We start from the raw sequence: 72,089 nt of genomic DNA, 5'->3' as shown, positions 1-72,089 counted from the left end.
GCCTTTGCAAAATAATGTGCTGCTTAGATGATACCCTTTAGGCAATGATCACATAATACTTTTCAAATTGGCTAGGTGTAGGGGTTTATCAGCAGTGTTACACACTAAAATGTAACAACACTTTAAGGTGAGTTATCATATGAGGTGAGGTTACCAACAAGATGTTTGTCTCAACTCATTGAGCTCAAGGAGCTCTGTCAAAACTTAGTACATTGCCAAAGGATCAGCACCGACAGACAACCAGCAGGACAGGATTCGCTCAAAGATCAACAAGATTTAGGAATGATGCATACAAAGTAGAGAAGCACAAGAGAGATGTGCATGAAGCAGGAAGATGAATGATGGTTTTCAGCAAACTGTGGAGCTATTCATCTTTGACACTGGTTGGTCCCTTCATGCCGAAGATGCTTGTACCTATCTGCTCATCTTCCACTGAAAGACTTTTGTAGGCTTTAAGTAGGATTTTAAGGGGACATCAGCTCCTTTTTGGCAAACCAAGAGGGAATGGACCAGCAACAGTATTTTTGTTGCTGTTTGGGTTTACATTCGTGAAATCCTGGCTCTTGTGACTACCACTGAAACCTACAGGGTCATAGCATGTCACTGGCTATAGCTAATCAGAGCATGGAGGATAGAAGTTTGAGAACTGTCCAGCATTGGGCTAACCCTTGTCTTTCTGAAGCCACTGTGAATTTTACCATCAATTTCAGAGACAGCGTAGTGCCAAGTGCTATGGAAAAAGACATCTCTGGAACCATGAAGAAGTTGTTTTAAATAACCGTATGAGAGAGACATTTACTTGGGTGCAAACAGTGTGTGCACTGGGTTGGAATATCCAAGGCAATAGTTCTCAAACAACTTTGTAGTGACACCACTCCCTGGATCAGACAGACAGAAACCCCTTTGTCTATCCAGGCTCTACTTTGAGTTTCCATTTCCTCTTTACTGCCCCCACACCTTCTTTTTCCAACAATTTCTTCCTTTCTGCTGTTAACACCTCTCCATACTGTGAGTGCTGTCATGCCATCCCTTTCCTAGAGTCATCATTCAGCTCATTTCTAGTCTTCCCACATCAGCTACTAGTGCTCATTCACAAAATAGTAGGAAATGCGGTCAGCAGTCCTAACGTGTCTGTGCTAATGTATGATGGATCATTTCTGGAAAGACCTCCAGCAGCCCGTCCTCATTCAGCTATGTTATTTCTGTTCACTCTGTCAGAGTTTGCTGTTTGTTGCTTCAGAGTTTTCTAACAGTGAGCGGTCACAGAGCGGTTTTGGCGTCTCAGCCCTTCTGCTGCAGCTGGAGATGGGAGAGGCACTTTGTGGGATTCATAAGGGCTGGTGATATACTGGGCCCTGCCTTGCAACTCCCAGAAATAATCCTTGGAGGTCAAAAATGCTAGGTATTTTCTAAAGGCAGCCCGGTCTTCATGTTTGGAGCTGTGAGCATTCCCCAGCTGTTTACGATCATCCCTTTTGGCCAATAAACCATGTGCCAAAAGCACCCTTCAGATGGTCTATACATTCCCTAAGCTTTCCACTCTCCACACCATCCCATGGCATCTGTTTATTATAAACATCACAACACAGTGAGGATTTTTGAGTGAGTCGCCCCTCGGCAGATATACAAATTTTGCAAACACCTCCTGAGAACAACCCACCACAGACCCAAATTGGAGGCTTTTGTTGAACAGGTGAAGAAGAGACTTATAGGCCAAACACGGCACCTATATTTCTGGTTGTCCTCCTTTTCACTTTTCTTTTGGATGTCAACTTATTTGCTGAAAAAGAACTACCCTAAAGAAAATCACTTTGCCTACCAGTGTAAAATTTATTGTAGCTGGATACCCAGCTAGGTAGCAGGTAAAACCAGTGAATATCAAGCTAAATGGCAACTAATTTTATCCTCAGCTCTTTTTTTGATTTTCAGAAGAGCAATGGGTAGTGAAACACCTTTGAAGAATTGAAAGGAAAATGCATTTCAGTAGTTAGCTTCCAGGAACAAGAATTTTTAAATGTCCACAATGTTTAAAAGGACCTGCAGGAAAAGCAGGCTGCTCTGCTTACTCTGAAACCTACCTTTGACAGTATGAACAATCCCCTGTCTCTTACCAAGCTTGCCATCATGTTGCTGGGTCTCCGAGCATTCACACTTAATTCTCCAGGGAGGATAATGAGCCAGGGAACAGGCATTTCCCCCACTGGATGTGAATCATTACCTGAATTCAGAGATCCAGTTTTTCAACAACCAAAAAATTTTCTTACTCCTGACTCTGAAAAGTCTCTGAAACATATAGAATCATAGAATCATAGAATCGTTTAGGTTGGAAAAGACCTTTAAGATCATCCAGTCCAACCATTAACCTAACATTACCAAGTCCACCACTAAACCAATTAAGGGTAGAGTAGCAATTTCATGTTTCCTGGCTTGGTGGCTGGATTATTAATGAAAGTAAAAACTAGGAATCATTAAGATTGGAAAGGATCTCTAAGATCATCAGTCCAGTCATCAACCCAACACCACCATACCCACTAATCCATGTCCCAAAGTGCCACATCTACCAATGGGGGACAATCACCTCCCTGCTCCTGCTGGCCACACTATTCCTGATACAAGCCAGGATGCTGCTGGCCTTCTTGGCCACCTGGGCACACTGCTGGCTCATGTTCAGCCAGCTGTCAACCAACACCCCCAGGTCCTTTTCAGCCAGGCAGCTTTCCAGCCACTCTTCCCCAAGCCTGTAGTATTGCATGGGGTTGTTGTGACCCAAGTGCAGGACCTGGCACTTGGCCTGGCTCACAAATTGTACTGGTAGGTTTGCAGGAGACAGTGAAGTTGGATGGAAATGTTTCTCTGAAGCACATTTGCGATGCCAGTTTAGGATTCTCACTGGTTGTGAAAAAGATTTTATTTTTCCCCATCATTAGCACTAATTCTATCTGAGATGTTAAAAATAATGTGGAAAGGTTTCTTTTGGAAATCTCAGCCATTGTGTCAGTATGGTTTCAAACTTAGAACGTAATCTTTACTTTAAAAAAAAGCAAAAGCAAGTGTGTTATGAGAACAATGATAAGGACAGTAGGAAATCCATGTTCAAAGCCAATGCTCACCCAAGTATTATCGGTGTCTCACAGTCACACTTGTAGCCTTCCATGCCCTGATTACTTGCTGTCGCAGAGACAGATTAGAGACTTAATACCAGTCCTCGTCACAGGGAAACTTTGCCCTTGACTTGAATATTAATATGAAATTTAGCCTTTGTTTTTATTTTCATGAGTTTTCAGGGATTACCCATTGTCAAAGGCAGGTTTAGCTCCCACCTGACAAAGAATAGAAGCAGTGACCAGGTTTTGATCCTGGTTTTGTAGACATACATCTGGAGTTGCTTTTCTGATTGCAATAGGATCATCTGGCATTTACAGAGAAATAAGACACGATCATGATTGTACAGATGACAGTAACACCGCTTTCTGTATTTCATCTCATTCTCCTGTGGTTCTGAAAACAGCTTAAATGATCTATTTTAGTAAGAATTTAAAGCCATTAACCTGCAACAATAGATTTTTCCAGGGTATGGCACCTGCAAATCTGTGCAAACAAGTCAATGATCTTATTGCAGAGGTAGTTCCCCCCACTGTATTGAACACTGCAGCAACCCTGATGGAGACTTCATGGAAGAGTAATGATGTTTCCTTCCAAACAATGGCCACTGGCCTGTCTGGAGAGCATTTATTTGCTCTAATGGACAAATGCTCTTATGAAAGGGACACAAATGGTTGGTACTGTGCATTCCAGTTAAACCACTGGTGTTGTGCCTTCTTTTCTGCCTCCAAGGAGGTGTCCAAGGACTAAGCAGATACTGGCATCCTGAGCATCCTGAACATCCCACCCTGAGGCATGCTGCTGGGCAGTATGGGAAGCTCTGTACTAGCTTCAGTCCCTGGGACCATCAGTAAGACTCACGCTTCCCTCCACAGCAGGGATGTTCTCACCCAAACCTCTCAGCAGGACTCCCTTTCCATCACCTTTAGTGGCCTGGGAGAAGGCAGCAGACCCCTGAACTCAACAATTTTTCAAAACAACTTAAATGAGAAGGCTTGCATGGCCCCTGAGACCATTAGCACTCTGTAGCTTCAGTTATTCTAGAAGCAAATCCCTTTCCGATGGCACCAACCTAGTCACTCTTGGCTGCCATATTCTCATTTAGTTATACTTGCGCTTGCAGGGCAAAATTCATGCTGCTTTTCTCTCTTTCTCTACACAGAGACACGAGCACTCTGCTATGAGGCTGATTTTGAGCCACTGTACTATCTTCCTTCAGCTTGACTGAACTCGATTGTTACAGCAAAGTTCAGCAAGAAAGTATCAGGCTGATTGTTTCAGCAAAACATGTCTATGGCCATGGCCTTGTCTCTGGTGAGGGAAACCAGGAGCACATTTTCAGCTGTTACAAAGGGGAGGAAAGAAATAAGCCCAACTAAACTCAGCACAACAGGAAACAGAGGGGCTGGCAGCTGGACGGCTTGGGTTCCATCCTGCACAAAGTCTGATGGAAACCAGCCCCAGCAAGCTGGAAGCTGGCCCACAGAGGGTCAGTTCAACATGGTCACTGGAGCCCTTCTCCTCCCTGGATTAGACATTTCATCTTGATGTTATGAATGAAATCTCTTAGCTGCCCCTGGGGAATTACCATGCATGAAAGGACTATAGACCCAGGAGAGAAAAGCAGGGAAAATGACCAGGGAAAAGCCAGACCATGTTTTTTCATAGGGTGTTGTGGATTCATGCTCCCATCCAACAGCCATCTCACCTGCTAGTGAGTTTGATGCTGTAGATTCCAGCCAAGATCCTCCATAATGGATCTCTTGTTGTCAAGTCAGTCTGCTCTAACAAATGTTGCTCTGTGCTGTAGTCATATTTTGGAGCTGAATGGCTCTGCTCCTTGTTTTTCAGGCAGAGCCCATTCCCTCCTCTCTCCTCCCAAGCACTACAGGCTCACCTTTAACAGCACTCCACAGGTCCACATGGTCCCATTGATTTTCCATAACCCTCCTCAGCAGCTGTAAGGGTCTGGGTTTGCTTAAATGATAAACATGCTGACTAACTCAAGCCTTCCAAGCTTTCAGGAAATAACAGCCATTTCCTGCTGGACACTATTTCAGCATCCTACTTTTCAACAGGTCCTTTGATGGCTTCCTCATCTCCAGTCCTGCAGAAAATCAAGCCTTGCAGTCCCATAAGTTTTCTGGCTGTGGTCCAGCAAAGCTTAACTGCAAGGAGGTTTTTCAACTTTATATTTAATCCAGTACATTTACCTTTTTCTACATTTCTCCTCTTTGTTTGTCATCACTGAACATATATTTTGCCTTCTTCCTTCATTACTGGCTTTTGGTGTCCAACTGCATTCTGATGCAATTCCCTCTTTCTGCTTTCCTGTTCAATCTTTTCTCCAAACAATGAGCTAAGTACATTACTTACCAGCTCATGCCTGAGTTGACAGTAAGTCAGCTGGGTGACTTAGTTGCTCAACTGAGGGACTTTTGAGTCCTGCAGCAGAAATGGCCTCATTTCCTGGTGGAAATGCTCTCCCATAGACATGCTCATTTATTGCTCTGGGTCCTGCAAAAACACATAACAAAGAGGCATTCCCTGTACTGTGGAATTCACAGTGGAAAGGGAGCAGAGGGAATAAACATGTTACCCCTTACTGAAACAAAAAACTTAAGATACTGAGGGGAAATTGTCTAGTCATATACAGCCTGTGGCAGAGCCAAGCATCATTTCTATCTCTGGAGTCTTGGCACAGTATTTTATTCATCTGGCTGTATTTCCTCTCTCTTTTGATTATTCCTTGCATTTGTTGACTGTGTCCTTGGTCTGTGGGTTAGAGGCAGGACCAGAAGGGAAGGCACGGGATGGTACAGTGACTGGACTGCTGCATCATATTGTGTGGTGGCCTTGTACATGGGCACTGAGGCCTGGGAGAAGGGCATGCACCGGGACCACAGCTACAGCCCCTCTCAGCACAGTGCTCCACTGCTGGCTGTGGGGCCAAATCCAGCCATGAATGGGCTGGGAACGGTTAGGGAAGAAGGAGGAGGCAGAAGCCCACCCAGCCTGGAGTGTGACTGCAAAGGCTCATGTAGCTTCATTGATGAATAATTCTTTGATGAATGACTGGATCTGCTTTGTTTTTCATTGTATGCTTGACTTGCACACAGTATTAACTAATGAAATCATGGTTTTCTTTATTAAAATCACACGTATATCACTGCTAGTTCATAGCAAGCAACATGGCTTCATAGTAAATTTATACACTATGTAACTTTTTTCCATTCTTAATGAAAAACACACTGTTTTGTTTGGACCACCTCCAGAGTTTTCAGTTATGGAGTTGCTCACTGAAGGTGGAAGCATGTGGGAGGTTACTTTAAGCAACATTACTAGTAAAGCCACTTACTCTAAATATTGGCTGCTCTTTTACTTTATTTGGATGAAGAGTAATATTTTCAAAAGTGTCTGAGCTACTTAGGAGTCCGTGGCCTACACCAGGAAAAAATCAATGGTGCACACTGGACTGGATGTGATGTTTTTCCTTCAATGGTTGCACCTTCACAAAGTAATACAAGGCACTGGAACAAAGGTGCCTTTTACCAGTGCAGTTTCTTTTGGTTCCTGAACCACAATAACCTGGACAAGCAATGGTACACTAGTACAGACATATTGATGCAAGCGGAGTTGTGCGTCTTCCATTACACTCAGTAAAATGAATGCAGCCACATTTGTGAGTGACTTTGGGCACTTGGGAAGAAAAGTCCTTTTGACTTTCAGCCAAGGTATTCTACCAAACCTTTATGCTTCTTCAGCTACACAAATGCTTTGGGGAAATGCTAGCCTTGCAAGTAAAGGGACAGAGCACTAACACTAAAAAACCACCCTGTGCTACAGATTTTTTTTTATATATATACCACTGTGCACTGGAAAATGGATAGAATAAGCAGGAACTTTAATTTTGCATAGATGACTTAGGTTTTTTTTTTTCTTACACTACTGCCTGGTGTCTGCTCACTAATAAAATGGCTAGCTTGGCTACAGCTGTGCTGCAGGAAACTTCCAAAATGCTATTCAAATGCGGAAGAGAAAGAAAACCCCAAACCCTGCTGCAACATGTGGGATGCATGCATCCTGGTGGTAATATCTGCTGCGGGACATGTTCTGCTGCCACACCTCAACCTCCTGGCCAGGCAGTGCAGGCCAGAAATACCCACTGGCCAGAAGCCGAGGGGCCATCAGGCTGTCATTTTTTTCTACACTCCTGGCAGGACGTCCTCATATTGACAAAGTCATACATATTCTTTGACACGTCCTTCTTGGCTGAGCTATAGCTATGGACCATGAGTTAAAGCCAGTGCTGAGAAGCCCATCCTGAGTTCACTGTAGAGCACTGCAACTGATGTCTCCTTAAAGCCTTGGCCCAGACAAAATTTATATCCTTGCTCTCTGGGTCATGTTGCAATCCCCATAATCCACATTATGGGTTCATTATAACCTCATTATAACATCATTCCTTCCATCACAATGTAGTGGTGATCTGCTATATCCCAACAGAGATTTTACCTCTTTACAAAATGCTAAAGGCAGGGAAGAGTGTAGTCCAGCCTGGCTCCATTTCATATCACTATTTGCAAACACTTGTCTCCATGTCCCTCTTGCAACGTGGCCAGGTGGCTCACCTGTGGCTGCTGCTCCTGAGAAAGCTCCACTGGCACACCCGCCTGCCTGGGCTGACTTCTCCCCAGGAGAGACATGGGGGACCCTGCTCCCCTCCACAGCCCTTTTGGTCCCTGTCTCCCTCTGCACCGTTGCAGCAATGGCAGGGCAGAAACTGGGGAGGGTGAACAAAACCTCCCTGACCGCATCCCCTTTCCTGAGCTCACTGGGCACAGGTCAGATTCAGAAGCTGACAAGGGCAGTTTTCAAGGACTGCAATGCTTATATAGCAGCTAGGTTTACATGTTTCTTTTTTTTTAAAATGAAGCTGCCATCTATGGATGGCGATTAGAAAAAAATAATAATTTCTTCCTTTACAGTTGCTCTTTGTGCTTTTCCAGGATTTTGGAGCACTTACTCAGATTCAGGGTGTGTTCTGGTTAGAAAAAAATAAGGTAACACTGCCCAGTGTCTGTCAGTTTTCTGCACAGAAGTATAAAATAGTAACAAAATAATACACCCTTTTAAGTGAAAGTCTTCTAATTGTGGAAGTTTTCATGGAGTTTGTCTAAGCAAAATCGTTGCCTGTGTTGCAATTGTGTTTTATTTGTGCACTTAGAATCAGTCATTAAACATGCCTGGTGTTCCTGGACCAAAATAGACATCACAGCACAGACATGAAGCATGTGTCCAGCTGATGAGAAGAGAGAGATCTGACAGTCAAGGCCCCCAGTTCCTGCTTTACTTCCTTGTGTGCTCTCTCTGGTAGATCAGGTGTGAATGGTGCGTGCTTTTAACTGCGTGGACTGACAAGCAGGATTTCACTTTATAGAAAACTTGCATATTTTTTCTTTTTTTTTTTTTTTTACAGCTGCACTGTATTTTTGAGGAACAATAATCTGCAAGGAAGATCAGTGCTTCCAAAATGCAGGCACCTGCCATTTCCAGCATGCTCCCTTGCTGCTGTGAGTCTGCACGAGCTTGATGTCATCATGCCCAGATGCACCAGCCTGGCCACCCCTTCCCTGGCACACGGCTGCCCTCCCTGACAGGTGTGTGCTGAATAGCTGCCAGCCCACCTGCACCGGCCCCACCAAGCTCCTGCACCTGAGGTCTCAGAATGACCTTTCCTCCCCCAAAATGTGGAAGCTGTCTCTCTCTCTCTCTCCCCTGGCTGAGGAGGGAAGAGGGCATGGGCACGCCAGGTCACTGTTTCCCAGACTGCTGCTGTCACTGTCCCTGCTTCTGAGCGCACGACCATTTGGCCAGCAGCCTGAAAAGTCTAAGTTTGCTGCTGGGCCCCCATGTGCCGAGTACTTTATGCTCCCAGAGGGATGTCCTCACCTCAATATCCAAGGTAAAATAAGTGACGTGGGGAGGGGAAAAGAGCCATGAGTACAAGCAACACCAAGAACCGGACTTCTGCAGATGTCCACAGCAGCATGATTTCACCCTTCACTTCCTCAGGCATGGGCTGGGAACCTTCCTCCTCCTCTTCCTCTTCTTCTTTCTCCTCCTCCTTCTCTTCCTCCTCCCCACTGTGCTGGCCACCTCCAAAATGAGTGGTCAGCACTGCCAAGCTTGGGGTCCAGGAGCCCACAGGGCATTGCCAACACCAGTGGGTCAGTGCAAGCCTGTGCTGTCCAGAGCAGGACTATTCCTGAGTTCTTTGACAGACCCTCTCCTCCTTTTGCCCCTGCGCCTGTCCCAGGTTGAGCACTCCTTGTCCCACCACTGTTTCCACTGACATTGCTGCAGGGAGCAGGGCCACAGACAAGACTGTGCATGTCTTTGAACAGCAGGAGAAAGGACAGATGATCTGAAGACTAAACAACAGCTCACCCCAAGCATGTCCATGCAAAGATGCAGGAATGATGTTTCAAAAATAGAAGAAAAATTAGTCATTTTTTTCAAACCCTTAACCCAGTCCAGCTCAGGAAAGTCTGTTTGCCTGCTATGCCTCTTTAAGAAATGCCATAGGGGCAGCCAACTGCCTGCAGCATACAGCATTAGCTGTGAGGACATATATATGATATTGGCATCTCCCTGACACAAGAATTTCTAAACAAAATAATTGTCACTTGCTAGCATCTAATTGTGGCTCAAAATCAGACCTCACTGTGAGGAAACTGGAGAGGGGTCTGGAAGGCAATAGCAGCTGGACTAGCTCAAACCAGGCACATTTCTGAGTAACCCCCTTGAACTAAGGCGTGTTTACATATTTTGAAAAAGCAGGATTGCAAAGAGACACTTGAGGACAAGAAGAATGTACAAACTTCAAAATCTGTGGCAGAACAAGCATTAAAATATCCAGATATCATGAACCTTGGAAAAACAGAGAAGTGAAAAAAAAATAACCTATGTCAGTCCTTGAAACATCCTTCAGTCTTCTAGTGGTAAAACACCATTTATATAAAAAGTTTAATTTTTTGTTGAGTGTGGGTGGGAAATGGGAAGGCTTCTCCTTGTTTCAGTTGGCCTTTTGAGCTCTTAATAAATGAAATACACCTAAAACAACAGTCTTCCATCAGACAAAAAAAGAAAAAGTAATGCCATGGAAAGGGCACTATTCTTTCTAAGAGAAAAAAACCCCACAACCCAAAATCCTTTCCTGAACTTGCCAGAAAGCCTTTGAAAGGATCATAAACCAAATCCTGCACAGAGTTAGGGGGTTCTCTCCCATGTTGTCCCTCCCTCCCCGCAATTTTTCACTTCTGTGTGCTCTATGTATTATCTCCCACATCATCCCCCAGGGAATTACAAAGAAACAATATCTGTGGTGGAAAGCACCTGGCATTCACCTTGCAGCTTGATTCAGAGACAGTTTAGGCTACCTGGAGGAGGCTCAGAGAAAAGCAACACAAATGAGGAACTGGAAGGGTAATTTGGAGGGGCGACAAGAAAATCCTTCAAGAGGTTGAGTGTGCAACAACTAGAGGAGGGAGCCGCAGATCCATAACCACGTGAAGGCTAAGCAGTTGAGAAGAGGAAGGCTTTAGACAAAAGTGGAAGGGGCCGATTCGCATCTGCTCCTGCTGGGACCCACTCATCTGCAGCAGTCCTGTCCTCCCAGCCACACCTGGCCTGAAGGGGCAAATCTCAAAAGGCACAAAGCAGGATGGGGGGTAGGCCCATATGATGCTGGGGAGAGTGCCATGGGCTCTGGGCATCATCATCCCAAACATGCTGGCTCTCCGAGCTCCTGCTCTGCATGCTGCCTACTGAGTGCTCAGGCTGCGTCCTGTATCTCTGCACGTGTTGTGTATTTAATGTTAACAGATTGCCATCTAAGCAGTATGACTTTGCCAGCAAATGGTGATCCAGGGCTTAAAACAAAATATCCCAGAGGCATTGCAGTGCATTTTCACGAGGCATGATTTATTTAGCAATTGTGTATTTTGGCTTTCTGCTCGTTACGTCCAGCAATCAAGCTCTATGGGCTGCTTTACATTACACATGCCATGTCATGGAAAGCCCAGCACCAGGGCATTAGTCATGAATCACCAGTGTTTGGGGAGAGGAAAAAATCGAACTCTTCCCTTTTTATATTTTTGTACTTAATAATGCCCCGAGTGATTAGTACTGCAATTTTACCTTAGGAATGCCAACTTTATTTTCAGTTATTTTGCCGAAGCAGACACTTGGTTTCTCTCAGTATATAAATGATAAGCTTCTTTAACAAAAGGCCCCTTTAACAAAAGGTTAATCAACCCTTTACCTAAGACCTCTTTTCTTCAAAATGTGAAATAGCGATCAGCATAAAAACAGAGTCTTAAACTAGCTATGCTCAAACAGTATTGAAATAATACTTTTTTTTTTTTTTTTCAGCTCTTCCTACTTCCTATGGCTTTGCAAGTCTGTGTGCGGACACATTCATTTCTATATATAAGCCAACCAGCTTTGGTTTAGTCAATGTATGACCTTCTATGGTTAAATCAAAACTGGGGACACATTCTAGGACAAACATGTCCATGCACAACAAAAAAGGAAAGGAAGGGAATAGGGAAGGGGAAGGGGAAGGGGAAGGGGAAGGGGAAAGGGAAGGGGAAGGGGAAGGGGAAAGGAAAGGAGAAGGGAAAAGGGAGAAGCAAGAGGGAGAAAGGAAACAAGAGGGAGAGGGAAGAGACAGGTTTGTTTTCTCTGTGCAGGAAAACTTTTCTATGTAGCAACAAGAGGAGTCCTAAGGTTAAAAGGTGCAAATGTGGACTTGAAAGGAAGGAAGAGGGACAGGTAGGAACCAGGAACAGAACTGATTATTAAGTGATTTATTTGAAATAACCCACTCCATTGTCCCTGTGTTTCAGCCCTATGCTATCTCCTAGAACAGACTGGCCTGTGCCTCCACACAGACACACTTTTTGAATAATTCCCCTCCACATCCAAAATACCAGCTCTCCTGATGAAGGGTATTTCTTGCACACTCCGTATTATACATGCTAAATACTTTATTGTACTAGATATAACCTCTAAACATTTACAGTAAGTGCACTTAGTAACAAAATTCTTTGCCAAACCTCATTGGCTGTCTCCATACTTGTGAGTTATAAACATGGTTTTGTTTAAACAGGAAAACAAATGAACAGATTCCTGAGTCTCCCACATACACTTCTGGTTATCAGAAGTTTATCACAGGCAAACAGGAACATTTCATGGAGGCTCTTGTTAAAATGCTGGCAACTTATCAGTGGGTTGGATTTCCATATACCACAGAAGACAGCAGCATAGTTTAATATCCTTGTTTGTTTGGAGTTTGTTTTTGGTTTTTTTTTTTGTTTGTTTTGTTTTGTTTTGTTTTGTTTGGTTTTTTATATCAACCTCTTTTTTTCTCCTTGATAGACTTAGAAAACTGGAGCTGGGTGAATAAATTCTTGGAAAATCCTCTAAGAGAAGAAAATACAAGGAAAGAAAAGGGTACTTTTTCTTGAGGAGGCATAGCTGGACAGGTGTGAGAGTTAATACTCTTTAAGCTATCTGTCTATTGGAAGTGGCATTTCCAATCAAACGGTAAAGTCTGGGCAATTCAGCTGAACAAATGAGATTGCAGTTGCAAAGCCCCTCCATACAGATATGAGCATATAGCAGACTGATTGCTAATGTCAAGAACTGATCGGAAAGGACATGATAGGTAGACTTGCAATTGCAAATTGCCCAACAGGAAAGCCCTTAAAAGGACCAGAAAGGAAAAGCCTGTGATTTGGGTTAAGCTACTTCTGCAGCAGGTGGAAAAGAGCCAGTCCACTAAGGATGATCTCTGCCAGCCCCATTCCGTCCCAAAGTCAGAAGGGATCCAAAGGAATGACAGGTACAGCAGGGATGGGGTCACGCCTTGGCATGGGGTGGGGAAAATGCCCTAGAGAAATGCCTTTGGCAGCTGTGCTTTGCATCACCTTGATTCACAGTGATTGAAAGACTATGACAGTTTGCATCAAAGCCTCCCCACCTGGTGTCCTCTTTAATCCCACCTGGGGAGAATAATTTGCTGGGTGTGCTTTTATGTCTTTCACAGAAAAAGCAGCATGGTTTTATTCTGTGGACACCTACTGCAGTGAGAACAGACAGAGCTGGTGGTGGCAGCATCGCAGAGAGGAACCCCAGCTGGTTTTACAGTAGTTAAGCTTGGTATCTGGTAGCATACTTCTGGGGCAACACAGAGGTCAGAAGAAGCTACAAAAACTGCTTCAGAAGCAGAGCCCACTTGAGTTTCCTGTGACAGATTGCTCCTGGGACCCAGGCTGGCCATGGCCACCCCCCCTGACCACCCAGAGGTACAGACCAAAAGACTCCTTGAAGTGACCTGAAAAGTTTCATCTCAGTGCAATGCCATATGGGGAGAAATTTATGCTGATATTGAAAAGTTTCTTTGGAGGGGAAGCAGAACTAAGATACCGGACATAAAAATACGTCCTTTCCTCTTTGCACCCACGTTACCCGGGCTTAGTTTGTACCATGAACATAGCATGCTGCTCTTTCTTCTTCACCAGTGACCTACACCAGGCCTTCGCTGCTGGCTTGTTTAAGCTGTGACTTGTTGGGAAAGATGAAGTTAAGACAATGGTGGATCTTGGGGCAACTATTTAAAAACCCCCATTACTGGTGCACTATGGACAGGTGTGCTTGGTTTTAGGAATCACCGAAAAAGCTCTTAATTCATCTGCCCTTTCTCTTTGTGCCACCTATCTGCCCTTCTTTCAGTATCCCAGTTAACAGCCAGCCTCAAGCTACCAAGAGATCTCAGAGAACATGAAGCAAAAAAGGGGTTGACAAGAAACACAATGTGTGTCAAACACAATATATTTTCAAATTTTCATGTAAATGCTGTGATTAACAGCTCTACGGACCAATGGGTCACCCAGCCTCTCTAAATGTGATAGCAACAGGGAGTTAAAATTTTACTTTACAATCCTTCATTCAAAGGCAATCTTTTCAATTAGTTTTCAGACTTGTGCTGCTACTGAAAAAATGAAGTAAGAAAAACACATTTTCTTTGACCTGCAAATGATTTCATTAACCATATTCCTTTTCATACACAACTGCCCACCACTACAATTGCTGAAACAAACACCATTACATTTGAACTTCAAGAGGATTTACTTGAACCGGAGGCAGCCAGCAACAGAAGAATTTTAATGACTGTGGGAGGATCATTGGTATTTTAAGAAGTCTTCTAAAACCTTCTGAAGGATTTGAGATAAGTAAAAATAAGTGGAGAAATTTTTTTCCCCTAAGCACCCTGCACCATGTTTTCGCATAGCAGAGGTAAGTTCTACAACTGCGCAATGAAGTTTGAAAATCTGAACAGAAAAACAAACGTTAAAAAAAAATCTGAGACGAAACCAAGCGGCATGGGAACCACTCTAAAGAAGAGAGCAAATGAATCCTTCTATTCCAAGCTCTTTTTTTTTTTTTTATTCTGTTTGCTCACAGCAGCTTTAATTTCATTAGCTTGCAAAGAAACACTCAATCCACAGATCAGATTTGTCAAGGATGTAGGGAGATCATGTCAACAAAACAAAGCACTAATTAAATTTTTAAACAGCAGCCACATGCTCAGTGAGTTCCTCTAGTGGAATCATATATGCAACATTTGCATCCTGTTGCCTTTGATCTAAAGCTTTGCACTTCACCTTTTAGAAGTAAAAGCCACCTGCTGCCAGAAGTGCTGCTGGATTAATCTACCCTATGACTGAGATTTAACTGTTGTTAGGAGTTCAAAAGGTCCAGCTTCTTGAATTGTCGAGTGCCTCCTTGGAGAAGGGATGATCAATGTACCTGGGCAGCAAATGCCACCTGTCAAAATTACAAGAAAAGCCTCCTCGGGCATCTGTCTTCACAAGGGGCCTCTGGACCCACCAGCATTCCACAAATGATCACGCCCCTGGCTTAAAATTATGCACCTGCAGCTTCTCCAAAGATACCACACTTTGAGCATGGTAAACTGGGGTGAATGATTTGCTGCTCTTTGTTAACATCATCCTCCCACCCTTTCCAGGAGAGATTCAACAAAGAGCATGCAAACAGGAGGAAAAGGACACTTAGAAAGGCCTCCTGCCCCGCCGCCCCCCCCCCCCCCCCCCCCCCCAGCTAATAAAGTGTCTATGATGTCCTCCTTTTGTGGGGAAGTTGGGGACACAAAAAAGTGCTCTCCCTGGATCCAGGGAAGAAAGCAACTCCAAGCACTTTTGAGAAAAGGAAATTGTTTTTCAGTCAGATGTCCCCTGGTTTTGGAGGCACTTACCCTCTCCTTTCTTCTGCTTACCTGCACTAGCTCAAACATCATGCAGGCAGTAAGAAAAATTTATGAGTGGCTTAGCAGGCAGATGCTTTTAAATGAGGAATTTCAGACAGCCTGTTCTTTTTCTCAGTACAGTTATGTGGATAAAAAAACCAAATCAACCTTTACATTCACTTGCTCTCAAACACAGTCGGAAAAAAGAGCTGGTTTGTCCAAAGCAAGCATGACATTCAATCCCTTGGTCAACTGGCAGATAATGCTGTGTTTATCCCCTCTGCCCACTCCATCTTCCACAGTGTCCACACAAATTTGACTTGACAGTACAGGTGAATTTCAGTTTTAATGAAAGCAGTGGCAAAACTCTCACTTTATTGAGGGGGACAGGTTTTGCTCACTTGCTGCTCTTCCTCAGCAAGGAACTGCCTTTTCCAAGCAATTTTATGCTTGGAAGCATGAAATCCAAGCATCTCTTCCAAGCAAGAGATGCCAAAAACTCTGCTTTTTGCTGGGCTGACCCTCTCCCCTCCATTTCTTCTCTGCCCAAATGGAAGAATATTGTCCCTTATGTTACATTCCAGTACGTTACATTGACAGATACACCTCTGATTTGTGGTTATTTTTTGTTTGCTTTTTTGTTACAGAGGCAATTTACAATGAGGAAAATGGCCCAGGAATTTACTGTTGATACATTTTACATTGTTAGGACAACACAGTTTCCCAAAGAAAGGTCCCAAGTTTTTTATCAGCAAGATCCCATCTTTGCTCACATTTACGCCTGTCAAGGAGTTTTGATTAACGTTACTGATTTTCAGTAACCGAGATTCACACGAGTGGCATTTCTCTTTGAAACAGCCATATATGAAAAAAATCCATCTGTTAGCTATTCATAACAATGTGCATGTGTGGCTATTATATGTAGCATGGTCCGGTCATTTGCAACAGACTACTACGTTTGTTGTCTTGACTTTACAAAATAAAATTGTACCTTGGCTTTTAGTAGCCCTCTGCTTTTGAAATGAAGAGTAGGTAATTTAAAAAATATCCTACAAATATTTCTCAGTGCAAAAATGCAGAGGGTGTTTTGTTTTCAATTGCAAGAAAGGTTCCATAAAAACACATACATTTTTTTCATGTTAAAAATGCCATGTTAAAAAGAAAGGCATTCCAATGCCATAAATACTTTTTTTTTTTAAAAAATCTACCAACCTGACTGTATCCCTTTAAGAGCTTTAGGGATGTGTCCTACTTCAAGAACTTGTCGATGAAAAACTTGGGATCCCTCATGTGTTACACATTTCATACTGCACTTCAAAGAAGAACATTAAATACCTTGTGACTAGAGTACTGTTTATTTCATAATCTAAACAAACACTGGAATACAGTCTATGCTTTTCTACTTTCCTGCAGACTTTACAACGAGCTTCCCCCCCGCCCCCCAATTAAAACAATCTGCATACACACAGAACATGCATGCTCTCTAATACCAGTAATGAAGGTAAGAAAAGTCAGTTTCCATCATCTTCTTGTTGCCTGTATTAGAAAAAATACTTTTGTTTTTACTGTAGTTATGGCAGTGTGGCTAAGGATACGAAGACTAGGGCACAGTTTTACTCCCTGCACAGAAAATGTTCATCACAAGCATGCTGATGGTGATAAATATTACATGTCTATTAAATGATAGGCATACTTTTATCCCCTTTACTCCCTTTTTAAAAAGACTAAGTGGCTACATGTAAATGCAGTGAAGCAGGTATAAGCTTAATTAATCAGAGTTGATTCAGACTGGCACCAAGATGCAGCGAAGTCTGACGAAGTCTCAGCGAGGCTTTCCATGGGCTACTGATGACCTCTGCCATGAGGCATCTGCCTTCTACTTTTTGAAAGTAGAATTCAAAGGCCTTGCAACATGGCCAGTCCTGTGGATGGGGCGGACCGCACCGGTGTGTCAGGCTCCCTGGAAAAGAAGTACTTGTAGTCCATTAGTGTTTGAGAAAACCTTGTGAGTGGGTTACCTTCCCTGGGGCTGTGCAGCTGTCCCGCTCTGTGGTGTAGCCCACTGCTCTTCGTCAGCCACGCGGCTGGCTGTGGTTTTACACGACTGAGTGGTCGTTGCTGTGGACGCCAGCCAAGATGGTGTGGTTGAGCGAGGATGCTGACCGGTCTGAGCCTTCAGTGGGGCCATTGGTGCTTTCGCTGCGCTGGCAGCAGAGGATCTGCTTGAAGGTTGCGCTCATCTCCTTGTCCCGGTAGGAATAGATGATAGGGTTCATGGCAGAGTTGAACTCCGCCAGGAGCAGGAAAAATTTTTCATAGGCCAGGACGTTGCACTGGGGACAGCAAACATCAAGGAGCAGCAAGACTAATCCTGGGGTCCAGCAGATTATGAAAGCACCTAGGAAAAGAAAGAGTAGACAAAACACAACAAAATCCACAAATATACTAAGGCACAGTTATTCGTCAAGACACTGTGAGAACCATCCGACTGCAAGAAGCAACGGTTCATTTTCTCTTTCAAGAGTATGTTCCCACACTATTTCTTCACTGACCTGATGAGAGGGCTGCCTTTCAAAGATCTGTAAATGGTTATGGGCAGCACATCAAAAGAGTAGGGCACCCCCCCCCCCCCCCCCCCCCCCAATATCATCTGAAACGTTCTCTGCTTGGCAAATACATTTGCATTTAAAGTTGATAATGAGGAACATTTTTTTGCTTCAGCTAGAGACCTCTGACTAATCAATCTCTTGATCAGGAGAAACAATGCTGCAATTTACTTCTCAAACTAATAACAACAAAGAAAACCTTTCTGTGAATGCTGTGACTGAAGCATCAGTAATAAGAAAAAGAATGGTGCAGGCAGCAATTCTCAAGAAAAAGAAAGCCTGGGTCTTGTTAATCCATTTCAGCCCCATTATGTAATGGAAAGTCCTAAACACACATCCTTCTTCCACTGAAATGTCGTCCTTCAACAGATCTACTTCTTTTCTAAGGGCTCTATTCAACAGAAACTCAGAGGCTCCTCAGGCTTCAATAGTGTAAATGCCAAAGAGCCTTACTCTGATTAAAATGCTTTGCCCTCCTCTCTGCTTTGCAAAGCTCTGAGGGGGATAAAACCCAGAACAAAATTCAGAGTTCAATGCAGAAATGAAATCAAATGCCTTGCACTTTTTTGGGAGTACTGAGTTAAATGAAGATGCTAACTCCTTGCAAGGTTTAAGAGTTTTTAAATATAAGTACCAGTGGGGAAGCCCTTACACACCAATCATGTCAGAATGAAGACGGTGCTCCTGAGGTTTTCCAGGCTGACATGCTTGGCTGAGGTGGAAACCAAGGTTTTATCATCAGCAGGCAGGCTTAGTGCAGGCAGCAGCAATAAGGGCTTTCCAGCACTACCTGGTGAGCGCTGTTTTCAGACAGGTTCTCCTGTCACTGGGGTATTTATTTGTTAACATATTGCCTCCATTTTTTTCTGCAGTGAATGTACTCTGGAGGTCTAGCAGCTGACTACAGTCAGTCTCTGCAGTGTGCAGCCTTTTTGCTGTGCCTGCCAAGAAGGTGCCAGCTATTTCCAGCTTGGGTGGTGGCAGCTGTAAGCTGTGCAGACACCTTTCCATTTGGATACCAAACTCACCTAGATCAAACAGAAGAACGTTTTCCAAGGGGCTTTGCAAACACACAGGGTGTGCTGGGCTACAGACATTGATTGCCAACCAGGCAACCACACACAGGCTTTCTACATACAAAAAAGCATCCCTAAACTGAGCTTGCTCGCAACTGGTGGTGCCACAGTGCCACTCAATGCCTATCACTTTGCTGACCAACAAAGCTCGCAAACGGAAAGAAGCTGGGAGGCGAACTGCCAGCTGCCAGTACAAAGCACTGATATATTTGGCCAACTGACTTTGTTAGGGGGCTGGCAGCAATTTTACAGAATAGGGATGAAACTCTCCCACGCCGAGGTGGCATCAAACACATGAATCCACTTCATAGCTTTTGTTTGCAGCTCTTTCGGATTCCAGCAGTCCCAGAAAAGAGTACTTGAAACCCATGCAAGGGACGATGGTCTTTTGTCCCTTCCTTGTGCCTGTTCCCAGAAGAGTGAAAAACTAGATCTCTTTATTTGCAGGATTGTCTGGGTTGATGCAGAGGCCGCCCTCTGCACGGAGCAGCTCTGCTGAGCTGGTTTCTGCAGAAACCAAGACAACCTTTCTAATTCAACCACTCACTGCTGAAACTGTGTGTGTTGTGTTTAACCTCCTAGCTAGTGGGGCAGCGGTGGACTTTGTTCCAGCTTGAGCATGTATTTTCTTCATTACAGGCTGCCTCGGGAGAACAACATCAGAGACGGGAACACTGCAAGTCATGGGATCTACAGTCAAAGACAAAAGACGATGACTACATCCTCACCAGGCCTTTAGCAGAGAAGTCCAATGTGGGAACAATGGAGCTGACAGGAAAGCTCTCCTAGAGTTGTTCAAAGTTGCAATTGAAAGCTTCCAATTTTCCAACAATTTTTGTTTGTTTGTTTGTTTTTTTTCAAATCTGTTGTTGAGAAATTAAGTATGTCAAACAGAACATTCTATTGCTACCATTTTTGGGTAAGTTAAAGGCAGCAACAACATGAAGAAGTATGGTAAGGCAGGTAGGCATTTGCCCCTAAGAAAGTGCCAAAGTCTCTGACAAAATTCCACATGCAGCCCACTGCACTGACCACTGGTCTCAGGTGGAGTTTCTGAGCCTCTCTGGGCTCCTCAGTATCTCAGACAGGTCCAACAACCTACATGCTGAGGCTTGATGTGGTTGCACTCAAGAAAATGTAGACTGCAGTTGAGCAAGCAACTAAATGCTCTGTACAGTTCATGCTACACTGAAAAAAGATAAAAACAAAGGGTCTCCTTCCCACCCAGCTCTGGAAGTGAATGGAAGTCATTATTCTGCAAGTTGCCACCCTGCTGCTCACGCCAGGCCTGGAGCTGGGTCAATGACATGCTGTCAGCCAGTGTGTCAAGAGGAGAAGAAACCCATGCTGCTCAGCTCCAGACCTGCTTGGGTAACAGTGGGCTTTCAGCTGCCCTGGCCCCCAGCCGCAGACCAGGCTGACTTTCCAACCTGTTTCCTGCATGCGGCAGTGGTGGCAGCACGCAGCATCCAGGACCGGACCTTTGCACAAAGAAGGCTAGCTTCAAGCTTCTGAACAGGCAGATCATTTGTTATTGGGAAGTAAAAGCCATTGAAGCCAGCCCCATTCAGTCTAGGGTTTTGTTTTACTTTAGCCCCTGGGATTTTCCTAGCAAAACTTCCAACCATGCCAACGGCTCCTGTGGCTTATTAAGTTAAGTGCTTGCAAATGGTGTCACACACAATGACTCCAGTTTTCTCACTTGTTATTTAACTGTCAGTACCCTGGAAAATACTGGAAAGCATCACTCACGGTAAGGGCATGTTTGAGTTAGGTACAATGCAAGAAACATAAAAATGTCAGGCTCCTATTACTTCAGATTTAGGAAACATCATCTGTTAAACATGGAACTCTTTCCCTGGAAGGAAAAAAAAAGCTTTAAATTTATTTTTTCTATTTCTTACTTGGAATATTTGTCAAAGTAAAGTGATACTAAACTAAAAGTGAGGTTAAATTCTTTCCCTTCTGGAAATCTGTTGTGCATTGATTTCACCAAGAATGAAGATCTAAAAATACCACATCTAATAAAACAATGAGGTCCGAAAGCTTCCTGCTGCCGTATACTGAAAAGCCTTAAGCATACACCAAAATCTTGAAGTATTTTCCTGCTCAGAAAGAGAACTAAGAGCAGCCTAAAGTATAGTGTGAGTAATTTCCAAGTGTATCTTAACATTTCACAAACTTGGTCAGACCCACGTTACAATGACATAAAAAGCAGATCTATTACATTCAGTGAATCAAGTCTGACCATCTTCATGGATATGTCATTGTCATGCCATGGTGCTAGGAGAGCCCAACATGCATGAATAAAATAGCAGATGGTATGTCCTTGGGTGGCTAAAGAGCACTGTTGCCTGGACAGATAGCACCTTGGGGTGACACCTCCAACCTTGGCAGTCGTTAGAGGTGCTGGCACCACATGAAGCTGACTGAGCTGTTAATTTGCAGCAGGAGGAACATCGCTATGGTGCACAGTCAAGGTCTGCCCTGTGGGTCTGGCAAGAGAGGGCCTGGTGAGGAAGAGATGCCCATCAGGCTGAGGGATGAATGACTAGCCATGAGACAGGAAAACTTGAGAGGACCAGAGAAATGGCAATGCATCTTTTAAAAAGATTTAAGGAGTCAAGAGAGGAAGGGTCTCTATAGACTGAGAAGCACATTTTACAGCAGGAAATCTGAGTTACAACAAAGGAGTCATGACACTAAATCTCATTTTCTGTTCTGTGTGATACCTCTCACCCAGGGCTGAAACTCCAACTCCTCATGCATAGTCTGTTTTGCTGCACTGTGGCAGAAGTCCACTGAACGCTTTCCAATAACCACAATATGACTACACCACGTCTGTCTTGAACCTCCGTGTCATGCTTCAGTGCGGATTGTATTTGCACAGTAGTTGCATGCTTGGAAACTCCAGCATGGCATGGCCTCACAGCAAGATTTGATTGCAACAGAGTAAAGACTGTTGTGGGCAGTAGGCATATGAAACCAACCATGATAAACCACACAAAAATGAGTGACTAGAAAAACAAAAGAGAAAACAACTCCAAAAAACAGCAGCAGAAAAGAAACAAGCTATATGAGAATAAACATTGACAAACTAGTCACTCATTACTAGGTCCTTGGTCCTCTCAGGAATGTTTGCAAAATCAACACAACAAACTGCAGACAGTACAGAAAGACGAATTAGGAAGGAAGGATACCATAGAAACAGCCTTTTAAAACACAGAAATATTAATTTAAGGCTGTACTTGAATGACTGATCACCTCTGTGCTCCTGCAGTCAAGCATGCCTGCTGGTTTAGTTTATCACTAAGCACTGACCATTACTCGGGATGACTTTTTCTTCCTACCAGTGGAGACTGTTTTAAATTGATGCCTGTATTTACAAAAACTTCATAAGAGCCAAAGCAAGTAAGAGCCCCTCTTCTGAGAAGCAGACATACCCGGAGAATCTGACATAGTTAGGGGAAAAGAGGTTGAAGGGGGCTGGGAAAAACATTGTCAGTTTGTCTTGTGGAACTTTCTCTTGTTTTTCAGAAAGCCAAAAGGCAGACACTGCACAGATCCAAACACAGGCTCGCAGAAGTGACTTCTGAGTGACAGTCCCTCTACATGCACGGCAAGAGCATTTGGTCCAGTTTTATCCTAGGGCTGCAGATTAAATTGTTTTATTGCTGCTGCTGCAGATGAAAAGCAAGCCTTGTTTTAGTGGAACACCAATCAACTGCAGTATATTTTTGTGTTAAGATTTGCTCTGGGGAGGATGTAAGAAGTTCACAAACAACATGCTGGAGCCACGCTGGTACCCAGGCCCCCCAGGACTGCTCGGGGCCAGCCGTGGCAGGGGGTGGCATGGAAGAGCACCCTGAGGCTTGCCTGCTGTCCCCCTCCCGGCAGCTCCCCCGGGCTGCGGTGTCCCTGTGCCACCCCAGGGGTGGGGAGCAGGTCAAGGATGCAATTCAGCCTCCACCACCCAGCCCAGACACCGAGGACCCACACACGGCCACCTCCCAGTGACCAGACTGGACGGCTACTTGTGAAACTTTTCAGGTTAGCAGGTGAAGTGTTTCCTAAGCAGCACTTTTTTTTTCCTTTTCTTTTTGCCTTGGACAGTGTAAGTCTGTGTTTATTTTCCTCTAACTCGCAACAGCAAAAAAAAAAAGTGCTTCTGCTTCTGCCAAGTCACACACCACGGTCCCTTGGAGGCTCCGGTGGGATGCGGCTCTTGTCAATGCACACCAATTCTGAAACACCGCTTTTCTCCTGCTTAACCATATTGTCTCCCTTTGGTGTGCCCTCTTCCACCCATTGACCCTGACTTTACTGTTTTCTGGCATGACCTCACACTCACCCTGCAAATTCCTCATACAGAGACGTCCATATGGAGGGGAAAAATACAGAAAGGGCCTCTTTTAGGGAGTGAGAGGAGAGAAGGGGGAAAAAAGATCTTGCTTGTGTTTGCAGTTTTGTTAAGATTACAGAAACAGGACAAGGCACTACCATATCAAAGACAGAAAAGATGCACTCCAGCTGAACTGCAGGGACATTTATGTTCTGCCACTGTTGCCTGCCTCCCCTTGTCCACCTGCTGTCCTCTCCAAATCCCCTCCTGTTCTCTGAGTGGCACTTGTGACAGGTGACTACACCACCTCTTCCACAGGGACAATGGCGACTGAGAGAAGAAAGGACACTGAGCAGTTACTGCCAGTTACCAACAGAGAGCAGGGTCTTGCTGCACTTTCTGCAGGGTGAAAGCAATGCCATGGGAAGATGATTTGTTTTATATAAGAACACCATAGCCAAAAAGGGCTACAGAAATGCCTGGCATTTTTCACGTCCTGATACAATCTAACCCTCAGCAGGGAAAGCCACTTGCTATGCTAGCTGAGGAGCACGCTCATCAGCTGGAACACAACTGCACTTCTTCATGCCCTAGCCATCTGTAAGCTGTATCAATAACCCTCCTTATCACACTGCGTATTATCTCGTGCATAGGATGAATAGAGGTAAGTACTGCATGAAATAGCACTTATTTATAGCTATGTATTGTTTTCCCCAGATACAAATATTAAAGAATGAAATCTAAAATGAATGCTGAATTATTATATATGCAAAAGATCCATGAAAATAATTTATCACACTGTAAACATACAGAGTGTAGGAGTAATTCTTCTAATTCTAGTCTGACATAATTTTTCCCAATTTTGCCATAACATGACTACAATATAGCTTATAGTTCTTGGTGGAAGAAAACATAGTTGTTGCTGTTATTTGTAGTTTCTGCTGGAAATAGTCAGCATTGGGGTAAGGTTTGCTTTCACCCATGGAATTTTTTTGCGAAAAAATAAAATGTGACTACCACATGTGGACCAGATTAACAAATGTAAAATAGTCCTATGCTAAATTTGGCAAATTCTGCAGAACTTCGGATATGAAAGGCTTGCCTCTCCATCCACAGACTCCAAAAGGCTTGGGGAGGATGACAGTGAAAGACAGCCCTTGAAAAATACCCCAGGCAGGGGAAAGCAGCATGCAGCGTGCCAGGGAGAATGGTCTTGCTGAAAAGGGTGCTTTCAAAACCCCTTCATTTATTTAAGGTGTCTTTGTTTAAGGAAGCTGTATGAATTTTGAATGAGTGGGAGATTTGTAGCACTCTTTCTGCAGTTTCTGACTGAGTGCAAAATGCTGCTTTCTTTGACATATGTCTGGGAGACTTTGACGCAATGGCCTCTTTGGGTTTCAAGCCAAACATTTCTCTGGTGGAGCTGTGTATGAAAGGAAGGGGGGATGTCTCCAGAAATGAAAAATAGGAACTGAGAAACAAAGCAAAGCTAAATAAAAGCTACATTCATATTAATGCAACAGTATCTTACATGTACTTCTCATAAGATGATTTGCAGCAAGAGGACCCAAGCAAGTAAGAGAAAATACACAACTAGGGGGCATATGGGAGGAGCTGGGTGGTATGAGCTATCAGCCTGTCTTTCACAACACTACACTTGCCCCATCCTTGGGGACCCCTGTTCTAGTCTCCCATGAGCTGAACAGCTCTGAATGTGCAGATTATAGATAAAATCCTGACCTCAGCTTTTCCAGGTATCTGAACTCCACATGAAAAGTTGACAGGTTTGCCAGATTTTTCAGTCTACTGCACCCATGGCTTGCAAAGGGATTTTTAAATAAACTGTTTCTGCTAGTACTGCATCCATTCCCTGATTTCATACCTTCTCCACAGCTATATGCACACGCACACTCCAACCTCTTCCTGAATCCTGTTCTGGGGTTTTGAGCTGTTGAGTTTGGTCAGACTTTGCACAAAATAACAGCTGGATCATATAAGAATACAGAAAACATGTCTTGTTCCAAAACTTATTTCCCCTTCGCAGGAGGAATACAGTATGTGTCTACTTCAAACATCTGTATTCACCTTTGAACTCCTGTGTGCAGAACTAATTCCGTGTTTAAGGTATGGCTATCTTTGTCAACAAATCACCCCCTCTCTGAGGAACCTGGTGGCTTTCCTCTTTAAGCATTTACTGGTTTAAAACATGCTAATGACTTAACATGTAAGCTTCACTGTGGCTCTGCCTGTGCTCTAGCTGGGCTGGGAGGAGCAGCATGCCTTGCCCACAGAATGAAGTTCCAGTGTATGTTAGCATCACCTCATTCTGGGCCTTAATATTTAGTATTTCCCCTGTTCATCCCTTTAATTCTCATCACCTTCCCTCTTTTCAGGAAAAAAAAAAAAAAGTAAAAAACTCTTCCTAAATAGACATACAGTCTTGACCACAACTGATACTCCTGCTGGCATACAGACTCCTTTGCACAGACTGGCCTCTGCTCTCCCTGTTCTCTTCCAAAGCTCACATCACCACACTGCTCCTGACAATTTATCATTTAAATACTCACTCTTACAAATTCCTCAGTAAAACCTTTAGGTCAAAGCCCTGCTCTTAAACCAGACACACTTCTACATCTACACCTGCTGCACACAGGGCCAGCTGAAGCATCTGATGCACCGTGGCATTTCACAGGGTGCCAACAACAAGCATTAGCCAACAACCCCACTGGGACCACTAGCTGCACGACTGTCATCTGTGAGCATGGAGATGCTCAGACAGAAAATGCCTGTGGTCAGTGGGGCTGCCTCTACAGCCATCATACTTTCCTGTTTCTCGGGGTGGCTGAGAACTTTGGTCTTCTCTTCCTGCTTCAGTTTGCAAGCCCAGACCAGAGGTAATGAAGAGCACGTTTCTCTCAATAGGACTCACAAATGGCAGCTGTGGGAGTCCTCATGAGCTTGCCACCCCTGAATGCTTGCTGCCACGTGCTGGAGGGCAGGGTATGCTTACACTTAGCCTCCTGGCCTTCCTTCTGGAGGTCCTATCTGCTGGGTGCCTTCCCACCTGGACCCTGGGTAGCCTTTCCACAGACCCTGGCACCAGCTGCGGATGTTTCAGATACCGCGTGGGTCTCCGAGTCCTTGAGTATCCTGTAGTATCTGAAACTTTTGAAGTTTTAAACAGCAACAGGCAGAAAAACCTGGGGAGGCCCGATAACAAAACAAAACAAACTAAAGAGAAAATGAGACATGGGTAGAAGGAAACCATCAGAACTGACCGGTTTATTTCATGTGTGCTTGTTAAACTCTAACCCAGGTTAACACTTGCTTGGTGTCATTCTCTGCCTGCTGCTTGCAGTCCTGCAAAATGAGTTCACTGGTCTCCAGCCTGCTGATCTAGCCACCCTCAAGTATTCCTTAGCTGACATCTCTGAGGGAGAAATCAAGTACTAATGCAAATGGAGGACACCAGGACTGTGTTCCAACTTACACCTGCAAACCGAAGGTGTTGAAACCTCCTCATTTCAAATGTATGCTTGTCATGGTTTTAAAGAACAGCTTGGAAAGATGGCATGTGCAATCCACTTTCCAAAAAGAAAACAAAAAGCTTGAGCCCACGGCAAATTATCCATGTCCATCTGAATCCCTCAAATCAAAAGGTTGTTGAGGAAAATGGAATTTGTGTTGATCTAGTGACTGCAGGAGAGAGACAGGACTCCCCCACCACCCCCAGCAAAAGAAGAAAGTAAGCCTTTTATCTATAAAAAACATTTTAGACAAAACCAGGAAGTCATTAAATGCCAATGGTCAGGATTCCAGCTGATTTCTAAATTCATAAAGATATGTGAAGCTAATCTCTGAATAAAAGCTTGGCTGTTGCCAAAGCAATCTGAGTATTTATCTCTGTGTAAAGACGAACAGTAGTCCCTGTGGAGTTTTGCTGTTGCCAAAAACCTGACACACAGAGGAAATTTTGGTGTCTTTTTCATTCTAGACAGGCCTTTATGCTCTATCATGGACACAAATGCTCCTACAGTCACAAATCAGCAGCAGTAGCTTGGCTGGAAAAGGAGCACAAAAGCCCAGCTGAGGAAGAGGCTCCTGAGGCTCACGGTAGTTGTGTCTGTGGGTCACAGTGACACAGGACAAAGAAAAGAAGGCAACAGATGTCTGGGGAAAATTAGAAGCAAGAAACTGTCTTTCAGTCCATACCTGGCATCCTACTTGCATCCCCTAGTCCAAACTCAGCCAGGATCCTCTTTATGGACACTGATTGCTCATGGTCATGACTTGGGGTGCTGGATGGGGGACAGACCCATCCCCAAATGGCAAGAGGACCCTGTCCTAGGGGTATGGGTGAGGTTTTCAGGTCCTGGATGTGAGGCAGCTGGAGGTGACCAGGTCTGGTGGCAATGCAAACGTGCCTACGCAAACGTGAAGGCTCACCGCAAGAGGTCATTTGAGGCAGGAGCGGGCCAGCTGGCACCCTGCAGGCAGGGCTCACAAGCCGAACTCTGTTCTGCCTGCCTCCACAAGGTATATTTAGCATGCTTGGGACCTGGGTGTTTCACTGCTTCTCTAGTACCTGCAGTTTTCAATCACAGAAAAATTATCCACAGCCAGATTGAAAACACCCTGTTTTGCCCACTTTTCCTTTGGAAATCCATATACCCCCTGCAGCAGTCTGGTACTTTCCCAGGGATGGTCACCATGCTACACTCAAACAATACAGTTTGTTTAGCAGATTTCACACAACTTTGGTACAAGAGATTGTTTAATTGTATTTTCTTTTGTTGTTAAGAACATTAAGTATTACTGGTATTACGTCTGGATAAACTCCAGTCTCAACACAAGTTTCCAAATGAAGCATGGGTGTATGCAATTTAATATGTAAAAGTCAAAACAGTTTTAAGAATGAGAATCCACCGTGACAGCTGTTCTCCTCTGGGAAAACCAAGAGCATGACCTCCAGAATGAAGTGGACAACAGGGGAAAAGCCCTCTTGGCTAAGGGGACGTCACTCCAGAACAAATCTTCCTGGAAAATCAGTCTCTCTTTTGGATATGTTAGGATAGCTTCCTCCACAAAAAGATCTTCTACTCCTCATCTGAATGTTAACAAATCAAAATACTGCCTTAAGCAGAAGCAGCCTTGGACAGACTGTACATGAACAACGGCTACAGTATGTCACCTGTACATCTCACCATCCAAGCAGTGTCAAAGCTGTACAGACATTGCTTAGGCTATCAGACTACAGTGAAGCGTCTACAAATAGCAATGGTAAAGCAGAAGGAGGATAAAGCCTCATGATAGCAGACAGACATGGCATTGCACTTCACAAGTGCTGAGTGAAGAATGACCCAAATTTTGCTTGTGGTAAGTATATACTGACAGCTTATCAGAAGGGTAAATTCCAGGTTTTAGCTCTTAGTTCTATATGTACACATTTAAACCTGTCTACATGAGGCTGGTAACTTGGGCAGAAAATACAGCTTTTGGTCTTTATTTCTACACTGAAGATGAGACGGTTTAATGGGATGCAGCTACCTCTTGGTTCTCACAGATGCCTCTGAATTTCCTTGGAACATCTAATTTTTCCTATCTGGACAAGATGCCATTATACTGTAACTTATGTCTTAGGTGTCAGGGAGAATGAAAGATTAGTATTTTATCAACTTGTATGAAGCCAGTCTCTGGATTCATTAAAAATACTATCATGCAGAAAGAAGCATTGCAACAGTGTACAGTAGGTACTTTTTTCCCTGTCAGAAGGGTGTTTACCATCCTGCTGCATATCATTTTACTGCGGTAACGGCAGTATTTCCCATACTTAAAATGGGAAATACAGCAAACAAGTCTGGAAATGTTTCATTGCTGGTGGTGAGTATGTGGATTCCAGTGGCAGCTTCTCTGTGATTTCCTTTGTATTTACCATTACAGAATCTATATTGATTTTAAAGCCTTCAAGCAAACACAGAAGACAGCGTTGGTAAAATTTAGCCTTTATTTCAACTCATAGCTTCAAGAATCACATTGCCAACCATGCATTATACTGGGGGAAAAAAAGTGGGTCTTCAGCTAGCCCTTTCTCTCACCAGTACACAGCTGTGGAAAACCCTGGGAATGCAGCTATTGGGGGAGCAATGCGTTGCACTGCTCTGTTTTATGTCATTAGGTCAGGACAAGCAGGCAAAAACCAAAGCAAGGGAAAAATTCAGAATGCATTAGACACTCTCATCACTACAAACGAGGGAACCCCAGTCTCGTCCACTTAAACGGTTAGCCATTAAAACTGCTTCTGGGTTAGACAAGTGATGCGTCCTCTCACTATGACCGAGTTTCCCCACATTTCGTGCATTTATCAGAGACGTGAGTTTGGTTCGGCACAATGAACTGATCCTGGTGTTTCAGCTGGTTTTCAGGAACAGCACTCTACTTTTGGCAGTCTGCTCTCCTGTTCTAAATTTAACCCCTGCTAAACAAAGTATGGCATCTAAAAGTGTCCAAGAATAGCACTTGCCTTTCAGCTACTGTGTTTGCACCACCTCCTGCATCACTGTAGCTTAAAGATTTCTATATAAATAACCTCTGAAACCACAAAAAAGACTACCTTCATACTATTTTGAAGGTTGCTTAATCTACATGTTTCTGAGGATGTGACTCCTTTGACCTCTGGCACACAGTTTGCTCCAGTGTCCCCTAAAAGACTGTAGATTTTGGCTATGATAAAAAGGAACAATAATAATGAAGGGGGGGGGGGGGGGAAAACACTAAGGCTTCTCTTTCAGTTCACTTACTCCCACCTACTCATGAAAGAGCAATTGTATTGCAGCAGAATACTGAAATGCTTTCAACGCCAAAACTGGGCTGATTCCCAGCCACCTTCATGTCTTCCAGGGGTGTTCATGAGAAGTGCCAGACAAAGGTCATTTAAATCCAGACCCTATCTACCAAGCAAGGAAGGAAGAGGCGTTAACATTGCTGCTTTCTATGTAGCATGCCTTGACTGCAGCTCGGCTTTGTCCTCAGTCTTCTGCTGCTGGGCATGAAAGAGCTGTCTCTGTTCCCACTGAACTCTTGGCCTTTCTAATGGGACTGCCAAAGATGACAGTAATTATTTTCTACTGTCACCTGTCTTCAGACTAAGGGCAAAGCCCACTTGTCTCTCACAGCAACAGAGAGAAGGCAAGCTGCTGAGAGGGCAGAGCTTGTAACTGTGCTCACGCAAGCACTCCCCATGGACCTGCTGAGGAGCGCACTGCTTCTGCAGGGCAGAACTTGAAAATTCTTCCCTTTTAGCACTCTCTGCTTGCCAGGGACTTCAGTCCTCAAGGGATAAGGGATATAGAAGCCGTTCAGTGTAAAATCTTTGGCAGTTGAAAATGAAACCATCTAGAAGTTTTCAAAATACAAAAGACATTTTAAACAATTCTGAGATGCAGACCGAGCCAATCTGGTAATAATATACATCACCATTATGTACAGCAGGCCAACACTTCACTTTTTAAAATAACCACTAATGACAGTTTGATCAGATGTGGCAGATCAGCTACATACAGTGCAGGCCACACCAATGGCTGCCAGAAGCAGAGGATAACCTGTGAAAGTGTTTGCTTCACACTTGGAAAGCCTGAGACTGCATGTAGTGAATGACAAAGCAGTGGCATCCAAAAACCAAGCCTAATTTGTTCTGCATGCTCTGAGTGGCCCTTAGATCTGTCTAATCCCGTCCGATTGATCCTGCACGCTTTGTCCAGTAGCCACATCTGCATGGTATGCTGCTTTGATCACTCCATGGGAACAGGTTCTAGATGCAGGGTTGAGCTGCCTGCTCAAAGAAAGGGAACAGCATATAAGCAGGGAGCCTGCTGTCAAATTGTAACTCCGCTGACTTCCACAAGCAGTGGTAAAAACAGTTGCAAATGCTACAGCTGCACAGAAAGAGGGCCTCTAAAAGACAAACAAAAGGCTTGCTCATTTTCTCTCTGTGGAAAACCACAAAACTGCAAGGTTATCAGTCCTTAAAAGAAGGTCTTAGTATGTTGAGGCCATCTACTGTATTGCATCCTTCTACAGGGTTGCAATCATGGATACAGGCTGCAAAATAGAAAACCTAACTAGCATAAACAGCAGCTGTTGCTCGCCGATGAAAGAGGAACTGAAGGACCAAGACTGCTACCAAACCATAAAGGCAATTTCCAGCTGGATTACCTTCAGCAGCTGCACAGGTCTGCAGCTCACCTATGAGGCTGAGGAAGCAGCAAATTGATGGACTAGCAGAAAGGGTGAAACCGGGCCATGATGATTAAAAAAGACACCTCCTCAAATTCCTGCTGCCAGCTTCTGAATTGCTCCATGTTAAAAAAACCTACAATACCAAGCAGACAAGCTGTGCTCACAGGCATTGCTCAATGGTACCAGCACATGTACAGGAGGTGGAACCTGGGGACACAGGAAATATATTTAATTGCAATGCTGGCTAATTAAAGCACCTACACTGAGTACTCCTCCTCCAGCACACACCCAAAACAGTGCCTGCAGGATCACTCAGAAGTTTGAATTCAGCACTGCTCACAGTAGTTGAAGTCAGATTACTTTGGGGCAGACACACTGATATATGAATTCGCGAGACTTCTGCAGTTGTTTTTTCAGCAGATACTTGTGGGCTTGCACCTAAAGCAAACAGGAAGCTGCATGAGATAAACTGAGACCTTTGAGGCAATAGGCCCTCCACTGAGGAATTTCTGGGTTAAAAAAAGGCAAAAAAGCAATTAGTACATTGTAAGCAGGTGACTTGCAAAATCATTGTACTCAGCAAACTAATTGCTTCCAAGAAGTACCTCTGCTGCTCTAAATGAAATACACAGGTTTTTTTCTTCTTCAGAAAAGAGTAAAACCCCCAACTATTCAGCAACACACTGAAGGAAACCAATCAGAGCTGACCTCATTTTGTTTTAAAATGTTTTAACAATGAAGGAATATTGAAGCAACATTGAGGTAAACTCCAACACAGCAGCAGTGTGTAGGGGAGGTGTGTAAAGGAGGAGCCCTGATGCAAACTCAGATCAGCCTTTGCTGGACTTCTCTTGAAGGTCCTGGTGATACTTGCTGGCTTCTCACCATTTTTCTGCAGAGCTCAGAGCAGTTGCCATAACAAAGTCAGACTAGCAAAATTAGGGATGAATGCAGCAAGGCAGAGAGACCATTTCAGTGCTGTAGGAAGAACCCAGCTGCTTGTTTTAATAGGCAGGCTTTGTAGCCTGAGGATTGATCACAGCTGTGTCTCAAATAATAAAGAGCCAAACCAACCAGCACAACAAGCTTCAGATCTGCTGGGTTCTTACTAGCAGTTCTGTAAAATATGAGGGGAGAAGAGCACAGATTTTCTGTCTACGGTACCTTCTTGGAGTGGCAAGCAACAGGGGATGAATCCACTTGTTCCTCCTCCAAAATCAATCAGCATTCAGCTTCCTTAGTCACCTGTTGATGCTACAAGTGTTCTTACTGGCATCAGTGCTTTCTCTGCTGTCCTGCCATCTGAATCCTGATATTGTAGTTGTGCTCACTAATGTTCTGTTTATGCACATGAGAATACAGGGCTGGGAACAGGGTAGTGACCAGGCAGGTTTTGCAGACTGACCTACTGCAAGTTTGGTGATTCCACGGCATTTCCAGCACATATTTTTCTGAAAACACTCTGTCCTGGTTTCGGCTGGGACAGAATTAATTTTCTTCCTAGTAGCAGGCATAGTGCTGTGTTTTGGATTTAGTAGGAGAAGAATGTTCATAACACACTGATGTTTTTAGTTGTTGCTGAGTACTGCTTATGCTAGTCAAGGACTTTTCAGCTTCCCATGCTCTGCCAGGTGCACAAGAAACTGGGAGGGGGCACAGCCAGAAGAGTTGATCCAAACTGACCAAAGGGCTATTCCATAACATATGATGTCATGCCCAGTATATAAACTGGGGGGGGGGGGGTTGGCCGGGGAGCAGCGATCGCTGCTTGGGAACTGGCTGGGCATCGGTCGGCGGGTGGTGAGCCATTGCATTGTGCATCACTTGCTTTGTATATTATTATTCTCATCATCATTATTATATTGTTATTATTATCATTACTATTTTACTTTATTTCAGTTATTAAAGTGTTCTTGTCTCAACCCAGGAGTGTTTCTCACTCTTACTCCTCCGATTCTCTCCCCCATGCCATCGGGGTAGGGGGAGTGAGCGAGCAGCTGCGTGGTGCTGAGTTGCTGGCTGGGGCTAAACCACGACACACTCACTGTTTAAATTTAACATTGACTACATTACTGCCTTAAACAACAACATTGGCATACGCAATGAGGCTGAACACAGCTATGGGTGCAGGGCAGGTAACGTGGTTGGGGCAGGACAGAGTCTTCATTATTTGCTAATTTCATCAACATTTGGCTGATCTTACTTCTGAAGCTGGCTGACTGCTTTGCAAAGCCTGCAGCACTGGGATCCCATCTGAGCTGCTTGGGTTGGTGAACTCTATGCTCCAGTGCACAAGGTATTCCTGGCTGTGATTCAGCCACTCTCCTCCCTTATTGACATGGCTTACATGTGGAGTTAGCTGTCCTCCCACCTGACCCACAGCCGGACAAGCCCACATCAGTGCCTGAATCACAAGGGTTTTGCAAAACGTGAGCTGTGTGTGCCTGGGGAAGGGAATGAGCAAGAATGGGGAGGCATAGGAACACCGCTGGACCCCACTTCCCCTCTTACCCTGCCAAAACCAGGAGAGTTTTGCCCCAGCAAGTCATAAACAGTGTCACTCCCTCTCTCAGACAGTGTTGGTTCTTGTTTTTGCTCCAAATTGGCCAGAGAAGCTCCCTTGAGATTAAAGCCTGCTACTGTTGCCCATTGCTGTGACTGTCCACTGGCATTGGTGCTCTGTATGTTACTGCAATTGGCTATACATTACATTCATAAAAGAAAAAAAAAGACAAAAAAGGTGCCTGTAACTGATCCACAGCCTGGATGTTCCTCATCTCCTCCTCCTTATTCTGCATCAGAGAATAATAACTGTATTCATCAGGGTCACTTTGGACAGGAGTTCAAGGTTGGTGGGAGAGGGTTGAATGCAGAGATGTCCCAGGGTTCAGTTGTGGCTGTCAAACACTGCTGCTAGCAGCAGGTCTGAGCTTGATTGTTGCTGCAGTGCAAGCATTTTGAGTGAAAAATTCAGTCATTCACAGTAGATGGTGCAGGGCACAGGCAAGAGCAAACATACGAAAAAGCAAGGAAATGAGTTTGTCTGCAAAATGCAGTACACACTGCCAGGAAGCTTTGAGGTAATCACTGAGATGACCACATATAGTAAGATGAACACAGGGAAAGGGAAAGGCAGAGGAAAGTATACCAATGCCTGTAAAAGCGTTGTATATCACTGCAACAAATGCATGTAAACATTTACAGATGTAACTTAAAACTTAATCTTTTGCCCAGAAGTGTTCTATGGCGACATGAGACAGATTAAAAGAGACAACCCCAGAAGTTGTTTACAGCAGAAGAGGGTCATACATGACCTGCCACCTCTCCATCCTTTCCCCTAGCTACACTTTCTGAATTTTGTGACACTATGGAAAGTTGTCCCATGAAGCCGGCATCACGAGAGCATGAGCTGTCTCCTTCCTGTGAGGAATAACCAGCAGCACAGACTTGCTGACAAAATCCTTCCTCGCCACAATTGCTAGGTAACTTTTCTGGGAGCGTTCATACTTAAAGCAATCTGCAACATGCTAAACAGGGAGAAGGAAAGGAGTGCAAATTAAGGAATGGTACTGATGTCTCTGCCTCATTTAGCACTGTGTGGCTTTTCAACAGCATGTTGTTATCACAAGGCTAGAAATTATTTAATGCCACTGTGGCATTGTGTTTGTATTGCCTGGCTTCCAGGACATCTAACTGCTTTGGGTTTTCTTTTTTGTTTGTTTTGAGGAGTGGTGAAAGCAAAAACGCCAGTGTGCTTCCATGCCAAGGAAAGTAACAGGACAATCTGGGAGTCTTTGCTGGAAGATGCCCTGAAGAGACCAGGAGAAGGAGCAGCCTCTACTTGTGGCTTCCTCAGAGAAAAGGGCCAAGCAATAGTAGTAGTAGTAGTAGTCCCCCACGGAGAGTCACGGCCACCCTCCATAACTCTCCTTGGCATCATGGAATTGCCAGTGAGCCAAAACCAGTGCTCATTGTAGGCAGACCCAAGCCCTAACCCCAAATGTCTACTCCAGCCATCTGTTGGGGTTCAGAGGCAACTGCTATGACCAGAATTTGAAGGCTCATCTTCCCAGTGCAGACCCACCACCTACTCCAGTAGGTTTTCTTCTCAAGCATTTGTAATAACTCAGGGACAGGACACAACTGGAGGCAGTTCCTGCCAATGCATCACATGAAGATCAAAGGCACAGCTCCTGAGTACTCCTGAACTCTCAGCAAGTCCTGAAGCCAGAGCTGACACTGCCACAAAGAGGGCAGCTGTGGTCACAGCACCAAGGGATCCCCCTGGAAAAACCTTGCACCAAGGGCACTAACTGCAATACTCATACATGTCCTTTAATGTCAAATGATGAAAATAACCCAGTCCAAGTCATCTCCAACTAAACTAAAGAACAATTCATACGTGAAGCAAGCTACCAAATAATTAAATATTTCCTGATATTTCTGTTACTGATACCTCTCATGCTGGTTCAGGAAGTTTCCAAACCTATTGCTAGCCTATCAACTCTTCTTTCACAGGTCTTTAAAATGCTGGCAAAGTGCCTGTCTTTTCCAAGCACTTTGCATTCTATTTTCCTGGGGCATGAAAGATAGAGGTGTTTAAACAAAGAAAATACACTGTCAAGCCTCCAAGCATGCGGACTTTGTTTTCCTTTTTTTGAAAGTGGTCAGTCCCTCTCATGGAAGTAGAGGAGATTGTTTCAAGATGTGGTGACATACATGTCTTACTATCACAGATCTCAGCACATGCAGAACTCCACTGTATCACTCTACTGCAAAATGCTGCCTGCAAAATCGCATATGTGTGGCTTTACAGGCAATTATATCAGGATACTAATCCCTTTTCTATGCTAAGACTACTTTCTTAAGACAAAAAAATGTAACACTTTAAAAAGATATCAGAAGCCTTCTGCTTTTGCTGACTTTTTTTTTTTTGTTGTGGTTTCTGTTTTCTTACATACATCTGAAGAGATGTTTGTTGTTTTTTGGGAGATTGGCACTCAGCCGTGTAATCCCATAACCGAGACATCCCATAACTGACACTTTGCAAGATTCCCTCTACTGTATGAGTTAGGGGTAACTCTTGATAGTCAGCCTGTGGATGCAGGAGACCACTCTTAAAACTTTTGGGAGAAAAGCATGTTGTTTCAAAGTGAAGTGCATAAGGTACAAAGCTTATGAATGGATCACACTCAGAGTTTTAATGCATTTCATCACCATTTTTTAGGGTCAAGGCCTGGTTCATGTCCCTGCTAAGATTTCACCAGTGTTCGCAGTGAAATCCTGGTGTTAACACAACCAAATGCAGAACTTGTGCTTTAGCCAGCTCTGAATCCAGATCTCTTCATTCATTTTAAATGGAGAAGTCAGTGTTAGAAATTTGAGGCACTGTTATATGCACTTTATTCTGGAAAATTGCTACGTCTGTGGCTGAACAACTGTCCTGAAGGGAAATACTCAAACAGGCACAATTTCTTTCGGGATCAAGCCTTGACGTACTATTATCTCTGTGCAATCTACTTTTTCAATTATTGATGCTCAATCAGGTCCTGAGCTTAGGAACTGGAAGTATGTGGCAATCAGGTTAAAATAAAGTAGAATAATTTGAAAAAAAGTATCTTTCTGGTGTCAAGTTTCCCAGAGCACTGAGGAGGGGTTATAGTCTTCCTACAACAAGCAAAATTTTGGGGAGCTTGGAAAAAAATGTATCCTCTGCACCTCTAACCACTGCTGTGCAGGAGGACCTGCCCCAGGCCTGATTGGTGTCTGTGAGCTCCACTGAACCCGGGGGGGCTACATGAGGCAAGAAACCCCCAAACCCCCCACAAATCTCAGCAGCAACAGTAAAATAACCTTGGCTGACCAGTGCACAAGGGCAGTGTGCTCTCTTGCACCCCTGTGCCCTGCTGCCTTGGACCTGCCCAGCCAGGGAAGGAGGCAAACACCTGCCTACCCAGCTCTGCAGGCAAGGTACTCAATACTCCTGTCACCCAGGTAGTTATCTCCTTCAGTCAGAGAGATAAATCACCAAAAGGGCTCAATGGTGAGTATTTAATTGTACTATTTTCTAAATTTTCCAAGAGAAAAATTTTAAACTTCCATACCAGAAATTAATGGGGAATATTTATTTATTTATTTATTTTTAATTCTTAGCATCTCAAAGTTTCTAGGGAATTCAGAATGTCTTCTGAATGATAAGCAACTTGCAGATGGTTATGAAACAGGCAATTTCAGCAAAACCAGAAAAAAATCAGAAACATTTTAAAAACTAGAAAGAAATTTAAACAATTCATCAAAAGCATAGTGAACTAAGAGCTCCCTGTTAATTAAACCATGTTTGCTTGTAAAATCAATGTTTGTATCCATAAAAGAAATATAAGAGGTTAAACACTCAACGCTTGTTACCAATAACACACAGTTTGATTAGATCTACTTTTATGGTTTAAATACATCTATTTTTAATGCACACTGGAAAAAAAAAAAACATGCCACTGGCAGGGTAAAAATACAACAAATGCTTGTTCCGTTTTACATCCTGGTTCCAAAAATTCAGGAAGAAAATTAATTTGCTCTTCTTCCAGGAGTAAATCTCTATACACTGGATATTTATGCCTATGACAGTAGTTTGGAGGAAGGTGGCTATACTTTGTTTTCTGGAAATAGGCTGGGAATTACTTTTCTTTTCCACGCCACGAGACAGGAGAGCCTGGCAGCCCGGTCCAGCTCAGAGGCACCCAAGATGGGGTCATCGGCATTGGGGACAGGGTGGTCCAGGCTGCCATGGCCCCACAACATCCTCCCACAGCTCACATTCCCACGTACCATCCCAGTAGCTGGGCTGGCTCTCAGAGGTGCGGCTCCTGACTGCCAGCTGAGTGGGTGCAAGGCCACAGAGATAAAGTTATAAATCAAGAAAGGGAATGGAGACATGGGAGGGGAGAGGGAGGGTAGGCGAAGAATTAAAAAAAAAATTAAATAAAAGGAAAATCTCATGGGAAACAGCATCAATGACTACTGTGTTCTCTGGAATGTGCTTAAAAAGTCACATTTCTTGAGTGCATATGGCTTTATATACACTTCACACTTACTTGGTGGGGCAAGCAAGGCCTGCTCTTTAGCACCTCCACACAGCAGCACACGGTGAATGCAGCACTTGGGTATTTGATGGATTAATAGACTGAAAGCTAAAGTGCTCATCTAAAGAATGCTATGTTAATTATTTCCAGTTAATTAGTTTGCTTTGTTTCTTTATTTAAATTGACCCCTCCTCACTCTAGACTGAACGAAGCCAAGCTTTTCTGCTGGAAAGACAGAAACCAGCACAACTCATTTCATGCAGAACACTGGCTAAACAGCCAAGAATTAGATGCTGATTATCTTCAGTGAAGGACCATTTTTAATCCCCGTGGTCTACAGAAGCCATATAGCCTATTAATAAATATACATTCCCTTTACCTTTTTTTTTTCTGATGTAACAACCATAGGAAGGACATTAAGCTATAATAATCAGCCAGCAGACTCTGATATTACTCTCTCCTTGCTGAAGGAGAGTAAATCCAAAATGCAATTGGAAGGCAAAGCCCATCCACAAGACTGAGCACCAGGCAGCAAGCAAGCAATCAACAAGCAATGAATGCCTTGGCGCCCAGCATCCCTGCAGCTACGTCCCACAACATTGCTTCTACCTGGGACAAGGACTTTCTAGGAAATGGGTTGCAAAATGCAAAAATACACAACAGGGACATGCAGAATGACATCGAGGGGCTGAGCAGGAGAGGGAGTTTTGCAGGTGTCCATTTTGTGCACCTCCTGTCCCTGCAATGTGGAGGTGAGCACCCTCCCTGGGGACAGGAACAGCACAGGCAGGAGCCCCTGCTGAAATTTAGGGAGGAGGCACCAGAGCCAGCTGCCAGATTAGCAGCTTCCTCGGGGATTCTGCATCTTCTCTCCTCACTGGGGGCTGACAGGCTTTTTCAACAGAGATCTCATTAAGCCTGTAGTGTGCCTGAGAAAGAAAAAGGAAGACTTCATGTCTTCAGAGTTAAATCCTGCAAATCACCCTATATTCTGGCACCAGAACAAAAGCAGAGCAAGCAAAAAGCCAATTTGATTAATTTCTGATTTTGCTGTGTTACATAACAAGCACATAAATTCGAAACAGTAATAAAAAAATGTGTGATCTCTTTAAGGAACAATGAATACATTCCACTACTGTATGCTACAAAATATACTTCCAAAAGACGCTTTGTTGAAATAAATTCATAATTCTTCATGGAGTAGTTGCACAAGTTCCAGAAACTATGCCAAGCATTATCAGAAATGCCAATTACTTCTGTATTTCACAACATACACACTGTATCAGCTTCAGTGACCAACATACTGCATCTCTTCCACTCTCACCTAACAGAGTGTTATCTCCTTTTCTCTAATATGAATTATTGACTCGTCAGCTTCAGAACAAGAATTTTGGTCAGCACATTTCTTGGGAAATGATTCTTCAGTTTCCTAAATGCTGCTTGGTATGAACCAGCATACAGGGGAAAAAACAAGTAAACAGTTCACAACTGCAGGCTTCAAATTAACCTTATGGGTAGTCAACCTCTGAAACAGAATACAGCGCAAATTAAAATTCAACCAATTTACCTGTTCATCTTGCCTGAATATAAGTCTTTCCTTCCTGTTACTGTCAACCTTATAGCTTGGTTGTTGGGGTTTTTTTTAGCCTTTAAAGCTTGTGCACCACCTACCACATCCATCCTGCACATTAAGATGGGAAACTCTTTCAGTAACCCATTGGCATCTGTGTGGCTTCTAGCAGCACAACCTACATTTCACATGATTTCTGGCAAGTCAGGTTGAAGACCTTCTTCAGAAAGTATCTTCCATGGCCCTGAAAGGTACATCTATCTCAATGCAAACCTCTTTCTGTTTTCAACATTCATGCCTGCAACTTAAGTAACTGAAAAGTTTCATTTGCAGCTAGTGCAGTCACCAAACAGAGCTTGTGGCTTTACTATGGCACATGCTCGAGAGCCTACAGCAGAACAATATCTGATCACACAAGCCTTTTGCTGTTTTGAAATGATATAAAACCACTCCATATCTAGCTGACAAACCACACACTTGAAGTGAAGCAATAGATACAAAAATGGAGGCTTAACTCTGAACTATTTAAATGCAGATCATTGACCTCTCCATCTCCTTCACAGGTAGAAGAGAAGATAGAAATTTCTCAGTCTTGATTGGAGGATGAGAGTGAAATACCTGTGGATGTCAGCAGGATCACAAGATAATACTATGTTCACCTCTTGTCTTAAGGTAGAAGAGTAGCTTGTGTTCTTCTCAGACACACTCTGCCACTCCTCCAGGGAGCAGGAAGGGCAAAGTTTTAAAGTTGCAAACTGTTAATATATGCTTGGAAACTCAAAAGGTAGTTCAAATGAGAACTCCAAGAAACACATTGTAGTGGCTTTTGTGTGCAGCAACAAGTAAAGGAGAGAGCTGCTGGGGAGGGGAGACTGGATAATGCCAGTAGGAAACCCAGACAGTGCAGAGGCTTTTGATTCAGAAATTAAAGAGCCAAATGTGTCTCTGCATTGACATTATTTCAGAAATCACCCATTAGAAACTAAAACTATGCCTCTTTTTATAGGGTAGAAGGGCAGTCCAACCTTTATATTCTTTCACTTCCATGCAATCCTTAATTTTTTTTTTTTTGCTTGGGTACATGCATAGCAAAGACAAGGGATCTCCTGGAAAATGAACTGGTCAGCACTGTACTCCATTTCACTATTTGCCTCCAGAGGAGGAACCAGAACATGGTGGTGTGCCCTGCTGACACGACTTGGAACATCAAACACTAGCAGACATGCTTTGCAGGTCTCCCAGCTCAAGACAAACAATTTTTCTATCACAAATTTCTGTTTTGACCTGTGCAAGCAGGGGTTAGAAACACCCACACATCATTTTCCACCCTGCTTTCTACAGCATGGTATGAGCAGATGGGAGTTGTTATGCATTTCTATTTGCAGAAAAGACATTACTTTACTCCTTCAAGCTTGTGAATAGTTAAGTGACTCTTTGTAGCCCCTTTGCCAATTAACTGAGAACAAAGGGCTGTTTTACATGTCACTTGAAGTTGACAGTTTCTTACTATGTATTGAAAGAAATGTATTTCCCCATTAAGTGGTTGTGACCTGAAGGTAGGCACCTCATTGCTTAAAGTACATACACAAACTCATGGCTGTGCTCGTAAATTTTTAATTGTAATCCACCTTTATCAAAAGTAGACCTTGTAGCACCAGCTGCTGGTTAATAGGCACAACATGACTGACTTCTTAATACTGTTATTCACCAGACTCTTCACTCCTTACTCTGCATGCCAGCTGAAGAGATAAATGAAAAACTGGCCTGTTCCTCGTATGTTCAAGGTTTGAAATGAAACCTTTTTTTTTTTGTAAATTATGTAGAAGATTTTCCTCCCAATTCATGGGAGCTAATCGAAATGTATGTGCAATAGCATCAGCACCAAAGCAGGCAGGCTTTGAGGGGCAGTGTGTCACACGGCAGACTGGCAGGTGATGCCAGGTCCCTGGCATGGCACCGCAGCCCGTTTTGGGGTGTTAGTACAACTGCTCCAATTTGGGAGGAGTGAGCATATTTTCCACTGCACCCTTTTCTCTTAAATAAGCAGGATGCAGTTATGGTAGAAAGTATGTCATTAAATGTGTTTATTTTGATAATTAATGAAGGTAACCAACTTTAAACAAATCCAACACATCATCAAGGAGATCCAGTTACATATTGAAACCCATTTAGCATATTTTTAAAGATTTCCTTTAGTTTTCCTTTTATGAACTACAGTTTTCAATTTTATTTTGTTTAATGGAAGAAAGCAGCAACCATTCTACATATATGCAATAGATCATACAGCTTTTTTCCTTTCTCTCTGTATACACAGCTTCTGCTTGGAAAATTCATCTCTACATTACTCCTCATACTTCTAGAAAAGTAAGGAGTGCGCACTTAAAAGCAACTTCAAACAAGGGGAGACAAGAATTATCAATGCCATATGTCAGAACAAGTTCTTTCTAAGGTTACATCAATACCAGAAGATGGGAAACAGCTCCCAAAACTGCTTTTAGGAGAACAAGGAAGGTACCGAGGCCAGGGTCAGAGGAAACGATTTCCATGAAAAGAAGATAAATGCAGGAGCTTGGCAGCTTTTCCTGCTTGTAACTGCTAAATTCCCTCCCTCTTCTTCAGCAGATGATGACTTCTTTCATGAAGGAAGATATCTCAAAAATCTTAACTGTCCTTGCATACCTATGGTTATATTAGCAAACCCGTACTCAGATACCAAGTACTTTATTAAAGCAGAAAGACCCAAGCAGATAGTTCTTACTCCAACACAAAGAAATGCAACAGAAGTGCTCTCTCGCACTCCCCTCAAACTTATTGAAATCTTTTTTTTTTTTTTTTTTTAAATAACCTCATAGACTTTTAGCACTAACATAAAGGAATTACTGTTTCAACCTACTGCAACATACAGTGGCTGCTCTCCTAACATCAGCCCACAGCAGCAGTCCTGCCAGTCCTGTGGCAGGTATGTGTAGGACAGTTTTACAGACTAAGTTCTCACTTCCCCAGATGCAGACTTTAAGGTCATCCTGCCCACAAACTTCAAAGCACTCATCCCTGGGTGTTCAAACACCTCCTGTTCACCAGTGGGCCTGGAAACCAAGTATTTTCACTTATGGTAGTTCCCCTTGCTCCAGTGCTTCATTAAGCAGAACAGACTGATGGACAACACTTGAGTGTGTAAAAGAAATTCTTCAGACTTAACAAATGATATCATAGCTTCTGAAGTCTCAGAAGCCTTCCATACAAGCTCTGAGTCCTTTTACCTGCTCTCCAGACACTGATGGGAAAGAATATATGTCCACCAGTGGACCTGCCACACACACAGGCAGCACACTTGAATGTAACGTCAGCGTTTCTCCATGTGGATACAAAGAAAATTAATTTCAGAGACTTTTTTAGGCTGAGCAAAGTGGAAGGGTGGCACAAAGGTTTCCTGAATGAGAACTGCAGAAAACATGTGAATTTTCTGTTGCTGTTGTTGCTTTCAGCTTCAAAGAAGGGCATGAAATGTGTGTGTGGCAGAAACTTAGTCATGGAAGGGCTGAAAAAAGTGATTAAAAAAAAAAAAGAAAAAAAGAAAGAAAAAAGAAAAAAGAGAAAAAGAGAAAAAAAGCAGTCCACCTGTGAGCCAAGCAACAGCATCCCCAGCTGTATGAAACAGGAAAATAGGAAGACGTTCTGCTAATAAAGCCAGAATCAGAAGAGCTCAGAATCACATTTTTCTTTCACATTCAGGTTCAAAACACATTTATTAAAAAAATGCACAAACTAAGCCTTTTCCTTGAATACACTTTTCATGCTGAGACTGGAAGCAGGGAGTCATAAAGGCTGTTGTCTGAAGGATGTCACTCACTGCAGACCATTTTCTGCCCCACTGACTGGCTGCTGTACCTCAGGTGTCTCAGCAAGCTTTTCCACTGCCAATAACTTCGTGTTTTGATGTTAAGGGCCATAGTTTCATTGAAACTATAAAGACAAAAATTATTTGGGGTTTAAAATTCTGTTATTCTGTTTTCATGGATTACCCCAGAAAAACAGAAAGCGCAGAATACTCACACTGCTCATGTGCAATGAAGCAACGCACAAGAAGGAGTGCCACTTCTCCTCTCCCACAGAACAGTCTCTTGTTCTCAATGTTTTCCACTGGTGGAAACAAATGATTGTTCAGTGCCTCATTGAATGCCATTTTGCAATGCGACAAGTGAACAACTGGCATTTTTGTTCACGTAATTTCTCAAGCTAAGGTCTAGCTGTAAGTTTGGCTTAGCATTTGGGTGGTTTTCGCTGAAACATGGGAAGGACAAATGGTATCTCAAAGATGAAAACACAAGCTAGTGGCTGGACACAGACATTATCCCAGATCTTCCAGACTGCAAATGCTTTCCTTTCATAGTTACCAAGGATGTATCAGTTTTAGCTGACAATGCAAGAAATTTAACCCAGAAAGTCAGTGAAGAAATTAAGCAAAACTTTTAGAACCAAACTGCCCACGCAACTATGTGCTTTCTGGAGGACAAAAATGTTATCTTGCAAGCAGCCATTTTGTAAAAGCATTATTGTTGCCTCTTCTAAAGGACAGATTCCCATCTTCAGTTTCCAAAAATTTCAGCTCAAAAAGCCCAAAATCAGTAGGTCTTGATCATGTGCTGACATTTTACTTGTAAATCTTCCTGTATATTCTGATTTTCAAATTTTTTCCTTGGTAAAAATTTCTACCCTGGGTCTTCAGCTTTTCTCAAAGTTTACCAAGACCTCTGGGTTAGAGCAAATGTCCACATGTCCCCATCTCCACTATTTCAGAGAAGCCCAGGTTGATGGGCTACTCGTGGATGTAGCACTGCTAAATGGGGTCAGACAGCAGAGTGAGATATGGTACTAATTCTTTTTGGTTTAGTGTGGATTTTCACTAAGTAAATTTCACTCCTTAACCACCAGTTTGTTATTTCACCTGGATCCAACAGAAAAGGTTGGATTCTATTGCTTGGGGATAAGGGTGTGATTTCCAAATCTTATTATTCATAAAGAAAAATAAAAATCAATTCCCTTGGCCTTGTTAAGAAGAATACCTACTTTTCCCATTGTAATTAATTTTCAGAAGCATTTTGGAAATAAGAGACAATCTATGCAAGCAATTATATATGTATATTTTTTTTAATCAGAAGCTGAACATGAGTACAAACCAAGAACTACACAAGGTTTATGCTTCTCTGGCCATTCTTGGAAGAAGGCAGAGAGCTTTCCTTTGCCCTTTAAATTTATTTCTTCCCTGAAAAGGTCATAAATTATACTGAAGTCAGGGGAAAGATTTTTATTAAACAAGGCCTCATTTCCATCATATGTAAAGGAATGGATTTACTAGAGGGATTTTCCCCCTTCAAAAATAAAATAAAACAAAACCACATTCCTGCCTTGGGAAATGATGGAAGTTCCTCAAAGCACAGTTTCAAAGGATCCCAAATGAAAATAAATAATACTTATTCTTAACTGAAGGGGGAAAGAAGGGGGAAACTTCCAAATTGTTTCCCCAGGGTGGAGCAATGAATTACACTGGGGTACCTGGAATACTTCAGAGAAAAGACAGTTACCAGGGACATACCAGCTTTAGCTGGGGATGCAATAAATTTAGTTGGGAGAGTCAGTGAAGAAACTGAGCAAAACATTTAGAATGAGACTCCCAGCACACCCGACCAGGCTTCAGGTTCAGAGAAAGAGCAGCCTGGATCCAAGGCACCAATAACTTCTGCTTCAGCAAGGACAGCCTGCATGGGCTTGTTTTGAAAAAGCAAGGTACTTATGAAGTTTATCACAGAATCAAACTGACCACAGTGTAGTTTCCAGATGCTGTGCTTCCTTATTCTTTGTCCTCTCAATATCCTTGCCAGCCAAGCAGTACTGTGTGTGGAAGAGATAACTGATTTTTAATAGTTCTTTGCAAAAATTTGTCTTCCTTTTATAAAACTGCTAGATCTGCCTAATATAGTAATCAAGCTATATTTATCAAGAAAATAAGACTATGGACATTTACAAATGTAAATAATATGAAGACTTGCATTCTGCTTTACCTACTTGCAAGCTGAATGTATGTTGGGGATTTTTTTCTGGTTTTGGAGTTTTTTTTGTTTTGTTTTGTTTTTAAGTCAATACCAAAATGACATTAAGATGCATGGAGGCAGGGGAAGAGAATACATTATAATTAATAAAAGCAAGCCCTGGAAGTCACCCCCATCCCAAACTGTATGTGTTATTTTCTTCCAAGGAAGCTTCTGAGGAGCAATCACAACTACTCTTAAGGATTTCCACTAAGAAAAGAGAAAGAAATCCAAGCCATCAAAAATCTTGTAGGATAAGGTATGCTATTAAAAAAAACCAAACCAATAACTTACAGAATAATTTTAATGAAGATTTCACTTCTTCATGCAAATATTTAATGATACAACTTGAAAGTAGTGCCATCACACTGCAGCTCTGAAAGCACTTACTATAAACCTTCCCTCTCCATACAACAGTCATAAGAATTGATCTTATAAACTCTATGAGGAGAGCTCCATTTAGACTACAGTCATCAGCCACAATTTCCCAGTTTACTCAACTGTGGGTTAAATTTACAGTTATGTACTTTTAAAATATACTTATCTAAAAACACTGGGACTGCACATAACTGCACCCTGTGTGCTAGAACAGAAAGTCATTGATGCTCAGACTCGTATTGCCAGCGCCAGTACCAGAGTTTATTGCCCTGTTTTTCCGTCAGGACTAAATCAATACACAAGCAACATTACTGTGACACAGGGGTTAGGCAGGGTTGGTGACTCTGAACAAGCCCCCCGTGCTGGCCACAGGGTAACTGGGTATTTATGGCTTCACACTCCCCCACTTCTAGAGAAGCAGCTGTGGAATGTGCTGCTGTCATCTGAAAGCTAACCTGATCTTGCCGCTCAGCCCAGCTCTCTAATGAAAATGTAGTAAGGTCAAGGACAAAAACCCAACTGGATGCTGCTCTTCTCCAAATGGGGCCACGCTACTTGGTGGAAGGACATCTCCAAGCTAGGATAACATCCTTATTTTCAGTCATCTCAGGGAAAATGCTGCTGGAGAGCTTGGCTCTTTTCATGCCAGCAGGACTCCTTAGGGAGGAGATGAATAGGTGAAACTGTCATCTTCCAGTCACAGGGCTCAGAGTTAAAGCTTGGCCTCCCCAAAATATCCTCTTATCATTTGCATTGCACTACCAAGTCTGATGTTTTCTTTGGCCCACCAGAATAACTTTCCACGAGCAGGGAAGGTCTGCTGAAGTTAAGTTATGCCATAACCAAGCTCTGTCTAGACAAGATCATCTTCATCTCGGCCCAGGACCACTGACTTGGTAACAGATGAAATATAGTTAATAAGGTTTAGGTAGGTCAAAGCCTTGTGATTTATGGGCTGATGAAGATAGGCCATGCCAGTTAGCCACCTGACACTTCATGAGTGGTATGAAAATAAAGACATGTCTGTGGCAAAACACAGGGGGCTGTCATTCTGGTTGTAGCGCTATTTCACGGTCTTTCTATTTTCTACTGAAAAGCAAGTGCTCTTACTGCATGAGGGGAGGAAGCAGGAAAAGATGCAGACTGCATGCCAAAAGAGAGAGCATAGATATTGAAAACATCTTTTCAAAAATGTGTCTCCACAGAACTTCATGTTTTTGACCTTGGAATGAAATACTGCATATCAATCAATCACCCAGAAAGGTTAAAGTTATCAATAATGCACTTTTTTGCTTTAACTGTCTGGCTGCAGCATATGTTGACACTCACATGTATTACCATAGTTATTTGCTGTTTTCCATTTCCATTTGGTACCTAGTTGTGAAACAAAAGCTACAAAAGTACAAAAATAAGTCTCCCCTGCAATTCATAACTGTGGCAGAAAGAGAGGGCAGGAAAAAAGCTGTTGCTGAGCAATTCCACCCTTCCAGATGTTTATACTGAACTTCCAGATGTTTTCCTTGCATTTACTGCTTCCCTATAGCAAGTAAGGGACTGTCTTCAAACACAGTGAGACTCCTTTAAATGAAAACAGTTTATACAAAAAGAACCTTCACTTTTTTATTTGTGCCCACATTAATTTCTAAATCTTACATAATAAACCACATTCTTCCAAACAAAGTGGATGGTCTTACAGGCAGGAAAGGCTTAAGTGTCTTTTTAGTTCCCAAGAATCATGAATTTATGAAGTAATCATGAAGTAATCGTTAATTCATTGTTTGCTCTCTCTACGTCCTGGGGGCTAGCTGTGGTGCTCAGCTCAACAGGCATGCCTAATTTTGGCCAAACACCATTGAGAACTCACCCAACACAGAAGGCTAATTGGTGGGATTGATAAATACACATAAGAAGGGTTGTTGCTATTATTATTTAAAATTCTGTTCTAAAACCTCAATATCATAATCTCACAGTTTAACTTCTAAATAGAGAAGAATGCCCAAAGACATGTGTGGAGGTATAGGGAAGAGTTACCCACAATTGTAAAAACAAGAGCTGACAAATTAAGGATGGGTGTATAATCAGCATTTAGGACGGAGAATATACAGGCCAACTTTCTAACAATAATGATCTAAGCCAGTAGTTTTCTACAAACACAGGTATATAAATATGCCTAAAAGACTCTAGCCTTTCATGACTATTCCAGGCTGTGGAAATCCAGAGCAGAGCTAGTTTTTTCAGCCCTGAGCTCTGAAATCCTTGTTCAATGCTTTCACAGCTTCTTAAAACGGTAGTTAGATATCGCCATCTGTTTTTGGGCCAAACCTGCATTTGGCCCAGCCAAATGCATTCAGAGTCTAACTATGACCTCCACCAGAAAAACAGTTGAGCTTTGTCCTTAAACATAAGATAAGAAAATGTGGAGGATGGAAGAGCAGATGCCAGCTTTCAGCTGTTGTATCTGCTAGGTTTCTGCCTGTTCCCTTGATTGCTCCTTTAAATGTAACACATGGTGGTGGTGAAAGGCAAAGTGTCATTGAGCTGCAAGCCAAACCAGACCCGATTTTATGGCTATGTGCAGTACACAGATCAGTCTGGCCTTAGCCCCAGTGCAAAGGAAAGGCGTGCTCTAGAGAAAGAGCTTTATGCTCCTTGTTACTTTCGAAAGATTTCAAAAGCAGCCTTGTTAAAAGAAAAAAGAGCTCAACTATGAAATCACTTCCTTCTGTTTAAAATATTTTACTGAAGGAAAAAAAAAACAAAAGGGCATGAAAAGGGGGAGGGGAAAAAAAAAAATCTGTTCTCTGCTTTTGACTTGTTCCTACGATTCAGCATCCCACCCACTCTGTGGGATGACGCAGTGTGCCAGATCCCGACTGCTCCAGCCAGCGCGTCAAGCGGCTGTAGCCCTCCCCACACAATCACCCTCTTGTCAGAGGTGGCTGGCGTTCACCCCGCACATGCTGACAGCATCGCCGCCAGGAGGACTGCACCCCCTTCGGCTCTTCTCCTCTTGGAGCAAGGCAGCAAGGCGCAAGGAAGGCAGGCGGTGTTAGGCAGCTAACAAACAAGAAGCTCTTGTGTTGATTCCCTCCGCCTCCTGTCCCCCTAAACGTAGCATGGATGGGGACAGGGAAAAGATGACCTTCAGCTTGCAGTAGCGAGGCTTTGCCTGGAAGTACAGCCAGCACGATGACTTCAGGAAGACCCATTTGTGGACGTTTAAAAGTCAAACGAACAGTTCATTGCTGCCCAAATCACAAGGGGGTTACTTATGGCTGAGCAGCATTTTAAAAAAGATCCTAAGATGACGACTGGTTTGCCTCCCTCTGCCAATGCTCTTCGGCTTACTCAGACTCCCAGCTATTTTCCCTTGGTTCCCAAGGCACCCTCCCTCTCCTCCAAAATGAACTGCCTCCTCCTGGGTAAGTGGGCTGGCACATACCAGCTCCCTTCCCCACCCAGCTGTGGGGCAGGAGAGGAGTGAGAGGGATCTTAAGAATAAACTGAAATGCTTCCTTTCCCCTCTCCACCTCCAGCAGAAAGTTGGTTTCTGCCTCAAACAGGAATGTATTACCCTGATCTGCACCATTAAGAAAGGCAGGGTGTCTTTTCCTCTGTTACTGAGGTCCACTGAGGCAGTAAAAGCCCAACAACATGACATAAGCATTCAGCAAGTTGCCCCAGGTGGCCTAAGACACCCACCTTTTCTGCCTTTCCCAAAGCTGAAGCAGATAATCTTGCAGCACTATGCATTGACTGCTTTTGCATGAAGGCACTCAGGAAATATGACTCATGAAATAAATCTTATGCTTGTGAAAATTTTAAGCCAGACTTGCAAGCAGACTGCAAGCAGTGCCAGAGCACCAGGACACCTGCCTGATAACAGGTTGACCACATTGTCTACTCCAAACTGAGACGTTGCCTAACCAGTGCTTCAAAGCAATGCTTAGCTTTTTTTCTTTAGAACCTTGAAACAATCCTCCATTGGAAGTGCAAATACAGTAATATGGCACAGCACTCAGCAGCTGATGGCAACTAATGAACTTTTGTCATGGTTCAGCTAGCCTTCTGCTTAACACCCTGATGTGCGAGCATTTAACCTTCCAAAAGTCTCTGTGGATGCCCCCCATGCCTGATTCTTGGCTTCAGGCTGGGTTTGGTTGGTTTTGGGGTTTTTTTTTGTTGTTGTTGTTGTTGGTTTTTTTTAATTATTATTTACAAAAAAAACCCCACAGCTGTTGGCCAGCCATTTTTATTTTGCAACTGTCTCACAGGTGATAGGGAGGTGAAAGCGTTGCTGCTTCTTTATGCTGTAACCTTATGACTGACCTCCGCCAACCAACAAAACAACGCTGCTTTTTCTTAAAAAACAAAACAACACAACCCTTTTTAAAGTAATACTGAAGTGGGAGATCCAAATACAGGATGAAGAGTGTCACAGCCTGGAAGTGCTTTTGTTTTCTTCAAACAGATCTAATAACATAATACATTACCTCTCTCTTTAAATGGTGTATTATGCAGATTAGAAGAGGGGCTGAAGCAGAGTGTGTGTACAACACTGAATGAATTTAACTGTACCAGTAACAAGAAATAAGGTCCTGTTTGAATTTTGACGAAAACTTTAACATATGCTACCTGCAGTCCTGAAAAATTTTACTCCGAATAGCCCCAGTGAAGAATCAGAAATATTACTGAACTACATCAGCAGCTAAGCTTGAGTCACCTTCCGTTTGGCTAATGCTACTTAACCTTTGGAGTTGTTCTACTGTTTCCAGAACAATACCTAGAAAAAATAAGGTACTTTTTTTTCCCTAATAAGGGCTACTTTATGTTCTTTGTACAACTCTACAACTTTGGCCACACTGGGTGACCTGTATATCTTCCCTGTGACCTTAGCTCATAGGGGAACGAGAGAGGGTGCAGTCACTACCTACCCTTCCAGCTGCATACATACCTCTAGTCCCATACAAGCTTGAGATTCGCTGCCATGTGCTATTTATTCAGTGACTACTTATTTATTCCTACAACTCTGCATTGCACTGATATAAGCGCTTACTATTTCCCACCCCCTTTTTTTTTCTTTTTTCTTTTTTTACTTGTCTGAGCCAGTCTTTCACCTAACAGGAAATACTCCACTGCTGTATGAACAGCAATTCCTTCAGGAGGGAAAATAAGTTTCTGTTTCTTAAAATGAAGACTGCAAAAACTGAATTTTCTTTGTGTTCTTAACATCATCTTGCCTTCTGTGAGGAGGATCATGGAGGTGGGAAGGGACAGATTTCCTAACCACCAGGCAGTCAGGAGAGGTTTTACCCACCATTTGCTACACCATTCCCTTGCAACACTCAGAGATTCTTTCCTTGAAGAGAAGAGCAGGACATGTAGGAATATGACTTATCAATGGTTGAACAGGTTAGTCAACTACACAGTTTGTATTCTGGTTACAAAGCTAATCACTAGGTCAGAGAGCAAATTGCACATTCTTAAACTAACGTATGAGTTGACACAGTGACTCACATCAAAACTTTGCAAGTATTTTGCCATGTTTGTGCAGATAGTAACTGCTAAAAAGCACAAGTCATGGTGTATAAAGCCATGGAAATCAGGATGTCAAAGCAAGAACTGGGGCTAAGTTTTGGGCTTTGCAGACTGTACGGTTGCATTTATGGACTATTAGGGCAACTTCACAATGCAACAGGGTACTGGGATCCCAAGAGACCTGTGTACCATGCTGGAGGACCTCATGGGTGGGAACACAGTTTGGGACAAGGAAAGAACCAGCACTATTCCTGCTGCCTGCCTGCAGCTCACTGTCATCTGCAGCAACAAAGAGCAGAACAAACCGCAAATAAAATCACCAGGGAACAGAACCCAGTACCCAGGCTGTGCTTTTGCACAAGGGAACTGAGAACCCCAGACAAAATCCACAAAAAGACAGGAACCTTCTGACTGCAAAGCGTGTCAGGATATTTGTCTCATGTTTCCCTGTTTTTCGAGCTCTGAAGCTTAGGCACCTCCTGACCGGTGTGCTGAAGCACACCAGTGCCTTACGTGCTACTTTTATGTATTAGCAAATTGGCAGATACTCAGATGTGCCAAACATTATAGACCTGAGCAAACTGTACCTGCAGTCCTGCTTAACATGCAAAATCTTTTCATCAATAGCCTGTAGCCCCTCATTGTTCTCCAGACATGGGAATACTGCCTGAATACACACAACACCTTTTGAGTAGCAAAAAGGAGACAAGAGGTACTTCAGTGGAAGACTGAGCCTTCCCTGTACTATTTAAAGGTTGCAGCCATTTGGCATCTTCAAACGCAAAAGAGTGAACACTGCAAAGGATAGGCTGCTAAAACAAGCTTAAACCTGCATGGCTGCGAAAAGCCTCCACCTTACATCTGGAGGTCCTGGATTTTCATCATTTTCATGTTACAGGGCTGAGTGACCAAGTCTCTGATACCCGCTTCCATAACTAAGCTTGATAGTTCCAACACAGTAATGAATGCTGGGGGTTCTTATTGCCCTCACCTCTTCTAGTGTCCTCCAAATGCTGCCAACCTCCAAGAAGCTGGACATGTATTACTGAAAGCACCTGATAAGAAACAGAAGGGGGAGAACAAAGGGCAAAGTACGCACTTACCAAGCACAATGACCACAGTCTTCAGGAGGCTCATCATGGTGTCCCGATTCCTGCGGGGTCCAGAACTGTGTCTGGACATTCTCATAGTCCTTTGGCGGACATACCCAAAGATATGAGCATATAGAACCACCATGACCACAAAGGTGACCAAGTTGAAAATAGCCCAGAAGACCAGGTAGGAGTCACTATAGAGCGGTGCCATGTTGGAGCAGTGAGTAATATCACAAATACAGTTCCATCCGACACTTGGTATGGCGCCCATGACGATAGCCATAGTCCAGATAACAACAATTACGACCACCACTCGCCGGTTGCTCATCCGAGTATGTAGCTGCATTCGGAAAACTGTAATGTGCCGCTCAATAGCAATGGCCAACAAATTGGCTACAGAGGCTGTCAGGCTAGTGTCAATAAGACCCTGACGAAGAAGCCAGGTGCTTACAGTCAATCTTCTAGTGTTGGGTCCTGTGTTGAACATTAAGTAAAAGTAGGCCAGCCCTGCAAAAAAGTCCGCAGCAGCTAAGTTGGCCATTAAGTAATAAATAGGAAAGTGGAATCGGCGGTTGACATAAATAGCCACCATAACCAAGAGGTTAGCCAGCATTATGAAGATGCAGACGGTAATCCCCAGTCCCATTACAAGCTTGCTGACAGTGTTCCATTCAGTGGCTAGATATTTTCCACTTCGGTTATAAAAGAAGGCAATGGTTTCATTGTAGTAGCACTGTGGTTCACTCATGGCTGTGGACTGAAAAAAGAGGGGAAAAAGAGAAACAAAAGAATGAGATCAGAACTGAAAACATATGATTACCTCCATGGACAAGACATGCACAGGGATCAAGGAGGGGGACAGGAAGGGAACATGCTTCAGAAAAAAATTATTTTTTCAGACCAAATGGCATTCCACGACTCGTAAACAATTGCTCTGAGGAGTCTAGTAACAGCAACCAGATTACAACCAACCAGAAATGCTTCCATCTGCTCTGGGAGCTAGCATGATTTCTGACATAGTTGTAAATCACATAGCAAATGAACTTCTTGCCAAGCAGACCTGCTGAAAAATTCACTTAGAGAAGGGCATGCAATTCGTGATTACGAAAAGTTAACTCTGTTACAGGACACCTTATATGTTATCAGTGCATAAAACTATTGTTTGGCTGTAGTGGTGTTAAAAGAAGAGCTCCTCAAAGAGGAGGAAAAGTGGATTACATTTCCCATCAGGTTTTGACTTACTCAGGTCTCCATCAGGGGCATTCCTTCTTGTCTTAAAAACTGGGAAGAATACCCTAAGTTAAGATCATCAATATGCTCTAAGACTGTGACTTGCCAGGGCCAGGGCAGTTGTGTCTGTCCATAAGGCATGAAGCGCATTTATAAACAATAAAAGAAACATGCCACTGTATTTCTATGAGCATTCTTCTTTTTCGATCAGTCACATTTCTAAACAAGGTCTGAAATACACCATGCTTTTAAGTATAACTCATCTGAAATGGCTTATTTTAATTTGAAATAGAAGTGAGGCAAGAAATCAGAAAAGCAGTATTTGACTTAACTAGTGTTAAAAGCATCTATGCTTATTTCTTGCATTAAGTATTGTTATGGCTATGTCAGGGAATACACGATTAATTTTCATAGAATCACAGAATGCTTTGGGTTGGAAGGGACCTTTAGAGGTCATCTAGCCCAACCCCCCTGCAGGGAGCAGGGACAGCTTTAACCAGATCAGGTTGCTCAGAGCCCCATCCATCCTGACCTGGAATGTTTCCAGGGATGGGGCCTCCACTACCTCTCTGGGCAACCTGTCCCAGTGTTTCACCATCCTCATTGTAAAAAATTTCTTCCTTATATCCAGTCTAAATCTATTCTTCTTTAGTTTAAATCCATTTCTCCTTGTGCTGTCACAACAGGCCTTGCTAAAAAGATTGTCCCCATCCTTCCTATAGGCTCCCTTTAAGTACTGGAAGGTTGCAATAAGGTCTCCCCACAGCCTGCTCTTCTCCAGGCTGAGCAACCCCAACTCTCTCAGTCTGGCCTCAGCCTGCAATTTTCCTTGCATTGTACTCAACCGAGCATAGCTACGGGTGCAACAAACATGCCCTATACTCCACCAGAATGTAAAAGCTTTGCATAAAACTGTTGGCTAACGAGAAAATTCTTAATGAGTTTCCTTCCTCAGTTATAATCAATTACTCAAGGTGCAATTCCCAAAAGGCAAATCTTAGAAAAAGAAGCCCCTCTGAATAACATACTGATTCCTTGTTCAGCATGGCTTAACAAAGAGGGTGTAAAATAATAATTAAAAAAACCGAAACAAGAAACTCATGTCAAAAAGTTATCTTTCTAAAGAGACCCAGGAGAGCTGGCTCTGACACCCTGCTTTTATGGCTGTGAAACTCTACTGACTAAACTTGAATTTTTACAAAAAGAGGGGAAGTTTTAGCAAGAAAGTGGGTAATAAGCCCAACTGAAACCCACATCAACAACACTAAAAGATAAGAATTTCTTCCCGTTAAAACATGCATACGAATCCCTATGTTTTGGACAGCTCCAGCCATTCTGCAGGAAATACTACAGCTAACCTAACCTTCATGTTGAAACCAAAAATGTACAGAACTGGGAAAGAGAATTAGTAATTGCACTCAAGTGAAAAAAGTATTGGATAAATATTTCCTTAGAATTACGCAAACCTATTTCCGTTTCCTTTCATTTCCCTCTGTTTATCAACACAATTAAGCTAATTCCAATAAAGCAACATACAAAAATTTCCACTTATATCCCAAATGCATTACATGACATTTAGATTTATGTTGAAAAAAAAGATCTTCTTAGAATGATTTTACCTCCAACCTAAACATCGATCAGAAAAATTTGCAGACCCAGGATACTAAAAATCTAGAGTAAACAGTATTTCTCAGCACAGTGACTATAAAACTTTTATTGTTCCTCTAGGATACATCAAGTCTTAGGTTAGAAACCTTTCAGCCTTAATTATTTGAGAATTTTAAAAAGTTCTCATGTAGGATCTCTCTGTTACATAGAAAAAACAGTCTATAAGGGATACTTAACAAAGGGAGACTTAGCTACAAGACATCTGGGTTTAATTCTTTGGTTAAAGACTGTGTGGCACTAACAGGTCAAGTATAAGAACTCTTGAGGGAGAAAGGAAGTCATACGAATGAATTAGTGCCCCTTATAAAAGCTTGCCAACATCTGCATTAATTTTGTGAATACCCTGGGTTTTTGCACTCTGTAGGAATAGCTGTATGCAGCCTTACAGTCTGAATTACAGAGGAGGTCAGGACTCCAGGATCTAGTGGACTTTTGTGATCCAAATAAATTCTCTTTGTCTATATATTGGTCAATCTATGTTCTTCTTTTAGATGGCTGCTGCCCATATGTAACAATTCCTGCTCCACTATTGCTCCTGTGGAGAGAGGCCAGATACACCTGGCAGAACATATTTTTAATTCAGAAATTCAAAATGTGGTAGTTGGCACTTTTTTTTTTTGTGGCTTTGTTTTGCACATGGGCTTAGAATGTGAATTATCCCCCAATTTTGTAATATCCTCCCTAGTCTTTTCATAAGAAATCTGAAACAAGATATGATAAAAAAGCTCACTGTAACATGCACTGATAAGTGCTGTGTGTTTGTCTTATTCACAAAATGCCAAGCCAGGGCTGAATGTATGCAATGTACATAAGAGTATATAAAATGCTACAGTCAGACCTGTTAATTTAAAAGCATAACAGCACTTGAGTAATTCTGGAGGAAAAGCATGATGTTCATTGGTTTCTTCTCTCCTTTTGAAGACACAGGAACAAAATGCTCTGTTCACATAAGGGGTTTTGGAGAAGGTTTTTTTTTTTTTTTAGGGTGTGCTAATCTAAAACCTGGGATCTCCTTTAAAAGCAATCTTTTCAGTCCCAAGGGAAAAAAGAGCAGAAGAGACAGTTTGCTGACAAAAGTTCAAACTTCCAGACAATCAGCTTTCTCAGATGCCAGCGTATACCTTACAGGAAGGTTTAGACCTCCCAGGTCACAAACATACAAATCCCAAGGCATCACATTTACCCGCGATGCTGTTATCTGACTGGAAAGGCTCAAGCAGGAGGGAAATATAACATATCTCTGAGCACTGAAAGTGTTAACATACCATAATGGCATATGCAAACAGGCAGACCCATCCCCTCTCCTGCCCCTGAAGGGAAAGGAGCAGGGAAGTTTATATTTTAATTTCCTGAAGTTTCCATTCAGTGTGTTTCATTGCCTGGGTAAGCCAGATGTGCAGTGCCCTGAGATTTACCTCATCCATTTAGTATATCTCAACAGAAGTTTGCTTTAAACCAAACTGCAAATTGCCCATGTTAACTAAACCTCTGGGACACATCTGTGTAGAAAAAGAAAACGTCTGAATTATAAACCAACAAGACAGATAAAGCAAAATGGAGTAATAGCAGGCTAAATGCAAAATGTCCTCTAACCATGTGAGGTTGATTTAATATTCAAGACACAGTTATCCTAAACCAAAGAACAAAAGAATCTTGAGTACATGGAGTTAAATCTCTTAAAATCATTATAACCATAACACAGTACACACAGACTAGGAAATCTGGCACCAGAACATAATAAATAAAACTCACTCTGCTTCTGTATTCAACACCTAGTCATCCCATGGCCAGAACACTACCTTGGCACTGGCCTTTCCAGCCACTATCTGCTATACTTCTCCTCTCAGCTGCTCTCTTCTGGCGGTACGGGGCCACGCCACTGGGATGGCAGTGGGGAGACTGTGAAGAACCCATGTAAGCAACTTCCCAGTGTTTCATAGAATCATAGAATTGTTTAGGTTGGAAAAGACCTTTAAGATCATCCAGTCCAACCATTAATCTAACACGCTTGATTCATCTTGCTGCTGCCTCACCTCTCCATCATAGCTTAAAGAGTGGGTGAGGATTTGGATCCAAGGCATGGAGCAGCTTGCCCATAGGATGTTCTTGGGTGACCAGCCCATTACCCCCTTCCCCACTCAGGGAAGGGACTGGAGTGGAGAAGGCACTGGCTGCCTGGAGCGGGAAGGTTAGAGGGGACCTCTGGATCCTGCCAGCTTGGTGGTGAGTGACAGCCCACCTGGTGAGCTCTATGCATGGAGAGATGCTTAGGGTGGAAAAAACCCACCAACAAGTTTTCGAATACTGCCGATTGATACTGTCTAAACGGAGCATTAGTTAGCACAAGGTGCCTAAGGGGCAAATGATCAATTTACAAAACCCACTGCAATCTGAGAGTTTGCAGAGTCCCTCGGTCCCCCTAACAACAACAACAAAAAAGAGACACACACACACCCCCCCAGCAGGCATGGATGCATTTATTTCTTGCCGAGAGAAACAGAGCTGAACATTCTTAGAATACTAAGGTCTGATTTTTATAGAGCTTTTAAAACTTGGAAGCCACAAAAATGATTCCATATCCAAGAAAACTCTTAAAAATATTTTAACTCTTAGCTCTCCAAACACAGTCTGCTCCTCTTTTTTTTCCCTTTACTGAATTAACCTTGACATGTTTCTGTTTTCTTATGCAGAACACAGCGAGGAGATGAGAAGCAATTTATTTGGCAAGGAAGTTTGAGGAAGATGACAATTCTGCATACAATGAAATGCCAAGTACAAGCCAGAGACCTCAATTTTTCAGAAGTGAGACTCGGAGGAGACTCTTTCTGTACAGGATGAGCTCTTAATTCTGAGGTAGCTACCCTTGGATCCCCAAAACAATATTTGTGATTCTCAGTGCTGCCCAGAAATCCAGAAAATATTTCAGAGGAAATGTAGAATTGGGAACAGTAGACTAAGACTCCAAAAGAGCAGTAGGTATCTTAAAGCTCTACATTTAGTGCAGCAACGAATGGAAAATCAGTAGCACTGCTTTCAGTTTAGCTAAATACTCTGAAGTTTATCAACATACAAGGAAGGCTATAGCTGAAAAACTTGGGGGAACCACCAACTTCAAAATTCCCAAATAAGGGTATCTATTAAGAATATCTTTAAAATAAGCATAGGCAAGTAAGTATAGGCATAATTGAATCAATATGTAAATACTTTCTCAACCCACAACTGCAAAACCATGCGTTTTATGAAAGTAAAGTTGTCACAGATAAGAAAAAAATTCCCATTTGCAACAAAAATATCTTCATTACCTAATGAAAAGCACAAACTATAGTTCAAACTGCAGAATGCAAAAGAAACAAGAGGCTTAAAAATAAAGGTGAAAAGGTGGTGTTTCCTTTAAAGATAAAAGTAGAAGTTGAAGAGGCATTTCCCCAAAATTTAAGTAAAAAAAATCAAAAAGTCTCAAGACAAGGGTCCTGATTCATTACAGCCTTATGCCTACTATGCCTTATGTACAGTTATAATTTCATCTGCACAATGAAAGTATGAAACGCTATCACCAAGATACAACAGCTCCTCACATACCCTTTTCAGAATTGCATCTCCCAAAGTATTTGTTTGGCCGACTTAAAGAAAAGCTTGTATGTTAAGACATGGTGGTTGAGCTACAGCAGGACACTTCTTCATTTGACTGGACTCATTTTGCCCTTCACATAGCTGAGAAGATGCAAAGAAATGATTCGCTTTGCAAGGGGATCCCTTTGACTCTGCTATAACATGATAAAACATAAAGTTACTTATGGATCATGTGGCAATAGCTAGCATATCCATAATTTTTAGGATGGTTTTGTAGTAGACTGTACTATTATGGAGTCTCAGAGTAACAAATATCCCAAATATTAGAAACTGAACTGAGAAGTTCTCTGCATCATACAGTTTACAACTGAAAAGGATAACCCAACATATCTAGACACTCAGTGTACCAAAGAGACACAGTCACCAGCAACACTAGAAAAAGAAGCAATTTTACTTCCACTGAGGAAGGTATAATTCACAAGTGACACAGATCCTGTTGGAAACTATGATTACGACCTCCACAGATTGACTATAAAACACCCAGGGAGGTTGTTGACCTTCCTTAGTGCTTGTTCACTGTTGAATACTACAAAAGCAAGTTCAAAAATAGCTTCCATGGGCTAAAAAAAGGAATGGGTGAGAACAGGAAGTCCAGCTAACTTTAAAAATGCCTTTCTTCTGGAAGATGCCAGGGTCGCTAACTATCAGGTCTGAAATACCTCGACTCAGCCCTTTAGCTTTTCAGAATAGATAAATCAGGAGCCATGCAACTCACTATTCAAACACAAGAGCACTAACGAAGAGCAGTGATGGTCAGGAGCATACTGAACTGGCCCAGCAGCTCCCCAGATTGCCAGCTCTGTGGTTTCAACTTCTTGCACTTTCTACTGTTGCAGAAAGGAATGGCTGCACATGTACATGGATCTCTTTTACTGAAGAATTCTGCAAGCAAAAGGATATCTAGGAAATTAAAAAGCAGAAGAATTGAAAAACAATCCAAGGAAAGCCAGAGACTGAACTCCTTCCTCCAGCAACCTACCCAATAATTCAGACACTGCTGTCTTGTTGCTCCTTTTCCACAGATCCAGCATTTTCAGATGAGTTGCATCCTTCACAAGCACTACCTACATGTTCTGATAGATGTTTTCCAGTTGAGGAGGAAGTGAAGACTGTTTGAATCAGGGCATAATTCTACATCATCACATCCTCCCCTCACATTGCTAGGATGGCTTAAACACTGATTACTAAAGATTTGCTCCCAGACCACACAGCACTTCTCTGCCACCCTGTCTCTGCCTTCCAAGCTCCTGTCAAAGGGAGGCTACCACTGCAATGCAGAGGTATTGCAAAAATAAGCTAATTGGCTTTGCCACTAGGAGAGATGTGATTGGGCATATTGAGCCCAGATTGGGTAGTTGAGCCCAAATGTCCCCTACAGAGTACAGAAAGGGTTTCTGCAAAGCTCTTCAAGCTTCATTTTCTACTGAGGGAGCTTTCACGACAAGCTGGGCTTCACAAACATTAACCAAACATGAGTATAGGCTTGACACCTCCTGGCTTTGTGGGAGACACAGGAAGGCAATTATATTCCATCATCTTATTTAGTGACTGAAGTTTGCCACCCATTATACCTTCAAAAAACATCTGTGTCATAATGTAGACTAAGCTTCTCACTATCTCACCCAGTTCACTTGGTGGCAGCCTACCTGCCTTATCTTCAACCTGAACTCAAAGCCAAACATCTGACCTGCTGTGAATCCCTGCAGGCTGTGGTACAGGATGAGTGCAGCACAGGACAGACATTTCCCAAAGACCCCAGAGCAAAGAGCTTTCTGGAGGGAGCTGTAGCACACAGTCCCCTATCTGTCACTTTAGAAGGGTGGAAAAGATAGGAGGGGAAAAGAAAAAAAAAATCCGCACCTCTGATGTCCCAAGTGAGTTTCCATGCATAATGAATTACAACATGCATCCTTTGGACCTACTTTGGTGCTCAGTGAGCCAAGCTGGGAATTTATTCTTGGTTCCAACAGCTGAAAGACTGTCCTTCTATGCTGAAAAAAATGCTGCAGGTTATTGGGGCTACTTCCATCTCCAGGGCACACCTTCCATTACTTCTCACCAAGCAAACCAGCAAAGCAAGCACTTGGGAGAGTTTAGCCTACAAACAAAATGCTTATTCAAAATTATGTCAATGAGCATAGCAAATTTAATTTTGGGCTGGAAATTGAGATTTCCAAATGGAAATGAGAAGACTATCCTGTGTTCGCCATGGCAAATACTTTTTTTCCTTGAAATATACAACGGGCAGTTTGGGTTTCTTTTCCTTTGATGCATTGCTTTGTGAAATATATAAACAGAATACAGAAAAATCTTTCTCTCTCAGGGCTCTGGCAACAATGGGTTCTCTATCATTAACTCGTTCATACAGTACTGAGCAGCTAACTATAAAGCAGTATTGGTCTACTTTGAACAAAATGGAGATGTATTTTGAATCCTGGGTAATCTCATCTAGTATTTAAAAAAAGCATACTGGTATTTAAGTTTCCTTTATGATGCCTGTAACTCGGTGGATTTGCCTCTAATCACAAATTGTTTCTTCCAGTCTCACCATTCCCTTTTGTTCTTTTGTTTACCTTATTTGCCACAATCCAGAGGTCTGTTTTGGTAAAGAGTTAATTCGCTTACTCACCTAGAAGGGGAGAAAAAAATCAGCACATTTGTTGGCTACAAGAATTTGGGCACCAAATCCAAAATGCAAATCGTGTTGGGCTTTGTTGGGGAAAGGGGTGACAACAGTTGTGCCACCCCACAGGAGTCTGTTCTGAAACACCATTATAAAGAGAAAAAAGCTACTGAGGATGACCATTCTGTGGCAAGGATAGTTTAAATCTCTTCCACTCTAATTCAGACAAAAAGAAGGGAAAATAGAGAAGTATTCAATGGCACAGAGTGGGAGAAGTGGTTTTTTGGCTCTGGTAACCACACAGCCATGAAAGGCCACTATAATAGAAACTGCTCTGGATTTCTCTTTGGAACAGCTGCAAGGCAGTTATTTAAATATACTCATTTACTTCTAGTATTTGGCTGGTAGGATCCACTGCTGGCAAAAGCAAAAAGAATGATGAATTTTTGATGTTTTCTTGTTTTAAACATTTCTGAAACACTGTTGGAAGTCCCTGGTTCATTAAGCAACTGGAGCTCAAATAATTTCTTCTTCAAAGCTTTTACTGCAGAATTCATCTCATGCCATTCACAAAGAGAGAAGATACTAATCACTCCACAGAGTACATTAATCAGTTTAGATCACCACTTGTTATGTTTCCTTTTTGCAAACAGCAAAGCCCTCTGGGATGCTAAATGCTTCTTACAGAATTACTTAACTTTCCGCTTACTGCATTATCAGACTAATCAGGTTTCTGTGATATAATTTTGCTTATACATAGCTGAGGTATGAAGTAATCACATGTACCACAAAATATCCCTAACAAAAAAAAAAAAAAAAGTTCTGTTACATTTTGTTTCTCTCTCTTTAGGAGAATTGCGTATCTAATCTAAAATCACTAGATTCTGCCTTACAATAAAACCCTGTTGCCAAAAACTCAACGCATATTCTGCAAATTTTTTGTTTCATTGACTTCTCTGACATATTGCGAATGATGTCCCAGAACTATTTTCTATTCCAGATTTCAGCTATGGATAGCTAAACTACACTGAAACTTTACTTATCCTTCTCATTTAAACATAACCAAGATGACTTAAATTTGTGCTCTTAATCACCATTCTTTAAATCTGTTAACAGGATTTTTTTTTTGGGGGGGGGGGGCAGGGAAGAAGATGGGAGCAGAGAGCTTTGGACAGGTCAGTACATAGGGAAATGCATAACTGTGGAAAATGTGTTGCTTCAGTAGGGGGTTGTAGAGAGCACCAAAAACATTTCCTTGTTGACACACTAGCAATAAGAATGTTTTAAAACAGTAACAACAATTTCACACCTGGTATCAAGAAGTGACTTTCAAAAACTTTTCCAAAATGTGAATCTTTTGTTACCTGACTCGGAAGATAAATCTTGAGAAAGAAACCATTTGCAATTAAATTAGCAGGAACTTCTCTCATTGTGGTGCCACCATAAACATCTGTAGGATTAAAGCCCAAGAAAAAAAACCTATCAGGTTGGGCTTTGGATTGTAAAAGGCCTTGCTAAGGTCACTGGGATTCTTCTCCATGGTAAATAACAGTCTATTCTTGCTGGCCCTGTGCTGTTAAAGGACTGATGATAGGCAGAGGAATATTTATTACTGAGATGTATACACGTACATGCATATATGTGTATACAAAATAGATAATATTTATTTCTAAGACTAAATTGACTAAATGTGAAGGAAACTAACTATCCTGGCAATGCTAAAGGAAAGTTTAAAAATAAAAGATTAAAAAAGATTAAAGATAAAGAAAGTTTAAAGTAGAGTAGCAAAACACTTCTTTTTGTAACTGAAATGCCATCTAGCTCATGCAGAAGGCATGTAAGGCTACTTCCAAGTTTAAAAAAAAAATCCTTCCTTAGAACATTAGTCTCTAAATGTCTTCTGCAGGACACTGTGGCATCTGCTCAGTTTTAAAAGGCAGAATAATGTCCTCCAGAAAAAAAAAAAATTAATATAGTTTTCTAAACTACATCCAAAATTCATTTGTATGTCAACACAAACGTGAAAGGCAAGCCCATGCTGTCCCAGTCTGAAAAGTGCTTTACTTTACCACTTCCATCTAATGATTCATCTCCTTGCACTCAGAAACATACACATGGCTCCTAGCTGATCGTTTGGAGCTATTACTCCTTTATATAGGATTGAAACCTTTTATCAACCACCAGATCCACAAGGGTTTACTGAAATCTCTGGGAATTCATGCATGCATGTAAGTCTGCCCATATGGATATAAAATTTGAGTCCATTTTTACAACGTGAAGTTGAGAGAATGATAGTTTTCTACCATTATCTCCCACACTGAGATACCAGTCTTCCCTTTGCTTCCTGTTGCCATTTCTTTTCAGCTCCCAAGTCAAATCTCATTGAAACACAACCTCTAAAACCCAAGTGTGGAGGGAGAGCTGTCTGGATTACCAGTCAATGACAAGAATCATCCATTTATCTCTAGTCTTTGCTCTAGTGATGCAAGTCCAGGGCAGGATTTATTCAGCAGAAGCTTCCTGCAGACACAGGACATGTGCATTTATTCACCCATAAGTATAACAGCATGGTGACTATGCTGATCATCAAGTCCATTACAAGTGAGAGCTTTTCTTCCACTCATTCCTGCACCACAGTTGGCCTTATTTTCCCTTCTAGGAGGCTTTTATGCTGAACAGCAATCCTTAGATACACAAATTTCTCATACATAAAGAAGGCTCTGAAGAGAGAACCCACAGAGACAGGGGTGCAAATGCCTTTCAGAGCATGTGAAGAGATGGCCTGGGGGAGCCTTTCTGGAGAAGAGTGCAGCAGCAGCCTGGGATGCAAGCATACAGGATCCAACTCCTACCAGGTATTCTGTTCTACTGTAAAGACACAAAATTGTTCTCCGACCTTTACAGGGACAGAGACTTGAAAAGCAACAAAAATACTTTTAAATTATACTAGTACTCCATTTGAAACACAGGGGGAAGGGAAGCACAAAGAAGTTTCTCCAAAGTAGATTTTGGATTCTGCTTGTTTCACATCACCTCCCACTAGCGGACATGTTTTTTGTAACTTCACAGGGTCCAGGGATCTCTGCATTACTGTACTTCTCAGTGCATACTGCTAAAAGCTGTAGTCTCCTGAGCCAAAGAATCTCCAGCAAAAAACAAAGGCAAAATAAACATTAGATCTCCAATTTTCTGACATCTACCTTAATCAGCTGTGGTGCCCTCTTCGTAAAATATACATCCTTAAAAGTTTTAAGTTGCAACAGACACTTGGGTCTCTACAAAGCCAAAGGGACTTTGAAAACACTTTTCTGAGATGAAATCTTGACTGTTATTAGCATCTGCTTTTCTGTTTGTGATATTTACTTCACCAGAAAACACAAGTACTTGGTGTTCTGTACATGGAACTGAAGAAATCACTTAGGTATTCATAAATATCAGGTCTGAGACAGACACTTTGATTCATGAAAGCAATATTAATGTTTTAGTAATTTTAAGTATATTATTTATTTTATTGCTGCTTTTCGCTTAAAACTTTAGCTTTTCTGATAAGAACACTGAACCTGAAATTTCCTGGGATATTATTCCAACTGAACCACATTATGACCACCTTCTACTTTGTATTCATTAGGCACAGCAAGAATCAAACCATAGTGCAGGGACCACCTACATGGAGTCAATAAAGATTGTATTTTGCCATATATTTTCTTCTACAAATAGTAGTATAACACAGCAATGTCATGTCTCAAAGTACAACATTATTAACAAATGATGAGTGGTTTTAATACAATATTTCAGGAGAAATTCCCTTGATGACTCAGCAATTAGACAGGAGAAAAAGCTAGAATTCAATGAGGAAGTTCAGCTACCAGTTTCATCATGGTCTACTCACCTCAATCACCTCAGGTTGGGACATCATGGAGGATGGCACCAAATCAGTAGGGATATCCATGGTAGCTCAAGATGTCCCTGCTGTCCTTGCACCCTTCCTCTGCACCCACAAACCCTTGGTAGGGACACAGAAGCACTTCCTCAGACCTTAGTCATGCCGGCATTTGCTCCTAGTAAGAAGAAAAAATAATTATTGAGAATAACAAGAGAACTGGGTATGCAGTCAACACTCAAACCCCTCGGCTGCTGCAAAATCAGCCTGTGAGTTTGCACAACTCGACTTGCTTACATGACCGTTCACAACAGATTTGCAAAGGGCACATTGGAATTTGGTCCAGAACAGTAAAACAATTCACTTGACCCCACAAACTAGAATTCATACAAACTGAATACAAGGCAGCTAATGCAAAGACCATGTACACATTTGCAAGGCAATATGGTCAGCTACAGAGCATTGGAATCATATTAACATTTTTTTTTCCACACAAAAATTAAAAAAACCCCAAACCCTCACAGAAGAGTACTCATAGAAATACTTGCTGGAATTTAGGATACATTTATTTCCTCAACAACTACTGTTTTACAGTTTGGTGATCACATGAACTTTTCTTCTGTGTTAAGAAAAATAACTTAAACTTTATGACGTCCTTATCCTTGATTTATTTTAACCATACTTTTCTTTTTTGCCAGATAGGCACAGATTTGCTGTAGGAGAATATACTGAATTGCCATGTAAAGTTTGATCAGATGATCCAACAGAATGACGTTATTTCCATAACTATCATGTTTATCAAGGTTAGATCATCTTCCACATATGTTTCTATTCTTTTGTGCAAAGTAAACCAAAAAAAATGGAGAAAACTGTAAATGGCCAAGAAACTAAGCCCATTTAAAAATCCAGATGAAGACTACTGCAGGTTTTTTCCCCAATCAGGCTGGACATAGACAACACAACCCACAAAGTAGCCACCACAGAAAAGATTTTGGAAAAACACCTATCGCGCTCTGTATCTACCATTTCCTATTCTGTAAGTCACGATGGAAAAACACTCGCAGGAAGTGTGTTCAGCATCTAACAAATATACCAAAAACGACCCCAAACCTAACTGGTATTTTTCAAATGGAGACCATGGTGTAGTCATACAGACAATGCTAGTAACCTTCCTGGCCTCCAATTTTTTTTTTTTTTTTTTTTTTTTTTTTGAAAGGCAACACTTACTTACCAAGCCAAGAAAGAACAGAAAGTGCTGTAGGAAAGTTGCACTCCACATGATTTTCTGAGTCAGTTATGGGTGGTTTTTTTTTTGTGTGTGTGTTGCTTATTTAAACTCAGCCTTTGCACGCCACTGTGGAAATTATTCCTCCTTCTTAAAAAGCATCATCTTGAAATGCCTGCTTCACATTTCAACACATCTCCACATGCCTTACGTCACATGTAGCTGTCTCATCTTCCAAGCTCTTGGATCACTTTTTCCACCTTTATATAGCTTTCCAGTGACCCCTATTCTTTCCTACTCATTTCTTGCTAGTAACCTTTCATTCTTTCCACTCCTTGTTCCAAATTTCTACTCCTATACTCATGGAGAGGACAGAAAATGGAGATTTAGTATTCCTTCAAGAAAGCCTTCACTGGAAGTCAAAGAACTGAGCTACACGTCTTTCAGGCTTCCTGTTTTCAAAAACCAGTTTTGCCTGTTTTCTGAAATTCACTGATTTTTCCACTGTGCATGACAGATAAAGGAAAGAGTATCAACTTGAAACTACTGACTTAGGGAAGCTTTACTATTTCACCAAGAAGAGAGTGATTTTCAGTAAAACTCCATCAACAGCCTTAAGATCCTCAACCAGCATATTTCAACAGTGTCTTGTGAGCTGTCACAAATATAACTTAAATAAGAACTCATAAGACCTTTGTTTCTGTTCTCAAAACACACTTAAGAGCAGCAGTGTCACTGCACCTACTTTACAGCAGCTTGTTGCTAGTTTCTTTTAAAATTTATTCTCTTAATCCTGAAATGCTGCTACTCTTGAATAATGAAGATGAGGAAAAGATTACAGATGAAGCAGACTTCAGGGAGGACTGTCTAGACCAACACCAGAGGTATGCTTAGAATCCTGTTTGCTACATATAAAAAGGAGAAAAAAAATGATCATTTTTTACTAGGGAGCATCACAGAGCAGAAGAGAAAAACTAAGGAAAAAAAAAAGAAAATCTTGTCTGCTCAGCCTCTAGCTAGCTCAGTGTACTCCAGGTAGAACACAAATGTTAGAAACAGCTTAACCCCATAAAATCAATGAGCACTTTAACACAGAGAAGAGAAAAAATATGCCTGTAGACTTTTTTTCACCATCTCTCCAAGAAATAGAAAACACAGGATTAGTAAAAAATTCCTAAGTCTATGACCATTTCATGGTCATTTTCCCTTCTGCACCTACCTTGCTTCTCAATGTCCTGAGCATGACATACGCAATGATTAAGACTTTCTGCCAACTGCTTAGGCTCCTAAAAGCATTCCAGCTGAAAATAGGTTGGACTCTCCCCCTGCTCCCAACCCACCTCATCTCTTTCAGCAATAATAAAGTGCAGAGGTGACTGTGTTTTCACAGCAGTGCAAAAGCAGGCTGACTCCATTCAAGCGAACAAAGGTAGCTCCTAACTTAATACCCGTGTGAGTTCAGGGTGCAGCCCTGTGTTTTTCAAGAACTGCAAATAAAGGAAACAAGATCCTCGAATTAACTTCACTAAAGGGCATTATGACAGAAAATGTAATCTCTATTAAAAAGAAAGTCAGAAACACAAAAGCACAGGAGTGGCTTCTTACTAATCAGATTTTGATGGCTTGCTGCACTACAAAGCATTGAAAAAAATACCCAAATTTTGATTCACATATATCACTCCCAAACACCGGAACTGCAGGTGTTCTGGGCAAATACCACTCTATGCACTCTTCTTTTGACAGATGTTTCTGTCTTTGCTTTACATCTAGAGAACTGCAAACTGTGGAAACATGTTGGACCTATATCTAAAATTAGTAAAATGAAGACTATAGAATTTCTTATCCTCTGTGAAGGTGACTCATCTCTAAGAAATGATGTTTCACCATAAACTACAACATTTAGAAAGTCATTTATGGTAACACATTGAGTTTTTGGTTAACTGGGGGTGGGGGGTGGAAATCAGCTGGCACTCGGCAGAGTAGCGCATATCTAACATGCTGAGCAGGAATGCATCGTCACCAAACAGAACATACTGCTCTCCGACATGCTATGATTAAGTGTCATGATTTCTGGGTCAGCTGTCTGAGACCACAGAAAAGAGGAACCATGCAGTTTTGTCATTACTTGGAGTAGTTAGGAGAAATGCAATCAGGTATCACAAAACCATCATCTTGAAGGAACTGCTTCTGGAAAATCCATTACAATGACAAACACTATTATCCTTATTCTCCACCCTGCCCCCCCCTCCCCATTTCTTGCACAGTGCAAGTGATCTGCAATTTTGGAGCAACACCAACACCAACACCAACACCAACACCAACACCTTCTGCATCACTGCGTATTTCATCTGGGCCCACAAATATACAGTGTCTCTGCTACAGTAAGGTGCTGGGACCAAAAGGCAAATTTGATTTTCACAATCTGTGGCTGTCTCCAGTGTCAGCCAATTTCAGGTGTCCTGCATTGTTGCTGTCTTTCAGCTTTGGTCTCCTGCACCCCTATGAGAGAATCTTTTGGTACCACAGCTAGACTTCACAGACTTCAAGTTTCTGGATTACATGACTGTGAAGATACTGATTTGGTATGACCTTGAAGCTCTTAGATGTGACTTAGCAAAACAAAACTACCCTCCCTGCACACCTCTAGTGAATAAAAGCCTAACTTATGGTTTCCCAGAGGACAGCTTTAAGTCCTAATTGATCCCAGGTGGACAGGACCTGTAAACCTGTCGAGGGGAAAAAAACCCACCAACATTTGAACAACATGTAAAAGGGCAAGAAAGTAAGAAAAAAGGTCTCTCATAATGGTCCCACTTCCAGATGTCACTTCAGAGACATTCCAAATTTCATGTGGCATCTGAAGTCTTGCCATCCAAAAACAATCATTTGGCATCACTAACCTCCAGCAGCTTCCTTCCCCAAACAACCACTGCTTGTAAGCATTAATTTGTTCAACACACAAATAAAAGCATGACCCCACCATGGCAGCCTTACAAGGCAGAAAGGCAAACAAATACCATCCAGGGAAGAGCAACAGCAATGACTTGATCTGTCACTTCGCTTTACTACTTGTTAAAGTGATGGTGATAACATGAATTTTTAGTTACCTACTATAGACTCATTGAGGTGTTTTTGCGCTCTCCAGTAACCACCTGGTTAACAAAAGAACAACTATGGATACACTTTCTAGCATATAAAAACACAAACATGAAAGGCAGAAAAATTGTTTTCAATTTCATGCTGCTAAAAAAAGAGGAGAGGCCTTCCTGTTACTCCTTCCTTTATTGTAGTGACTGCTAGAAACTATTGCAAAAATTTGGATTTTCTTTTGCAAATTACAGAGCTTTAGATCTTCTTCCCAACAGAAAGACACTACCTCTTTTAAGTCCTTGTATTATTTCAGGTAAAGACTTCACCACCACTAATGTTGTCACTTTGGACAGTAGATGTACAAATTCACTTACACAAATGCAATTCACTAGCTTAAAACTGTTCTGAAAAAATTATTTAACATCAACTCTTCAAACACTGAAACTTCTCTTGACATATACTTCAAAGCAATTAATAACAACATAAAAAATCCTAACAACCCCTCAGGATGTGTCTACCTGATTTCATAAGTGAGCAGAGATACCTGCAACTATGAAACGACAGTCTCAGCAGACTGGCAAAGGGCAAATCACACCACAGAAATGCAGATAAGAAGCTCTTGGTCTCCCTGAAATTCCTGTAAGGTGATCCAAACTCTGATGTCAGCACTGACTTCTCTGAAACAGTTAGTTTCAGCAAGCCTTTGCATAAACACAACATTCCACTTTTTTCTCCACGTTCATCAGTTCACTACTGGTTAAAATGAGGGGAAAAGCCACATGCCAGCTCCCTGTCCTGTCACCTTAGGACTTTCCTCCTCCTTCCTCACATGGTGTGTCTGGAGTGGCATGTCAGCAAATATCTTGTTTTGTATCAGGGACCAGACTGATCAATCTTCATGTGAGTTTGGTATGTGGTGTACTATGACAAATAAATTTGTAGAATGAGCTCCATAAAGCATGCAAAACTTTACCGGATGAGCCACAAAAACATAAGGGCAAGCTGAACTAATTTAAGTGGTTATCATCTCTACAATCCATATTTCTTGCCAGTTCTGCCCTCGCTTTCTGTTCCAGGGTGTGTTTTGCCTGCAAATGAAGATAACCTCCTGCGCCCTGTGTTAACTTGCACAGCAATTAAAAGAGCTGCAATAAGTTAACAGCTGTGATTCAGTATTGGACAAAAGAAGCAGAAAATAAATAAAAGAGGAGATTTCCACGCAGATGTTATGGCCCATTGTTATACTCTTGCCTTAAAGTCCTTCTGAACAACAGCAACAAGTCTTTTCCCACTTAATGAGATCCTT

At 42.4% G+C, this 72,089-nt stretch overlaps 1 protein-coding gene across 1 annotated transcript; it reads right to left on the bottom strand.

The window, feature by feature from the left end:
- Positions 1 to 17,532: 17,532 nt before the first annotated feature.
- Positions 17,533 to 66,537, bottom strand: LPAR1 (lysophosphatidic acid receptor 1). Its single transcript, XM_009492488.2, has 3 exons — positions 66,478 to 66,537; positions 53,447 to 54,194; positions 17,533 to 17,834 (listed from the first exon to the last, which is right to left on the bottom strand). The coding sequence occupies exons 1-3, from the start codon at positions 66,535 to 66,537 to the stop codon at positions 17,533 to 17,535; spliced, it is 1,110 nt and encodes a 369-aa protein (XP_009490763.1).
- Between the last annotated feature and the right edge of the window lie 5,552 nt (positions 66,538 to 72,089).

Source organism: Pelecanus crispus, chromosome Z (genome assembly GCF_030463565.1).
Source record: "Pelecanus crispus isolate bPelCri1 chromosome Z, bPelCri1.pri, whole genome shotgun sequence".
In the NCBI taxonomy this organism is placed as follows: domain Eukaryota; kingdom Metazoa; phylum Chordata; class Aves; order Pelecaniformes; family Pelecanidae; genus Pelecanus; species Pelecanus crispus.
The sequence above is the reverse complement of the archived record's forward strand: the minus strand, read 5'-3'. Positions and strand labels throughout refer to the sequence as shown.

Coding starts and splice junctions, on each gene's coding strand:
- LPAR1 (XM_009492488.2), bottom strand. CDS start 66,537: ATGGATATCCCTACTGATTTGGTGCCATCCTCCATGATGTCCCAACCT. Junction 54,195..66,477: donor CCCAACCTGAGGTGATTGAG/GTGAGTAGACCA, acceptor CTCTTTTTTCAG/TCCACAGCCATGAGTGAACC. Junction 17,835..53,446: donor GACTGTGGTCATTGTGCTTG/GTAAGTGCGTAC, acceptor TTCTTTTCCTAG/GTGCTTTCATAATCTGCTGG.